Below are 72,089 nucleotides of genomic sequence, written 5' to 3' on the forward strand. Positions count from 1 at the left end.
CAGACTTTTTCCTGTGGTTGATTTCAAGCTTCATAGCATTGTGGTCTGAAAGTATGCATGGTATGATTTCAATTCTTGTAGACTTATGAAGGGCTGTTTTGTGACTCAGTATGTGATCTATCTTGGAGAATGTTCCATGTGCATCAAGAAGAAAGTGTATTCTGTTGCTTTGGGATGCAGAGTTCTAAATATATCTGTCAAGTCCATCAGATCCAATGTATCCTTCAGGGCCCTTGTTTCTTTATTGACCATGTGTCTAGATGATCTATCCATTTCTGTAAGTGGAGTGTTAAAGTCCCCTGCAATTACCACATTCTTATCTATAAAGTTGCTTATGTTTGTGAGTAATTGTTTTATATATTTGGGGGCTCCCATATTTGATGCATAGACGTTTATAATGGTTAGTTCTTCTTGATGGATAGATCCTGTGATTATTATATAATGCCCTTCTTCATCTCTTGTCACAGCCTTTAATTTAAAGTCTAGTTTGTCTGATATAAGTATGGCTACTCCAGCTTTCTTTTGGCTTCCAGTAGCATGATAAATAGTTCTCCATCCCCTCACTCTCAATCTGAAGGTGTCCTCAGGTCTAGAATGAGTCTCTTGTAGACAGCAAATAGATGGGTCTTGTTTTTTTATCCATTCTGATACCCTATGTCTTTTGGTTGGCTCATTTAGTCCATTTACATTCAGTGTTATTATAGAAAGTATGGGTTTAGAGTCATTGTGATGTCCATAGGTTTCATGCTTGTAGTGATGTCTCTGGTACTTTGTCTCACAGGATCCCCCTTAGGATCTCTTGTAGGGCTGGTTTAGTGGTGACGAATTCCTTCAGTTTTTGTTTGTTTGGGAAGACCTTTATCTCTCCTTCCATTCTAAATGACAGACTTGCTGGATAGAGGATTCTCGGCTGCATATTTTTTTCTGTTCATCACATTGAAGATCTCCTGCCATTCCTTTCTGGCCTGCCAAGTTTCAGTAGAGAGATCGGTCACAAGTCTTATAGGTCTCCCTTTATATGTTAGAGCACGTTTATCTCTAGCTGCTTTCAGAATTTTCTCTTTATCCTTGTATTTTGCCAGTTTCACTATGATATGTCATGCAGAAGATCGATTCATGTTACATCTGAAGGGAGTTCTCTATGCCTCTTGGATTTCAATGCCTTTTTCCTTCCCCAGATCCAGGAAGTTCTCAGCTATTTTTTCTTCAAGTACACCTTCAGCACCTTTCCCTCTCTCTTCCTCCTCTGGAATACCAATTATGCATATATTATTTCCCTTTAGTGCATCACTTAGTTGTCTAATTTTCCCCTCATACTCCTGAATTTTTTTATCTCTCTTTTTCTCAGCTTCTTCTTTTTCCATAATTTTATCTTCTAGTTCACCTATTCTCTCCTCTGCCTCTTCAATCTGAGCCATAGTTGTCTCCATTTTATTTTGCAGCTCACTGATAGCATTTTTTAGCTCCTCCTGGCTGTTCCTTAGTCCCTTGATATCTGTAGCAAGAGATTCTCTGCTGTCCTTTATACTGTTTTCAAGCCCAGCAATTAATTTTATGACTATTATTCTAAATTCAATTTCTGTTATATTGTTTAAATCATTTTTGATCAGTTCGTTAGCTGTTGTTATTTCCTGGACTTTTTTCTGAGGGGAATTCTTCCATTTCATTATTTTGGATAGTCCCTGGAGTAGTGCGGGACTTGGGGGCACTTCCCCTGTGCTGTCTTGAATAACTTGCGTTGGTGGGCAGGGCTGCAGTCAGACCTGATTTCTGCCCCCAGCCCACCGCTGGGGCCACAGTCAGACTGGTGTGTGCCTTCTCTTCCCCTCTCCTAGGGGGGGATTCACTGTGGGGTGGCGTGACCCGTCTGGGCTACTTGCACACTGCTAGGCTTGTGGTGCCTGGGATCTGGCGTATTAGTTGGGGTGGATCGGCAAGGTGCACAGGGGCGGGAGGGGCATGCTCAGCTTGCTTTTCCTTTGGAGATCCGCTTCGGGAGGGGCCCTGCTGCACCGGGAGCGAGTCAGACCCGCTGGAGGGATGGATCCTCTTCCGTGGGCCTCACGTCTGCGCCTGGCTCCGGAGACTCCGTTCTTCTAGTCTTCTGGCAGTTTTCTGGGTTATTTAGGCAGGTGTAGGTGGAATCTAAGTGATCAGCAGGATGGGCGGTGAGCCCAGCGTCCTCCTACGCCACCATCTTCCCAGGATCCTCCGGATTAATGTTCTTTTATGGAGTGTTTGGCTGGCTAAGTTGCTTACTTTTGACTGTTGATTTCAGCTCAGGTCATGACATCATGGTTCCTGGGATGGAATCCTGCATCTGGCTCTGTGCTGACAGAACAAATCCTGCTTGGAATTTTCTCTCCATCTAACTCTGCCCTTCCTCTGCTCATGTGAATGTTCTCTCTAAACAAACACACAAACTTAAAAAAAAAATAGATGATCAATGTTCCTGCATAGCATATCATGAACATGAGAATTATTTAATATAGCCCTGAGACCATTGGTGAATCCTGTCCCAACTATGCTATCCCTGCTATGTGATGGCAAACAGGTTTTGGCCCTCTTTCTGTTGGAATCAAGAAGAATGTAATTGCCAAATAAATTCTTGTGTGCCAGGTGCCAGAGAAATGTGACATTTCATTAATAAATATAACGTGTTAAGCATACAGTTGCACTTGGGGCTATATCTTAGGTAAGTGAAATGTAGCCCTTACATAGCTATCTATAAATCGATTTTTTAAGTTTATTTAATTATTTTAAGAGGGAGAGAGGGAGAGAGAGAGAGAGAGAGAGAGAGAGAGAGAGAGAGAATCCCAAGGAGGCTCCACGCTCAGCACAGAGCCTGATGTGGGGCTCCATCTCATGAACTGTGAGACCATGACCTAAGCCAAAATCAAAAGTTGGGTGCTTAACTGACTGAGCCACCCAGGCACCCCAGGTTCAGTTTTTTCGATTGGCTTTTTTTCTAGAAGCCCAGTAGATGAATTGAATGGGATTATCACAGGAACTACTACTGCTGTTTTCCTTAAGTATCAGATGGTGATGCTTATCATTATAGTTCCTGCAATATGGTATTGTTTTTATATATTCTCCAGGATAGAGAACTTCTACTTGACTTTTTTTTGGTGGGGGGAGAGGTTGTTTGTAATTTCACCATAATAGTTCTTACTCCACAGGTCATATAGCTATGTGAGATTCTGTCAGGTGTTAAGTGTATGAAATTTGATTATTCACTTGAGGACCAGAGAAATAACTGTAGGGTAGTTGTATGGACATGTTAGATACATTACATTGTGATATAGTTTTGGGCCAAAACTCTTCCTATCATCAGACCTCTACTCATGGTATTTCATTCAGTTCCTCCATTATAAGTCTCAACTCAGAATTTTCATTTATTAATCCTTAAAACATCTGTAATCTTGTTTCCAACTATACAGTTATACTAATATTGTTCACAAATCCATTTAGAAAAGATCAAGGAAGTATTTATCTAATTTACTTGTAGTAATATTGCAGAGTTAATTCTCAAGGGGACCTGGATTCTCCTTCAACCAATGGTTGTTTGGTCTGTGAACTAAGTCTGGAATTTTTGTGAGGGACCACGACTTTCCATTTTGATGGCTGATGCTAGTTTTCAGTTCACAAGCCATCATCTTATTATTATTTTTTTATTATATTAGTCAAGCAGCACTTTGTTGTTATCCACTTTATCTACTTTTGCTTTAGGACACTATAATCTATTTCCTATCATGACAGATATGTATATCAAGACAACCTGATTTCCACTATAGCCATGTTAGCCTTAGAATAAATTAAATCTATCGTGCCTCTGAACATTAAGTGCTTCCATCTATGTTTTTCCATTTCAGAGACTCATTATTCTTACTTACCCTGGAGAGCACACATTCATGACATCATTTTCCACTGCCATTCAGTCCTACAGAGAATAGAAAACACTAAGTTGGCTTCTCCGTCATGTCCTACCAATGCATTCCGTATTGCATTGCTCCAGTGAAGGAAAGGGCTTCTGGGAATAATATGGGAAAATAGTTTGATGGTACATTCTCAAGTTGTACATCACAATCCATCCTAACACCTCTACTTCCTTGAGTATTTCTTTCTCCCTTCATATTTTGGTAAGGAAGTGCTGACATTCCCACCTCATTTATTGTAGGCTAAGGTGATGTTCAAGCTTCAAAGAATCACCTCAACAGATTCTGAAGACTGACACTACTTCTTGACAGAGTATTGACTCTCATTTTAGGAGTGAGTGGCTCAAATTCAATAAATTCTCCCATATTATTGTGTTTGTTGTGGTGTACCTCCCAGTTCTGCATTCAGGACTGAGGTATGATTTTTCCTGGCTCTTGGCAGTGCTGGTCAATGCCTCACTGCTCAGTCTGCTTCTGAGCATTGCCTTCAGTAACAAAGAGCTGCCTCAACAAGTTCTTCTCCCTCCAGGGGTCAACTCACATCAAATTACTGCTCTATGAAGTAATTCAAAGGCCCTTTCCCTTGATTCAATTTCAGACAACTTAGGTGGTCCAGAACCTTTTGTGAGATTGACTGGGACCCCTTCTTCAATTGTATCACAGCAGTTCAGTTTCTCTCTTTGCCCAGTCCTATTCCCCTCACCAACTAACAAGTGATATTTGCAAGAACATTCCTCAGTAAAAGTTTGCATGCAAATCTCCATCTCAGAGTCTGCTTCCCAGGGAAGTCAACCAACACCAAACTTAATATTTTACAACTATGTTCTGACACTTCGAGAATCTACTACCACAATTATCCTACAGTTCCCCTCTTATAAATGTTAATCAGGTCTTACAATTCCAACTGGTGATTAAATGGCTTTGTCCTGGAGGGAGTGCTGAATTCCTTTGCTTTGTAAGGGGCCTGGAAATAATAAGTGTTGACCAGACAGCTCTTAAAGAGCACAAGCAATATTTTAGGAGGCATCTGCCTCCATGAGGTCTTCACATGTGCTCCAAGCTAGAAAAACTTCTCTCTTCTGTCACAGGGGAGAGACTGTTTCTGCATTTGAATATGCAGTTCAAAATTCTCAGTTCTGTCCACAAAAAATGTCTCCATCTCAATTCTCAAAATCTTGTTCTTTTCCAACTGCAGTTCTGAACTAAATAGATGAGATCTCTCAAGGCAACATATTTGGTCTCCTTTGTAGTTCTTTCACTCTTAAAATTAAATCTTGGGTCTGATTTTATGCAAAGTACCTGTATCCATAGATGTTAAGGGTCTACATAAATGAAGCCATAGAGGGCCTCTGGCTTTCACAGAAGGCCTCAAATTGGCAACTGAATGCTCTAAGCCTATAATTTTCTCTTTCAAAGATTCCAGTAGTTCATTAACAAAAGCCAGCTCAGTTCACAGTCCCTATAATTATCATTGTCCCATACCATATAAGCATACAGCCACTGGATATCCTAAGGTCTTATCTTCCACCTGCACCTTATCCCAGTTAAGCACAAGGGAAAGCCTTAGTAATCATGATGTCATGGTACTCCAGAGCTAATCACCAGCCCTTGTTAACACTAGCAAAGGAATCCTTATTGCAAGAAGACTGGTCAGTAATGCAGCTTTAATAAATTATCCTAAGGATTCACTTTCTAGGGACATTGCTGATATCAACTGCCTTAGACTGAGTTTCTTAGAGACAGAGCCTGAAGCAAAGGCTTATGTGTTAATGCTTTATTTAAGAGTACAGTCTTTGAGAGCAAGGGTGAAGGCAAAGGAAAGTGAGACAGGAAAAAATTCATAGCTGATACAGGGGTGCAATTCCAAACTAACTACTACATAGTATTCAGTGTGGTTGCTTTATCTCATGTGAATATTTCTGAAAATGGCTTATTAATAACTGCTCCTTATTAATGGCTTATAATAACTGCTCCTTATAAATGGCTTATTAACAATGGGCTATGCATGGGAGAAGAATGGAGAACTTATTCCCTTCTTGCTGCTATCTCCTGTTGGTCAAAGATTCACCATCAGGGTTATAAATTCTTCTCTAGATTGCCTTAGTGTAAGCACCAAATGCTCCCATGGTGTCTTATGCCTCAGCATCATCAGTAAGGTTGCCAAAAGGTCAAAAGTTCTTCATTGGGTCCATGAGGAGAAGAACAGTAATGCTGTATCCATGTGGATTTGATTAGAATCCGCACAAAGGAGATCTCTGTGGCTGTGGCTGAGAGTGCAAATTACCCAAATGCCTTTGGAACAGGTAAAGCAAAGAGAAATGAAGAGAAATTTAAAACTCATCTGATAAAACCCCTTATTAGTTGTAACCCTTTACTTTGTCCATTTGACTCTGTTGTTTCCTCTATAACATGGAACTGATCACAGTACAATCTTAACTGGTTGCTTTATGAATTATAAGATACCTTTTTTGTAAATATTCTTTACAGTTCTTGAACTATACATTAACTACTGTTTCTATTTCTGTGTAGGAAAATTCTGGCAATCTAAATGAAAACTTGAAATATGTTTAGTTATTATTTAACCCTTTTGTAAAACACTATGTATATGAAGTATCAAAAAATATTTTCTGGAAGAATTTGGGATATTTTATGCCATGAAGCAGTGAGGGAAATAGTCATTAAATAATGATCTTAAATTAGGTTTCTTGTTTTTACTTAAAAATAGAGATAACCAACTTGCAAGATAACCAATACAAAAAGAAAAGAAGAGCATCTTTTTTCCCCCTCTTACCATATCCATAGAAACAGAATGGGCGCCTGGGTGGCGCAGTCGGTTGGGCGTCCGACTTCAGCCAGGTCACGATCTCGCGGTCCGTGAGTTCGAGCCCCGCGTCAGGCTCTGGGCTGATGGCTCAGAGCCTGGAGCCTGTTTCCGATTCTGTGTCTCCCTCTCTCTCTGCCCCTCCCCCGTTCATGCTCTGTCTCTCTCTGTCCCAAAAATAAATAAATGTTGAAAAAAAAAATTAAAAAAAAAAAAAGAAACAGAAAAAATAAAACATACACTTTTCTAGGTGCAATCTAGATATGATTTTGGACTAGTATGTATGGAGACTCTTTCAAGGTTAAGACACCTACTCACATGAACATCATAGTAGACATCATATGGTTTTGCCTTCTTGATATTTGATAATGTATTCCCTCTCTTATCAGCAACTTTATTTACTCTTGAGAAACATCTGTCCCATAACTGGGTTAAGTCCTTCAAGAACACAAACTTTATCCTTGGATCCAGAAGTGGGATATGATACTGGTCTGGCCAATCCACATGTTCAGTTTCTCATGGTGATTGACTCAGAAAGGATCACATGACCTGAGCCAGTCCAGTGAATATCAATCTCAACATCTGTGGAGACATTAGTGTCAGGGTTATTGAAAATGTAAATGTGAGCGTGAAGCTGCTGTGCACATATTTCCTCTATGTTGGGAATTTCTGTCTGAATGATGCTAACAAAGGGAATGCAGAGTAAAATTATGGAAAAATGAAAAAAAATGAGGGGATGGATTTTTATGATAATGTTTGAAGCCGAGTTCCAAACATACCTAAAGCTTGCATTATTCTTAGACCATTCAGTTATCACCACTACTACTATTAACACACTCACACTACTTGGATTTCGTCTTCTATTACTTGCAATCAAATGTACATTGGTTCATTACTTGTATATTTTGGTTCATTACTTGTAGTGAGTATAGCTATAGTTACAGAAGATGTTAACATAGGGAGATATTAGGTATGGGGAATATTGGAATCTCTGTGCTATCTTTACAACATTTCTGTAAATCTAGAACTATTGTAAAATAGAAAGTTTATTTTTTAAATTTTCCTGCATAATACAAATCTCCTTTGTTATGTCATACTACCCAAGGGTAAGTGAATCCTCTTGCTAATAAATCTGCACTTAAGTCAAGAAGGTGAAGGACATGTATTTCTCTGATATTCACACTCAGGGAATCTGTGCTCCCTGGACCTATAGATAGAAAAATTTCAAAACACACTCTATACGGTCAGTTTTGGACAAAAACTTTCCAGCAAAAAAGAGATGAAAGAGAATGAAAAACACAGCATTTAAATCAGTCATTTTGATTTATGATCTGGTAAACAGTGTTTATCTCTGTATCTTGATTTTCTAGTCATTTTAATGTCTGCACTACACTATAGAATACTATAACTAGACATAGGCTTCTTATTTTTTCTGTCAATCTTGTGTCAATCAAGGCTCTATTTTTAATGTGGTATTTTCTTATTTGTATTGAAAATGTATATACTTTTTCCCTCAGAGTTTTTTTCAGAATATTATATATTTAAATCATAAAATAACACCTCACATTCAAATAACAGACAGTAAATTTTTTTAAAGAATTTTTTAATTCAGTTATGTTCATTCCAGTTTACCTTTAGTATATAACCTGAAAGTGTTCAATGACTTCAATTAGAAAACAGTATCAGTGTAACTAAACAAAATGCACTGAATTAAAAACCTGAGGCCCTAGTCTTATATCATGTGTAATGTGACTTTTATTTAGCCTGCCTTGGTCTCTTTTTTAGGATTTTTTTAAAATAGAAAGTATCTGGTTTATTTCACATAGTGGTAGGAAGTATATCTCAAAAATTTGTGAGGCCCTTCATGCCACCAAAGCACTTCCCATGGTACTTTTATTAATAACACCAGTATGGTTTAGAAGGAATACAAAGAAAAAGAGAAATAGTATTTAAAATCTGATATCCAAAATAAAATGTTGAAGTTTATGGATTTAAAACCAGGCATTGCCATGAGAGATAGGGCTACCTTTCCATTTTTCTATTAAAAGTATTATTGTCTGGGTTTGAGAACTTAAATGATAGAGTTTGATGTAGTAGAAGTTCTAGGAAGACAAGTAGTAGAAATAAATGAAAATCTTGGGGCACCTGGGTGACTCAGTCAGTTAGGTATCTGACTTCAGCTCAGGTCATGATCTCGTGGTTCATGGGTTCGAGCCCCGCTTTGGGTTCTGTGCTGACAGCTCGGGGCCTGGAACCTGCTTCAGATTCTGTGTCTCCCTTTAGCTCTGTCCCTCCCCTGCTCACTCTCTCTTTCCCTCCCCTGGTCTCTCTCTCTCTCTCTCTCTCTCTCTCTCTCTTTCTCTCTCTCAAAAATAAATAAACATTAAAAAAAAAAAGATAAAGAAAATCTTATCACTTCAATTTCCATAGGATTTTAGAAGAAAAAAAAGTAAAGGTGGAAAAAGACTAAAGAAGTGTAAATCTGGGGAACCACGTGCTCTGATTTTCCAGGCCTGGAATTGCAATGCATGCAGTGGTCAGCGGGGCAAGGTTCAGTCTGAGTTTGAGGCCAATTTCATGTGGGATTTTGCCAGCCAATCATTTGGGACGCAGGGAACAGACTCTTGCACAGAGTGCTCCTGAGCTATCATTGGAAGCTTTCACATAATTGGGAGGTAGAAAGGTGTTTTCAGGCAAAGGCTTAACTTACACTTCCAAATGCTTCTCTGTTTCTGTATGTCACTGACACACACAGATTCAGAGGGCAATGTGGTAAAGAACAAGTAATTTCACAGTAGATGCTACCACTAGACCATGGTCCAGATGGGAGAAGCAGCACAAATTAAAACAGTCCGTGTTAACCTGGCGGATCCGTAGAAACTAAGAAACAAGAAAAAAATAAATCATTTGCTGCAGAAGTTAGCAGCTATTGCCAACAGAATCAGGCAAAACAGCAGTTCAGGTAGACCACACTTTAGCATACCACCTAAGGGCACGTTTGACCTTTTTCCCAATGTCACAAAATCATGGCATAAGCAGGACTATACTCTTATATACCCAGATGGCATCTTAGAGAACATAAGAGAAGACTGCTGCATTTGAGTCACCTAAGAAGATACATTTTCTGATGAAAAAAATTTAACAATTGGATTTTACTGAGATTAACAAATAAAAGTAAGCTTTATTATTCCCTAGCCATTGGAGAGGGTGAGAAAGATGGGGTAGTTATAGAAAAAGTACAGAATCTATATTTCCTTTGCACTTCTGAGTGTAATATGAGTCATTCTGCAACACTGGAAAGCACATATTTTTTGACTTCTCAATTTCAGACTACTTTATCTTCAGGTCAGCTAAGCTTCTCTTAATCTTCAATTTTGCAGTCAATTTCTAGATACAATCGCCAAATTCAGATTGAATTTTGGCACCAAATCCAACCGTTTTTTTTCTGTTGCTATGTTACAGATGTCTGGAAACAGCTTCGAATAGTCATTGTCCTAAATTCTGTCATTCTAGTTGCTGTATCATACCAGTTCTATCATGGTTGAGTCAAATCTTAATTTCACAGATTTTTCTGTCCAACAACTTTCTCAAAATCATTCATATAAGTTTTCTTGCTTTCTCCCATTATTTCCCACCATAGTTCTCATTGCTGGACTCCAAACCACATTTAATACCAAGATGTGTCACACTGTTCTATCTCCTCTCAATCAACTGTTGCTCATTACGAAACTGGCATTCCTGAGATGTGTGTGTATGTGATCATACTAAAATAACTTTCCTACATCCAAAAGGCACAGATGGAAGATAACATAAAATTAACTGGGTAAGTGGTTATTAATTACCAGGAAACACATACAGAGCCAACAACACAAATTTTCAAGCAAGAGTCAATTAACCAATGATTAGGGACACTCAAAGATCTGAAAAGTGCCACACCTACTGATCTCCCTTACGTCAAAGCAATCTTTCCTGCCTCCTTGTTCTCACAGCACATTAATACACCTCAACCATACATGGAGATCATACTTTCACCCATTACTGCTAGCGCTTTATCTTTCTCAACATACTCATGTTTTATTCATCATTCTCTAGCATATTTTTAGGGCACTGCTTTGCAAGATGTCTTAATGTGTGTGTGTGTGTGTGTGTGTGTGTGTGTGTGTGTGCACGTGCGCGTGCACATATATATGTGCACACACAGTGTAAGCAAGACCTTTACGTATTAAATTCCTCTAAAATGACCACATTAGGGGTGATGAGGGAGAGTGAGACAAGCTGAGGGCAAAGTACAGGCTAACAGCACCCTGCCCCCAGGTGGAATATGTGTGATATTCCTCGGAAACTTTTGGCTGCCCAAGAACAAGAGAAAGGAGTTTAAGTGCTTGCCCTGGTGATGTGAGAAACTAAAAAAAAATGAAAAATTAAATTTCCTTACTGCCTACATAACATTGACAAGTCCTTGAAACAGGCAGAGTGACCTTCCTCTAGGAGCTAAGCTGTCTCAAAAATTACACCTTGCTGGGGCAAAAGGGAAGCTTGGGTTAATATTATCCTGACCCCCAAGGATCCTTTAAGTCTACTTTAACGTACAAAAATCCCTTTGGAAACTTCCTTTATCTCAACATTCCCAAGATATATGCTGGTATTCATACTCCAAGCTAATGGCCCCTGATGTATATCTAAAGGGTCTCATGACTGAGGTTTTACTAAACAATAATAAATGGAGTTTTCCTAACACAGCTAGGTCCTGGAAACCTTGTTTCCTAAATTCCTTAGAAACTTACTGTATCCCTAAACCCCTCCCAACTTGAGTATATACAATCAGTTTCTGGTCACAACCCCAGTGCAGGTCTTCCTGCCCACGGGTCTTATCCCCAGGCTTTAATAAAATAACTTTTTTGCACCAAAGACATCTTCAAGAATTGTTTCTGGGCCATCAGCTTCGAATCCCCCACCATCACCCCAAAACTTCATCAGGTGCTCCTGGGTGGCTCAGCCTGCTAGGTGTTTGACTCTTAATTTCAGCTCTGGTCATGATCTCACAGTTAGTGAGATTGAGCTCTGCATCTGACTCTGCAATGAAAGCATGGAGCTTGCCTGGAATTCTCTCTCTCTTTCTCTCTTTGCCCTTTCCCACCCCCACCTGTCAAAATAAATAAACATTTTTAAATGACCATGCTACCTATATGCTTCTTGTGTAGAGGGGAGAGGGAACAAAGCAAAAACAAAGGAACAAGAAATCTACCCAGATAGGAAAAAAGATAGCTTTTTCATTTTCTGAAGTCTCATGTTGAGTCATGTATGTGACCACAACCTCTTGCGAGAGACACTGTTTGGCCAATAAAGGATTCCCTGAATGTCATAACTCTCTGGGCTTTAAGACTTGTTTGAAATGACCTAAAACCTTTACCTTTATGTGAAAGAGATGGCAAACAAACATTTATTGTGAGCCTACAATGTGATGGGTCTGTGAAGGGTGTGTCACTCACATTTTTTTTTTCCTCAGGGAGACATGCCAGTCTGTATACCAACTAAAGAATCAATATATTTTACCAAAATAATCACTCAAGTAGCTACTTGAGAATTTATTTTCATCACAGCAGTGGTTTTGATCTGTAACCATGAGCTCAGTTGATTCCAAATATTTTTCAATAATTTATCTCCTGCTCCATAGCTCATTCCAGTTTTCCCCAGTCAACCTTCAAATTAAGAATCTCTGTGCCTGTTGGCCATCCGGATGTCTTCTTTAGAGAAGTGTCTATTCATGTTTTCTGCCCATTTCTTCACTGGGTTATTTGTTTTTCGGGTGTGGAGTTTGGTGAGCTCTTTATAGATTTTGGATACTAGCCCTTTGTCCCATATGCCATTTGCAAATATCTTTTCCCATTCCGTTGGTTGCCTTTTAGTTTTGTTGGTTGTTTCCTTTGTTCAACGTCGCTCCTTATCAGGGAAATACAAATCAAAACCACACTCAGATATCACCTCACGCCAGTCAGAGTGGCCAAAATGAACAAATCAGGAGACTATAGATGCTGGCGAGGATGTGGAGAAACGGGAACCCTCTTGCACTGTTGGTGGGAATGCAAATTGGTGCAGCCACTCTGGAAAACAGTGTGGAGGTTCCTCAAAAAATTAAAAATAGACCTACCCTATGACCCAGCAATAGCACTGCTAAGAATTTATCCAAGGGATACAGGAGTACTGATGCATAGGGGCACTTGTACCCCAATGTTTATAGCAGCACTCTCAACAATAGCCAAATTATGGAAAGAGCCTAAATGTCCATCAACTGATGAATGGATAAAGAAATTGTGGTTTATATACACAATGGAGTACTACGTGGCAATGAGAAAGAATGAAATATGGCCTTTTGTAGCAACGTGGATGGAACTGGAGAGTGTGATGCTAAGTGAAATAAGCCATACAGAGAAAGACAGATACCATATGGTTTCACTCTTATGTGGATCCTGAGAAACTTAACAGAAACCCATGGGGGAGGGGAAGGAAAAAAAAAAAAAGAGGTTAGAGTGGGAGAAAGCCAAAGCATAAGAGACTTAAAAACTGAGAACAAACTGAGGGTTGATGGGGGGTGGGAGGGAGGGGAGGGTGGGTGATGGGTATTGAGGAGGGCACCTTTTGGGATGAGCACTGGGTGTTGTATGGAAACCAGTTTGACAATAAATTTCATATATTAAAAAAAAAAAAAAAAAGAATCTCTGGTCACCCTTTCTCTTAAATACATGATTCTTTCAGGACTTCCTCTTTTTGACTTCTAATTGATGGTAACTCATTGTGCCTCTGAAATGGCTTTTTCCATTGTGAGATCTCTTTACAAACCAAGTCTTTCCTCAGCATGCTCCTGTTACCTCCTTGAGAGCGGTTTAAACAAACAGCAATGTTAATTAAAAATTTGTTTTGAAATAGCACAAGTTATACACATTTTACAAAGTAACATAGAGCATCAGGTATTGTTATTTCATGTGCAAGATTTTATTTTACTCTGTTGTGAATCCAACTTTTGCTCAATGTATTCATTTATTCCTTTTAAAAGCCTCCATTGTGCGAAGCACTATACTGCAAACTGGATGGCTCCTGAAGATATAAAGGCAGCCACAGGAGAGCGCAAACCATGATAAGGGATTGAAATATGACTGGAGTGCAACGTGCCATGTGTTGGGCAAGGGGCTTCCACCAAATATTGTTAGACATGCAGTCCCCACTATGGGGCTGCAGTGGGTGTTGTGATGTGCCACCCAATACTTTCAGATCTGAGGCCTTCATTTTCCCTCCTGCAAGGCTGCCCACAGATCTCTGCAAAATCCTTCTCCATGAACTATCCTTAGCTAAAGAGATCCATGTTGGCCAAGGTTATGCTTCTTCCCCAGGGCAAACCCTTATTCAATACTGTTTTATGACCAGTTTCCTTTCCTCAGATAAGGACACCTTTGAATGTCCTTGCTGGCTATAGATCACTCAGTTGGTTTGGCCAAGGGCTCTGTTGCAATTATATCACTTTTCAACTTCTCTGACCAATACCTTTTAATTTCCTACATGAATTGTTGTGGAAGGCATCCCCAATAAGCCTCCTATAAATAAATCTCAGTCACAGAGTGACAAAGAATCCAACCTACAATGGGTTATATCAGGGAAAGTCCATAAGTAATTTTGAGAGTAGTCCAAACAAACAGAACTGACATGACCTGGTGTTGTGTTTAAGGGGTAATGAGAGGTTTGCTATTGCAAAAGAAAATATATAAGTCTTTTATATATGGTTTTACTAAAGCATGGGGCAGGGTAGTAGTGTCAAGAGTGGCTAACATTGAGGTTCAAGATGTGGGAAGATTTCTACTGTGAAGAGCCACAGAAACCTAGCTAAGGAGTTAATAGAAGCTTCAAAGTAGAGGAACATTTTTTTTTTCTCTAAGGAGGTGATTGTCACAACTTCATGGGGAAAGTATTGAAGGCAGAGAGATCTGTGATGGGGAGTTAGTTGAACAGCTTTTCAGGTAGGCCATACTAAAGGGGGGCGAAAACTAAAAGAATGACAATTATATTAAGAATGATTTCTAGAATGATTTCTACAGGATTTGATGTCTTACTAGGTGAAAGGATTAATAGAAGATTGGTGTGAAGATAACTTTAGAAATTCCAGGTTGTGATACTGGCCAGCTCATTGACAAGGGTAACAACACAGGAAGAAGTAAAAGGATTTGGATTATATGCTTACATAACTATTTTCTATAATCTTCAGGACACAATGCTAAAAAATATGGGAAAACAAAATGTAGGAAATCATAAACTGAGAGAAGATAATTTCATGTGTATGCTTTAGAACAATACCTGGTACTACATTTATTAGTTTGATAACTAAATAAATAGGTGGGTCTTCACACTATCCACTGATGGATAGACAGGCATGCTACATGCTACTAATTATCCCATCTCCTCTCTCTTTGAGAAGTTTGAAAAGGTCTTACAGATATATCCTTGACATATTTTGTAAACTAACACCCAAACAAAAATTTCAAAAGCAATCTTCTCTTATATTTTATTTTTAAGCCATTGTTACCTACCCTCTTCTTTCCAAGCGCTTATGTCATACTTGTGAAATCAATAGCAAGAAGCAAGTACTTCAGTAAGCAGAAAGTCAAGGACAGCCTCTAATTCTGCTCTGCAAAGTGTCTAGTGCTCTAGAGGCACTCAAACATAAAATGATGTCTTTACTTTTCCTAAGCCTAAAAATATTTTAAGTTTTTAAGTACCATCATCTAACTTGGGTCTTCAAGACATGTATATATTTTAAATAATGGTAGTCATTTTTTCACTGAATGCCCCATGTGTGTTAGGCACTAAGTGAAAGACTATAAACATCGTCTCTAATCTTATTAGTAATCTTAAAGGATTTTTATTCATGTCTTTGATTTGCACCTCAGGCTTTGGGATGTTGAAGAATTGGCTCGGAGTCAATGCAGACCTCAGATTGCAGAGTAGGGTTTCACCTGAGGGTCTATGCTTTTACAGCTTACTAGCTAAGTCATTCCTGAAAATTATCCTGTCAATCCAAGGTGCAGGAAAAATGGGAAAGATGTCTGCAGTCTTTGGTGTTAATTCACCGGACTGCTTTTAGGTTACACAAAAACACAGTGAAAAGAAAGTGAGGGAGGTAGAAAAGTGGCAATTTCTAGGTTTAGACAAAAGACTTTCCCTACTGAAGGATACTGAACATGCTGAGTATTAACTAATCGTATTTCTCCATGCAGACCGAAAAACGAGAAGGTAGTTGTTAGATTTGAAATCAGTGGTAGAAATCTAAAAGGAATAAGGCAGGAAAAGGAATAAGTCAAGAAAGAAAAACATCCTCCACGTAGATAATTCAATCTCCTGCGTGCGTGTGCGTGTGTGTGTGCGTGTGCGCGCGAGTCCAAGCTTCTGATACTTTCACTTCATTTTATCCCAGATTTTTAGTCCTTTTTCTCCCACACCCACAAGAATGTGTGTTAGACTTGGTTTGATTGATTTAAATGTGGCTGCTACTGCTGTACCTGTCATTTAACTGTTAACAAAAGTGCGTTCATACAACATTTCTGCTGGGCCTTTCACCTTTCTTCATATAAGAACTGTCCTTCAAGTATGACAATAGTGGCCAATGTGAGTTGGAAAAGAACTTTGAATGTCAGCCTCCCACTCATGGTGGTTTTATTGAGCCATATGAATTTTTATAGCTTTTCACAGGTATTGGAGGCATTAAAGGTAACAAGGAAACAGTATCACAGTTTTGAAGGATATCATGGAAATTTAGAAATATTTATTAAGGGTGATAATTTTTACTTTATCAATAAAATGTTGCTAATTGAATTTCTTTGCCAAACAGATGAAAATCAATAGATATAGAAAAAATATAATGACATATATGTACTTCACATGTTTTTGTTGCATATAGCACTTGTTATAACAGGAAAATATTTTAAAAGATGAGCAAAAATAGAAATAACCATCTATAACCCTTCTATTAGATATAACTTAAGACAGGCATTTTCAGATACATTCTTCAAGACTTATTTTCCACTAAACCCACATAAACTAAAAAGTAGCTTTAAAAATTTTAAGAAGAAACTTTAACTTAGGGTCAATAAGGTGATATTCGTTTTTATTAGGTGCCCTACCTATTTTGTTACTTCCATATGCAATTCGTGTTGTGTTTATGTTAACATGCAAAAGTTCAGCTGCTGGATGATTTTGATATCAATCATGCCAACATAAGTTATCTCTTACTTACAATTCAACAATTATCTGTTACCTTCTGGTCACTTAGGGCAATACTCAGAAAGTTCTATGATTATCATCATTATTGACTTTACAGACAAAATTAAGTTGATCTTAGATTTTTCTTACCCAAATAATTAACAAGAATGTAGGAAACACAAGGGGAAAACACTTTGTCGGTCACATCGTATACTTTTCAATCTACTTTGAGAAGTTGCCAATACTGTGACATTCCTTTATTTATAACTTTGCAGAATGAAGTGGATTTTGTTGCTAAGGAGCTCAAAATGACAGTTACCTTTCTAATCCATTAGCAAAATGTAAAATGCAATGCTGAATGTCACTATTGCCCTCTTAAACTGTACTAAGTATGGTTTTAATATTGATTTTTGCACATGTCTTATACATTCCCCAGTGCTCAGTGCTTTTGATGACTGGATGTACTACAAATCACTCATATCTTTCATCCTGATCCTTAGCTATATATTTTTTACAGATTTTTATTACATTGCTTGTCTTCCCTCAGTCAGGATTACAAATGCATTTTACATGTTGTGAAAAGATAGTTTTATTAGAGTAATGCACGAAGAAAATAGAAAGAATGAAAAGAGAAAAGGTGAGGGGTATAGCTAGCTAACTCATGGCCTAAAGTGCACGTACTAAAAAAAAAAAAAAAAAAAAAAGATAACAGGAAGGAAAAAAAGCTACATCTGAAACATAATCCATTAAGGTGATTTCAGAAGCAATGATAATACCTAAAATTGTGTAGCAATTTAGTTTCAAACTACCATAAAATTATACATTTGATCTTTAGAACCCCTTCTTTGATATCCAAAGAGTAGTTATTATTCCTTTAATCCATATCCAGTCACCAACCAGTAATTATGAGAGTTTATCTGACTTGTTCAAGGTTGTAGGGCTAGTAAGTGATGGGGTCAAGATGTGACAGAGTATGCTGATTCTGGGGCCAGTGATTTTGCTTTATATTCCACTAAGGATGATATATTCTGTTCATCATAAGTATAAAAGTGAAAAAAAATACATTGTCCAAGAAATGTACCCATATCTCCTTTTCTCATTTGTTTTTCCCTGGTATTCTGTAGGAAAGTGTTCTAACATAAATTTGTGTATGGAACAGTGGTTAGTATTCATCAGAACTCATGCAACATTTTTGAATAAATAGAAACATAAGGAAGAAATGAATTCACACTCTTGAACACAGTGCCTAAAGAATTTCTGATTCCAGTTCATTTCCAAGAGCACTGTGAAACTAGTTTATTTTTGCTTGTCTTGTCACTGTAATTATAGTGTTTTGTTTACATGTAAGGTATTATACAGTGATTGGCCAAATTATCCTTTGACCTTGCATATTACTGTTTCTATTAAATAGTGCAAAATGAATATTCATGGCATATAATATGTCTTTATCCTACCCATAGTTAGGGCACTTTCTTCTTCTTCTTCTTCTTCTTGATTTTAGTTCCTTCTACTGTCTTAGAAACAATATCCATAATTGATTACATTTACTTAAATTTCAATGAAAGGGAGATTTGATACATTTTCTTGTAATTCTTATCTGGAGACTAGCAATGCCCATGAGATTAACCCATGAGTCATTTACTTTATATTAAATATAACTATTTCTAGCCAATTAGGATACTGTAAAATTCAAATGGCATATAATCATATAGGCTACATAAGTGTTTCATCTAATTTTGCATAAACACTGGATTTGTTTGGTATACACTAATATTTCTCAAATGAATATTCATTATCAATTATCAAAAACCATACACAGGTTAATAAAATTGTTAGAATGTGTGCATTGTTTTTACAGTGTATACTGACCATTCTTTGATCCTCATGCCAGCCTCAAAGAACCCAGCATTAGGGTTTTATAGTGGTGTGTGTGTGTGTGGCAAAAAGGACATGAGGTTCAACAAACTCATTTCACCTTACTGCTTCTATAGAAAGACTATAATTCTTGTCTTTACTTGCAGTGATCCTGTTAGGTAAGGCCACATAACTGGGTCTAATGCAATGTGTGTAGAATAGTGCCTATGTCTATGAATAAGGGTTGCTCTATGACTCCCTAGTATCTCTGTCTTCTATTTCAATCATGATCAGGGCAATTATATTGAAGATAGTGACATTTACTATAGAAACAGCTTAGTTTTTTTAATTAAGATTTTTTACATTTTAATTCCAGTATAGTTAACATATAGTGGTATGTTAGTTTCAAGTGTACAATATGGTGATTCAACAATTCTACATGTTACTCAGCGCTCATCATGGTAAGTGTACTGTTTAATCCCCATCACCTATTTCCTCAGTCACCTCCCTTCTGGTAATCAACAGTTTGTTCTCTATGGTTAAGAGTCTAGGAAACAGCTTAGTTTTTAAAGTCATTTTTGGAAAGAAGCCTCCAAGAGAATCTGACACACATTGGAATTTGAATGGATAAGAAACATTTTTGTTAGTTAGTGCTATTAGGTTTTGTGATTTACTCATTACTACAACATAGTTTAGATTACACTGACTAATAAAGATATTGGTAATTTGAATTGTTGCTATGAAATTATAAAAAAAGGAAATTTGTAGGCTTAGAAGTCAGAAAATAAAGAAGAAACTGAAATTGAAAGCTAGAAAGCTGGTGAATTGTGTCATGCAGTAGCAAAATATTTGATTACCTCCCATAACTCTGAAAGCAGACTATGGGCCTATTGAGATTGTGAGTCTAGGGGCACCTGGGTGGATCAGTTAGTTGAGGGTCTGACTTTTGATTTTAGCTCAAATCATGTTCCCAGCATCCTGGGATCAAGCCCTGGGTGCTGTGCCACATTGAGAGTGGAGCCTGCTTGGGATTCTCTCTGTCTCTGTCTCTGTCTCTGTCTCCTCTCTCCCTCTGTCCCTTTTCCCCTGCTCGTACTCTGTAAAGCAAAGCAAAGCAAACAAACAAACAAACAAAGATTGTGGATCTAGAGAAAGAAGTTTTAAATCATTACTTTAGCACAGATTGTTGTTTATTATTGATTTAAATAGATGAGGAATTATAAGAAAGAATTATATTAAGGAATAATTGGAAGGATAGTGAACAAAACTGAATACGAAAACAAGAGAGTTTGGGATTTTTTTAATTTTAGAAAATTACTACTTCTAGATTCCATACAGTAAGAAATTAAGAAATGTATTTTTTTAGCAAAAAAAAAAAAAAAAATCAGTTGAATAAATTGACCCAGGGAAAATACCAGATTAAGTTGTAGCTTTCCCATTTAAGTCTGAGAGCTTCCAGGTTGCCACCAATAAATTAAGTGAGACAGACTTGGGAAAGAAAGAAAAATATAAGTGGATTTGAAAACTATGTCTATTAAAGAATGTTTAAGTGTGAAACAGACTGGAAGCAAATAAATCTGAAGGCTACAAACTTTGAGGAAAATTAGGATCACAAAAAGTTAAGATTTTTTTAAAGACTTAAAACAACTCTTAAGACCTTAACCTTCATGAGCAATAGCCTTACATCAAAAGCTCTGCAGAAGTAATATCCCCTCTCCCCACAAAGTACTTTATACATAGGCAAAGTAAATAATGAACCAGGAAAAATCTCACAGAATGTGGAGCCAGGTAATAAGGAAAACCATGAACAAGAAAATTACTCCTGGGTCACCTGAGTGGCCCGGTCAATTAAATGTCCAACTCTTGATTTCTGCTCAGGTCATGATCTCACTGTTCATGGGATTGAGTCCTGAGTCTGGCTGTGTATTAATAGCGTGGAACCTGCTTAGGATTCTCTCTCTCCCTCTCTCTCTCTCTGCCCCTCCCTGCTCTCTCTCTCTGTCTCTCAAAATAAATAAACATTAAAAAAAGACAGTTTCTCCCATAAAGCAGATTCAGAGATAATCAAAACTTAGAGTAATCCTGGCACTTCTAAGGTAGAGGGATTGTACAATGCTAGCTCAGTGGTGTTTCAGAATTACTTGAGACCAATGACTAGAAAAGGTCTCTTCTCAAACGGGAGTATTTATTTGGGTTATCCAGTCACTACTCTACACGTTGTGTGTGAGTGTATGTATCTACAATCAGACAATTTTGTGGTCAAGAGGAATGACCACTGAAACGTCTAGCTCTTACAAGTCACTGGAGCCCCATGGATAGAAGTATGTGGGGCTTAAAAATCGTGGACTTTGAGTTGGATGTAATAATTGGATGGGACTCTTGGTTGTCCTTTTTCAGGGAGAAAGAAAGTGTGTTCTAAGTGTAGAGAGAAAAGTGACAGATATTTAGTGAAGGGGAGGGAGAATGATGTCATTCAATCCCTGCGTATTCAATAACTCCTTTCTTTCTCTATACTATGTTTTCAAAACTGTTGTAATTAGTTTGGGATCTTATGACTAGATAATGGCCATGGGACTGGTTTCTTCAGTATGGGACTTCCAAGGCCTGGATATGAAACTCCTTGCACAAACTTTCACCTTGTCTTTTGCTTTTGTGACAACCAGGAAGACCATTTAAGAGATGGTGCCATATGATGCTTGTAGCCTGGTTCACTTGATTACTACTCATAGCACTGTCACCAAGAATAAAACTCCAACCTAAAATATACTCTGTGTATTCTGGGGCACCGGGGTGACTCAGTCAACCTAAGTGTTGGACTTCAGCTCAGGTCATCATCTCGCAGTTTGTGAGTTCAAGCCCTGAGTCAGGCTCTGTGCTGACAGCTCAGAGCCTGGAGCCTGCTTCAGATTCTGTGTCTTCCTCTGTCTCTGCCTCTCTCTCTCTCTCTCTCTCAAAAATAAACATTAAAAAAATCAATTAAATTAAAATAACATATACTATGTGTATCCTAGAAGTAAAATTTTATTTTGTTAACCTAACATTGTTACCTGAGCTGAGCATAGCCTGCCCTACTAATGAATGTCTCCTTTGGCTAAAAAATTTGGCAGTGTTTCACACATTTTGTGTGTGTTGAGCACCTAGCAGAGTTCTTGACATATAACAATAAGCAATTTGTGTTCAACGGGTGTTTGTTTATGAAACAGATTATCAATTCTGTGGAGAAGGTAGGGTAGATAACATTTTACAGAGAAAACAAAGATCACATATGTGTGTAGCAAATTGAATTACTGCTCCCAATTCTTCACTTCCAGGTATAGCAGGATATCTTACATGGACACCCTTTGGCCCATTACTTTTTAGTGAGGTATCTTTTTGAGGTCACAATATATTTGCCTACCCCATTGATACTGGGTTTGCCATGTGACTTGCTTTAGTCAATAGGATGCATGTGTAAGTCACAGTATGCTAGTTTCTAGCTGAGGAGTTACAAAGCATTCAGGTTTTCACTTGCTTCTGAGGCTCCTTTTAGGTCATGAAAATAGTGCACCCAGGTAGCTCCTTGCCTCAGAAAGAGAAGTGTGGGAGGACAGGAACCCATCTGCGGTCTGGAGGTTGGCCCAGTTGAATCCCTTTCAATCCAGCTAAGATTGGTTAAATCTCAGGAACTCAAAGAACTGTGAACTATTCAAACACAAAACAAAACAAAACAAAAACTGTTGTTGTAGGACAATGAGAATCTGAGTTTGTTTTCTATATAGCAAAATCTGACATTACAGTAAATGCCATAGCTGGAAATAGAATTCAGTCTTCTGACTTTGGATTGAACATCTACTACACAATAGGAAAGGTTAATTTTGAACTTAAATGGTAATTTAAATAATAGTAACTCTTCTATTCAGCCTTTACTAAAATTTTAATTTAGAATGCATCTTTAGTTTTTACACTATTTTATTTTTCTTTATTGAAATTTATTTTGTTTTGCATAATTTGTTATTTGAAAAAAAGAACTTTTAACTTTTTTACCTTCACTCAAAAGCAATTTGTTTCCACAACTATAAAAATAGACAAGATAAAGAAGAAAGAAAAAGTTATAAAATGGTCAATTTCAACTGTGCTATCTTTCTTTTCTTATGACAATATGCGAGTCTAATGGATTTTGTTAATGCCTCTTGGGTCTTTTATGGCATTTAAGAAATAACATTCACTGGAGTTTATACACTACAACCAAGCACTTACTGTTCCATCTTCAATGTGTCGCATGAACGAATGCTAATGCCTGTTTAATTTTTTTTTTTAGGTTTGCAACATATATTTCATAACAAACCATTTAATAGCAAGGCCAAGAAGACACCTAATTACTTGAATTTATTTTTAGCACTTTCCTCATTAAGTTAGACATGACCAAAACAGGCTGTTATAATTTATCCATGGAGTATCACTATCAATGTGCTGCTGTCCCGTTGATAACCCTTGTGTGCTTCATTGTTTATTTTATAGTAAATCTTTTAAAATACAAATCTCATTTCCTCTTTTACTCTGAGCTAGATTTAAGACCTCTTCCTTGAAGTGACTGTTAGTTCTTTCAATTCAGTCAAAAAATAATAAAAAGTCTTGGCAGGAAGAATGAATTTACTACTCAGTTAAAAGTACTAGCATATTCAGGCAAAATAACTGTACTGGTTGTACATTTAAACATAACCCCTGTGGTGTCAAACTTTACTGTTTCGTACACTGTGGCTAAGATTAGAGACACTCTAAATTATATATACTGCACATTTTGGTGTAGTATAGATGATGTGTTTGTATAGAACAAGATATAATTGCTGGAATTGTTAGGTGTTTTAACTATCTATGAAATGACTAATACATTTTTGTTTTGCCAGATCTATTTCCTACTATATATTTACTAATTGTTTAATAATAATTAAGAACATAGGAAAATGTTACCAGAGCAAACAGTATACATTAAATAGTAGAATTTTGATATTTATAAACATTTTTGATAATTTATTCCCATGTCTTTCCATTTAGGTGATTTTATCTAGCAAATATAGGTGAGAAATGGTTCTGACAACACATACACTATTCAGAAGAGAACATATGTCTTACGAGAAAAGAAATTTCTTTAATCTTTCCATCTTGTCTTCATCATCCTATATTTAATTTACCTTAAAAGTCAGAAGGGAGTTTCACTTTTCATAGTTGTGAAAATGAATGTCAGACAATGGTTTTCAAGTTTATTCAGCAAGGAAAACTCATATTTTTACAACTTTCCCATTTAAAAACCTCCTTTTCTTCTTCTTTTGAACTTGCACTAATGAGTTATCATGACAGATTTTATTCATTCTGAAATGGTAGAGGAAACTCTGATATTATCTTCTGGAATATTGGAGACTGCTCCCAAATTACTATATTGTAAGTTCAAGTTGAAATGAATAGTGTGAAAGCAGTTCAACAAAGAAGGAACAGGAAATAAGATAACATGATCCTAATTTTTACCCTGAATTGATTTTACCAATGCCTGTTAGCCTATGCAACAAAGTTCTTATGGATTGGGACCTTGTAGTATCTTTGTTTCACTAGTTCAGGTGTTCTTAATATTGGCACTATCGACATTTGGAAAGAATTATTGTTTGAGAGGTGGTTCTGTCCATTATAGGATGTTTAACAGAATAACTGGCCTCCACTCATATAAATGTCTCTGATATAATGCCTGTAAAGTTGGGAGATGGTACCTCATTCCTGCAGGATATTTCTTCAAGGCTGCTGCTTTAGATTTTCCTCCTGCATGCCATTCTAACACTCTGTCAGGTCAGCAGCATCTGTGTGATGCATTATGTATTACAACAACCAGTGAATCATGTGGTCAGATGCTGCCTGGGGATTACATGTCTGTAGATCAGGCATCCTGTAACCACCTGGGTAGTGGTGCTGGCTGAGACCCAGTAGAAAGCAAAGACAACCTTTACTTAGACTAGGTATATATTCCTGTGTAAACAAACTAACATGCTTAATATAATAGAAAGACCCAATATAAACACTTTGGAACAAGTGGCCATTTGGGCTACTCGAGGAATAATGCCATATTGGAGGTAAGCACTGATCTTCGCTGTAGGCGTCGTGAAGATTCAGAGGTAGTGGTAACAGTAGTGGGACTAGTGTAAATAAATAGGAATCCATGCTTTTGGGCCCATGGATTGGGCCTACCTATTGTCCTTGTCATCATAACCTTGTCCTTCATAACCCATCATAATAGTACTATGGTTAGTTGCTGATAGTTCTGCCTCAACTAACATAAACTTGTTGAATGCTGCTTCCATTTGGAGGTTTAGTACCTTTTCTTTAGTGCATCATTTCTGGTAAGCATTCACATATTATGTTTATTCTCATATGTCCATCCACATGTCCTTTTTACCAATCTTCCAATCTTTTTCCTTCCAAGTCCTTGATCAGTCATTTGTCACTACCCATTAATCCATATATATTATGACCACAGGTTAATTCCCCTTCTATACAAAGTAAATATCTAAGTGTCCATGCATCATGACTATGCTTAAACCTAATCTTGAGTGAGGCTGTAACAAGTCTTCCATTCTTTTTTAGCTGGCTTGCACATAATATCCTATCCAATATGTAAAAGAATTTTTGGAATTTTACTTTTTTTGGAGCTCTTGGTACATGATTCCACAAAATGGTCATAGGTATGAGCTGGAGGAGGGGAACTGGTGCAAGTGTAGTGGGAGATTTAGGAGTGGGCTACTTTCTCACAAAGCTTGCTGTACCCTCCGACCATGCCCCTGATTGCTCCTGGATACATTCTTTCTATCTGAACAATGATTTTCTTCTGAGTTCACTGAACTTCATGATTTGGTGCGTCTGACAGTAAGTACCAAGTTCATGATGGACAGTTACAGATGGTCAAGCCTTTTCTCTGCCAGTGCTCAATAGCACTCTAAGAGCTATTTTTAAAATAACTTCACACTCTTTATTGCAGATGGCATACTCTTGCCTCAGAACCCCATGATGCACTGGGAGCTGCCATACACTCCATACTGCATCTTTTTCCAACATCCAAACTTCAACATCATAAGCTTTCTTGACTCACTTGACTGACTATACAGCTGATCACATTGCAGCCTGGAACTGTTGAAGACCTGTGCCTCACTCAAAACTGGCAGCCTTCATTACATCGTATACCTTGAATATATACAATTTTCACTTGTCAATTATAGCTCAATAAAGCCTGAAAAAAAAGATGTAAAAAGTGGTGGCAGCCCTTACTTGTTTCCTGATATCTGGCTAGAGAAGTATTTGTAGATGTGAAATATGTTTTATCCAAAACCTGAGGAGGCCTAGTAGGATTTAAAGCTCCTTCTTTGTGAGAGAGAAGGTACAATTCATTAATTTCTCTTTTTGTTTGGATATTACGTTCTGGCATATCCCTAACCATTGGGCACTTAAAAACTTTACTACATTGACAGGTCCTGGAATCATTGTAGGTTATATTCTAGCCTCTAGAATGTACATGTACTGCCAAGGTCTTCAGAGTAGGAGCCACCTCTTGCTTATACTTCCTGATTAACATAATACCTTCAATGTAATGGGCCGATGTGATATTCTATAGGATATCTAAATAGTCTAGATCTCCTTTTACTACATTATGACAGAGTGTTGAAGAGTTAACATAGTCCTAGAGTAAACTGTAAATGAATACTCTTATTTTCTCCAAGGGAATGAGAACTGTTTCTGATCCTATGTCTTAACGAAATAGCGAAGAAGATATTTACAAAGTCAGTGGACTGATGCCATGTACCTGAGCTCTATTAATGTGCTTTACCAAAGATATCATATCTGACATAGCAGATGCCATGGGAAATGCTGGTTGGTTACATTCACCCTGTGTATAGCTACTTGCTGGGATTCAGGATCCATTGGTGTCAGGGAGGCCAGACCTATAAATTAAAGAGACAGAAGGATGGAGACCATAATTTATACATCCTTTAAATCCTTCAGTGTGGTACGTACCTCAGTTATTATCTCTGGTATATAATACATATTTTTTTTGGTCTGTTTTATTGTCTTAGCTGAAGAAGAAGTAGTAATTTCAGAAAATTCTTCATGACCTTCTCCACTGTGATTGCCCTCAGCCCTGTAGGTGAAACCCACAAACTCAACTGTTATTCCAGTGGCCAAATATGTCAATGTCAAATATATATTCAGCTATCAGAGAGACTTCTACTGGGAGAGTGTGTCAACTCAGTGGGCCATTTTAAGGTTGCATTTTAGTTAGGAATTGATTACCTGACCCCACAGGATTCCACTTTATCAGGGGAATCATAAGGTCGCTTCAGTTCTTCAGATATTAGTGTCAACTTAAACGCTGTGCCCAACTGCCCTCAAAATTTCTGTGTAGTCACCTTCCTCCAGTGCATAGTAAGTGGCCAATAAGTAACAGCTCAAGCAAATGGCCATAGGTCTCTTTGAAAGGCCTGGAGAAAACATTACAGTTTCTCTTTGCCAAAGTTGCAGCATCTTTCAATAAGGGGACCCAATCAACTTTTCAACTAATGGTTTCTGTATACAAAAACAGCTTCACATAATACTTACTTCCCTGGGACTTTTGATTCTGCACTCTATTGTCTGTCATGACAATTCAGGTATATCAACACCTGAGTGTGTTATGCTGTGACTTAACTCTGATTATAGCTCTGAGGAAGTGGCTTTCCTAAGCTTCTGAGTGGGCAACTGTTGTTTTCTGGAGTAAATCCCTTTATATTCTTTTCTGATAATGGAAGTGTGATAGATTTTAATGGGATAATATGGGCCATTTCTGAAGGTTCAGAATGTTAAGAAAAATCTAGAGGGTCAAAGTCTTCTAGGGCTTTCTCCCAGATGTCCCTGTCATGGGTCAGAGTCCCATGGTTTCCCAACTAACACCCTGTGTTTGGTATTAAAGATCTGTTTTGGTAGAACATTCAAATATCTGAAATTCAGCGCCCTGTGTTTCAAATCCTGGGCTTAATCTTAGCTTTATCTGTCTGCTTAGAGCAAGATAAGAGTATTTCCCTGTGAGCTACTTTTTGGCTTTCAGTTAGTTTTAAATTGTTTGTTAATAGCCCTCATCTTTCATTATTGATCTCATCAAAGCAATAATCATCCAATTCTGTTTCTCTTATATTTATACTTCTCCTTCTAATGATATATACTTTTAATTTTAATTCAAATTAGTTAACATGCAGTGTAGTCTTGGCTTCAGGAATAGAACCCAATGATTCATCGCTTACATATGACACCCAGTGCTCATCCCAACAAGTACCCTCCTTAATGCTCTTCATCCTCCCCTCCAGCAACCCTGGATTTATTTACTATATATAAAAGTCTCTTATAGTTTGCCTCCTTCTTGCATTTTTACTTTACCTCCTATCTTATTTTTACTTCCCTTTCCTATGGTCATCTGTTGTGTTTCTCAAATTCATTCAGTGAAATCATATGATATCTGTCTTTCTCTGACTGACTTATTTAGCTTAACTTAATGCCCTCTAGTTCCATCCGTGTTGTTGCAGACAGGAAGATTTCATTATTTTTCATTGCCACATCTTCTTTATCCATCTATCAGTCAATGCACATTTGGGTTCTTTCCATAATTTTGCTATTGTTGACAGTGCTGCTCTAAACATTGGGTTGCATATGTCCCTTCAAATCAGCATTTTTGTCTCCTTAGGATAAATAGCTAGTAGTGCAACTGCTGGGCTGTAGAGTAGTTCTATTTTTAATTTTCTGAGGAAACTCAATACTGTTTTCCAGAGTTTCAATGACATTTCTCAAAGCCTTGATTATGACATTGTATTTACCTCTACTCACACACCATCCCATATCATCACGGGTAATAATTTTAAGACTTGGACTGCCACCATGTTTCAGGGGCTCTCTACACACTACTCACCTGTAGGCACAAGGGCCTCATGGCCAGCTAGATGATGATTAAGAAGGTTCTGGCAAAACTCCATCACAGTCTCAACTTTCTCTGTATTCTTGACACCCACTGCTACAGATTGATTTTTGGGAAGAATATATTAAGATGAAGTTAGGAGAGCAAAATGATCTTGGGTAAATAGTGGCTATAAAAGAAAAAGGTAGCAAGCAAGAAAGGGCAAGGTGAGGTGTTAGACCATGCCATACATTTGAAAAATCTTTGCCAAATGTGAACTCCAAAGCAAACACTGTCTATTAGAGATATACTGCCTTATTTGAAAAGCCTGGCAAACGGTGAACTCCAAGGCAAACATTGTCTGTTAGAAGTATCTTGCCTTATTTGGAAATGGCTAGTTTTTTGTATGTAACAGAAAGCTTGCTAATCATCATGCTAATTTCTTGAATTCCCAAGAGGATAAATCTCAGCTTGAATGCTATGAGACCCTGAAGACACTAGAAACTAGATGTCATGAGCTAACCACACTCATTATACCTGGGAGGCTAGTCCTTCTTTGAGGGAGAATCTAAGTGGTACATTTGTGTGTCTACCACACCATCAAAATATGAATCTTTAACTTTCTAAACTACTTGTCAAGTTCATTTTATGGGATGGATAAGAATGAAGCTGAACTGTTCTATCTAGTAAAATTGGAAAGTTTTAAATTTAGTTTCTTATGAATAGCAATTGAGGGGAGAGAAAGAGAAAAGAGAAAGGGGAGGGGACAATGGAGTATGCGTAAGAGCCCTAAGCTTAGGGGGGGAAAAGAGCCAAGAATAACTGATATTCAATTTTTGACCTTTTAATTGCTACAACATGAAATCTGTTTTATCTTTTGAAGCCCTTAGTGAAGTTTGGTGTCAATTAAGATCAGTGCTTTATTGTGATGAAGTCAAGTAAAATATTTTCAGTTCCACATCTAAGGTAATACAGTGTAGAACAAAAGAACCACAAGGTGATATTAAGATAATCCTTCCAAAATGTTAACCCCTTCCACAGATGATCCTGAAATATACCTATCTCTTACCAGAGTCAATATTCACATCTTAAATCTGTGGACTGTGTACCCATCTAAGCTCATGAAATGAAAAAAAATATATATATATATTTATATATTTTTTTATATATATATATATATCCCAGAAATAAACATTAGGATTATCTTTTACTCATTTTGTTTTTGTTCTTCATTGTGTATATTCATTCAGTTGATAAGATATCAGAAGTCTTTATTTACAGGAATTTTTCATACTTTTCCTTTCATTCTAAGCCCCACTTGCCACTACTGACATTCAGACCCACGATGCATCAATTCCAAATTTTTGACACTAGTCTCTTACCTTTTGGCTTTGAATTTCATGTTTCTAAAGCACAACTGTTACTTTCTTATTTTAATATTTAAAAGTATTCAGAGGTTTCTCATGGCTTAGCTTTGTCAAATAGTTTTGTTGATTGGTAGATGTTAGCAACCGTGTTAGGTGTTGGAATACAATGATAAACAAAAGCACAGTCCTTACTTTTGAGAACGCCATATAGTTGCAGATGTGGCAGAACACAGAGTTCAAGATAGAGATCTGCATGGAGTGGCAGAAGTTATGGAAAGAGAGATCTGTGATGTCAGGTTGCATCAATTCTGGACTCTTCCACCTAGCTTTCAAAATTGAGGTTATTTGTTATGCCCTACACACCCAGATTTGTCCAGACACTGCCCAAACACAAACTTTCTGTTGCTGTTTGAAAACTATTTTGATTCAACCCCATACACAAAGCTCTTGGTCACCTGTTTATCTTTGCTTATTCTTCCTGCCTAACATGGCTTTCAACAGCTTTTGCCTGCTTATCCACATCTTTTTTCCGAGCTTTTAAAAGATAAGTACCAAGGCCAAGGTTTTGTTTCAATCATGAATTTTTACCAGACAATCAAATTGCACACAGTTTGCCATCTTCTCAAAATCCATTCTGCATATAACCGATTGTATCCCCCTCTTGGAATTTATCTCATTTGTTATTGAATTCAGCATGACAATATCATCTTTTTAAAAAAAATTAATGTTTATTTTTGAAAGAGAAAGAGACAGGACGCAAGTGGGTTAGGGGCAGAGAGAAAGAGGGAGAAACAGAATTGGAAGCAGGCTCCAGGCTCTGAGCTGTCAGCACAGAGCCCAACGCGGGGCTCCAACTCACGGACTGAGAGATCAATACCTGAGCCAAAGTTGGCCACTTAACCGACTGAGCCACTCAGGCGCCCCATGACAATATCATCTTTAAAAGTAGCTTATTTATGGGGCGCCTGAGTGGCCCAGTTAAGTGTCTGACTCTTGATCTCTGCTCAGGTCATGATCTCAGGGCTCCTGAGATCAGCCTCCACCAGGGCCCTCTGCGCTGACTATACAGAGCCTGCTTGGGATTTTGCTGCTCCTTCTCTCTGCTCCTCCTCCTCTTTCTCTTTCTCTCTCAAAATAAATAAATTAACTTCAAAAAAGTAGCTTATTTATTCATGGAGGACTTCATGCTAAGAAGCACAATTAAGCAGACCCCTATTCCTACTATTAATGTCATAGAGCTGTAGAAATTGATGGATGGCTTAACCCATCATTGAAATGACTACTTTAAGGACTCCTAACATTTACTTCAGCAAATGTTTTTGTGTTGCAGATAGAGTGGTGAATAAGGCAAAAAGAGTGCTTATATTCATGAAACTTCTAGATATATTATAAACAAAAAAATAATAAAGTAATAAAACCTGTATTTACAGACTTTATAATAATGGAAATGATATATTAAGGAAGGAGGATATGACAGAGAGCACCTGGGGATTGACAGAGAGCTTCTTCAAGGTAGTCTGAAAATGCCTTACCAGAGTAGCTGACATCTGATATTTATATAAATTTCTCCCTCAAATGGCAAAACTCTAGTCATATGACAAGTATAAGAAGGAGCATTTCAGGCAGAAAAAAATAAAAAAAGAGATTAACACAAAAGGATTGAGAAGCCAATGCAGCTAGAGCACAGTGAACAAGCAGAGTTGTACAAGATGAGGAAGAAAAGATAGGCTGTTCTGTGAGCAAATGGTGTCATTCTGTTAGAACTCCTTTCTCACCGATTCTCACATCGAAATGCTTTGTACTCTCTTTGTACATTGCTGGCCCTTGTTGTTTGTTGATTGATTTATATACATGTCAATTGAAAGTTAGGATTAGAATTTTTTATTGAATAATGTCTTTTGTTTTTTGTTTTTTTTTTAATTTTTTTTCAACGTTTTTAATTTATTTTTGGGACAGAGAGAGACAGAGCATGAACGGGGGAGAGGCAGAGAGAGAGGGAAACACAGAATCGGAAACAGGCTCCAGGCTCCGAGCCATCAGCCCAGAGCCTGACGCGGGGCTCGAACTCACGGACCGCGAGATCGTGACCTGGCTGAAGTAGGACGCTTAACCGACTGCGCCACCCAGGCGCCCCTTGAATAATGTCTTTTGAAAGTTATGTCAAATCTCCCTGAATGGCTTTTAACCTAGTATTATTCAAATTTGCCAGTATCAAAAATAGGGCATTGATACTATTCTGGCACTTTTTGAGAGCAAACCAATTCCTGGATTAAGTTGTTGGTGGGACGTATTTGAGCCCTTGAAAAATTGTGAAAAGTCAACCCACTGATTTAATGTAGAAGAAAATGCGGTTAATCTGTTTGCTGTAGTTCTGGCCCTCATGTGTTCAGGTGACCTAGAATTGAAAGGATCCATCCTCTAAGTAATCTCATTTTTTTTCAGGTTTAATTAAATTAATCTATTCCCTTGAGTTCTCCTTTCTATTACAGAAAGTCCTTGAGGTAATATGGAAATTTTCCAGTTGTGAGGGTACTTTAATTAATTCAACAATTACAATAATAGCTAATATTTCTTATGTATTTAGCATATATCAGACATTTTTGCTAAGTATCTTATATGTGGTTTTCTCATTTAATTCTCTCAAAACTCTAGGAATGAGGTATTATGATTATCCTTTTTTATAAGATTTATAAATAGAGCTGAAGAAAGCAAAAGTAACTTGCCTTATGTCACACAATTAGTAAATGAAAGAAAGAGGATTTGAATGCAGGCAGAGTGATTTCTGAGTTTACATCTAACCACTGCTCTTTGAAACCAGACCAAACCAAACTATAGTGAAGCTACAAACAAAATAAAAATTTATTTGAGAATCTGAATTGTGTGTTTTCAATCTCCAATAATCAAATCCAATACAAAATTATAAAGATACCACATCACTTTATCTTGTATTGTAAAATCAGAACACCTATTTAAAAAGTAGAATCAAAGGACACCTGGGTGTCTGAGTCAGCTAAGCAGCTGATTTCGGCTCAGGTCACAGTCTCATGGTTCCTGAGTTTGAGGCCCACGTAGGGCTCTGTGCTGACAGCTCAGAGCCTGGAGTCTGCTTTGGATTCTGTGTCTCCTTCTCTCTTTGTCCCTCCCTGGATTGCACTCTCTCTGTCTCTATCAGGAAATGAATAAATATTAAATTTTTTAAAATAAATAAATAAATAAATAAATAAATAAAATAAAATGTAGTAGAATCAAGAAGCTCAAAGTAGCATATAGTAGATTTTATATGGTTTTAAAAATATGGTTTTATAAATAAAAAACATGGTAAAAAAATTCTTAATTCCATTTCTTCAAATAACTGCCCTTATGAAGTCAGTATACCTCAACAGTCCTCTGAGTTTCTCTATGTATTATAAAGAAACAAAATTATGTCCTCCAAAATATCTAAAAACATAGTTAATTTTAGAGATAATCATATGTTTTTTGTGTGCATAATTATGGGGAACACTTAACAAAAGATGCTCAACAATGACCTTGCTATTGTGCACAAGGAGATTTTCAGCCTTCAGAACATCATGTATGTGCTTCCCCCATCACACAATTAAGTTAATTTTTACAGAATGATTTTCCGACATGGTGATCTAAAACAAACAAACAAACAAACAAACAAACAAACAAACCATTCTTACTATAACTGTTGGAGACATTTCAATTAAAGAAGAGTAATCAGAAAAAATTTAAACATTCATTGTTTTTAACCTTATGTGTCAATCCAGTACATTTAAGGTCCTTTTTAATCTTTTGCATATTCTATTTTCTTCAGCCTTCCCTTGATCTTATTTTTAGTCTTCTTTGTATATCATGTTTGTATTTGCCAGTGTGTAAAGTCACGTGAATTAGCTCATGTTTCCTAGTCTTTTTTTTTTTTTTTTTTTTTTTTTTTAGCAGAGGTCTAGCCTCAGGGGCCAGCAGTTAATATAAATACATAAATTGTTTCAGGGAGCTGTAGGTGTGTCTGTTTGCATTGCAATAAGGACTTGGCCAACAAGAAGGACATTCTCCTTACTGGGGCCACTGCTACCTAGTATCTATAGGTTGGCACAATATTGAACAATATCTGATTTATAAAAAGTGTTTAAACTCCATATTTTAAACACGTTGATCACTAATTTAAATTTAAAAAAAGGGGGGTGCCTGGATGGTTTAGTAGGTTAAGTGACTGACTGTTGGTTTTGGTTCAGGTCATAATCTCATGGTTCATGGGTTCATGACCCACATCTGGCTCCACATTGGCAGTGTGGAGCCTGCTTGGGATTCTCTCCCTCTTCTCTCTCTGTCCCTCTCCCACTCACGTGCTCAGTCTCTCTCACTCTCTGTCAAAAATAAATAAACTCAAAAAAATAAAATAAAAAAATTTACCCAAGGGCCGCATGGGTAGCTTAGTTGATTAAGTGTCAAACTCTTGGTTTCAGCTCAGGTGATGATTTCAGGTCCTGAGATCAAGCCCCATGCTGGGTTCTGCATAAGCATGGAGTCTGCTTAAAATTTTCTCTCTCCCTCTCTGTCTGCCCCTCTTTTGCTATCTCTCTCTCTCTCTCTCTCTCAAAAAAAAAAATAATAATAATGAAGAGGAAAAAAAAAGTAGAAAGAAAACCTATGCCAAACAAAATATGTGCACAGCCTGTCATTTGTAGCTACAAAGTAGTATGGGATTGACTGATATAAATTCTAAAGTTTGCTAACAGAGCGACCATGTGAGTTACTTTAGTTATCTGAGCCTCCAATGTTCTCACGTTTAAAATAGAAATAATACTATATTACCTGTTGTTTTGAGTGTTAAAAGATGTAATGCAGGTGAAATATTCCTAGCACATTTTTGACAAAAAGAAAGATTTAGCTAAATTGTAATCAACTTCCCTTATTTTTCCTTTATGTTTTTTCCTCTTGTCACATTTTTATCTGGCTAAATGTGTGTTACCTATCTGTTCTATGAATCCTCCCTAATTTCCTCTTTCTCCTCAAATTTACCCAGCCTTTATTAATTGCTTATTGTTATTTTATGATGGATTATTGTCATTAAATACATCCCCACTTTAAAAAAAAATGTGGTTTCTTACTTTGCTTTGCTGATATTGTCATTGCAACACTGAAAATAAACATGGAAAACATTTGGTGGGCTTCTGTCCTGATCTGAAACTACATGTGATCCATAGCAGTTGTTTGAAAAATACATCTTTATAACTTGCATTTGAAGAAAGGAACTATGTAAACTCAATGCGTTATTAATAAAAATTGTTGATTGTATGTGGATGATCCTTTTGAAAGCCTGCCTTGCCTAGCCTTAAAGGGAGTGAAATGTGAGAGCAGAGAGTTGCCAGTCATGGAAATCGTTCCTAATGTCCCTGTTTGTGTGGATTTTGCTGCATCTTTGGTCATTCTCAACATCAACTCTCACTTGTTCCTATTTCTGCTAAATCCCTCCAGACCTATTATTGCCTTGTAGTTATCAAATTGTTTCTTTTTCTCCCAGATTAAAATCATTGTCTTTCCATCTGACTCAATATTTTCATGGACTGTAAACCTAATGTCCATAATTGGCATGCCCAGGGTGTTCTTCAATATTTTGTACTGTTCTGTGTTCTTACATCAGATACACATTCTTTGGGCCATGAAAAATAAAAGCTAATGTGTATCCTAGAGAAAACAAAACATTGACAAATTTACTATCTCTCTCTTTGTTTTAATTTTTTAATGTTTATTTATTTTTGAGAGAGAGAGAGAGAGAGAGACAGAGTGTGAGCAGAAGAGGGGGAGAGAGAGAGGGAGACACAGGATCCGAAGCAGGCTCCAGGCTCTGAATGTCAGCATAGAGCCTGATGCATGGCTCGAACCCACAAACCATGAGATCATGACCTGAAGTGGGATGCTCAACTGACTGAGCTGCCCAGGCGCCCCAAAATTTACTATCTCTTTATACTTATTTTCATGATTTATTTCTAAAACATATGCTTAACTTGTAGTATTTTCATGAAAGGGACATAGTTGGTAGTTTTAATAAAGGAATTAACAAATATGTGGTTATGAAAAACTTCAACTTAAATATTTTGTGTAGCCCATAGTCACAAGCCCAGAAAATTTACAGTCCTCATGATTTGTATGCCCATAAGTGAATGGACTTTTATAACCTCATATACTTGGAAATATATGTTTCTCTAAATGTGCGACTAGATGCATACATAGTTCTATCCTATGAGTGACACTGAGGAAGACACATGCTTTATTTTTTTAATTTTATTTTTACTTATCAGGTTCTTTTTTTTGTTTTTCTTGTTTTTTTTAAATTTTTTTTAATGTTTTATTTATTTTTGAGACAGAGAGAGACAGAGCATGAGCAGGGGAGAGGCAGAGAGAGAGGGAGACACAGAATCCGAAGCAGGCTCCAGGCTCCGAGCTGTCAGCACAAAGCCCGACGCGAGGCTTGAACTCACGAACCGTGAGATCATGACCTGAGCTGAAGTCGGACGCTTAACCGACTGAGCCACCCAGGTGCCCCATCAAGTTCTATTTTGTATTCACAGACTCAGCTCTTTCTTTTTCTTAAATGTAGTTGAAAGAATGATTTTGATTTTTCATTTTTATTGACAGAGGTAAACATAGAAAGCATATTTCAAATGAACTGAGGTGTCTCACATTTCAGGTGATACTATTTCATAAACACTTTATATTATAAAAATTTTCTCCATATAACAATGGTCTCTTTTTTTTTTTTTGGTAGATTTCAAGCAACATATTAAAACAATCAATTTTTTTTAACGTTTATTTATTTTTGAGACAGAGACAGAGCGTGAACAGGGGAGGGGCAGAGAGAGAGGGAGACACAGAATCTGAAACAGGCTTCAGGCTATGAGCTGTCAGCACCGAGCCCAACGCAGGGCTCAAACTCATGGACTGTGAGATCATGACCTGAGCCAAAGTCGGACACTTAACGGACCAAGCCACCCAGGCGCCCCTAAAACAATCACTTTTAAAAATTGTTTTAATTTTACAGTTTTGTTTTTCTGATATCACCTATAGAAATTCATATTAGATTCTGAAATATACAACACAGAAAGGGAAAATTAATTTACCAACTATTTCACATAGAAACATATTAAAAACTTAATTAAATTAAGAACAGATAAAATTAATTAATAAAAATAAAAAGGATAGTTTAATATTAGGATATCTATTAACACAATGCATTATATCCATAGGTCAAGGGAGAAAAACGATATGGTCAAACTGGTAGATAACCCCCAAAACAATAGTCAGCATGTATTTCTAATTTTAAAAATCTTAGTTAAGTAGGAATAAAAGGTAAAAATAAATACATTTTTCAAAGTAAAAACTGCTGATATACTTAATGGTCAAATACTAAGCAAATTCAATCAGAAACAAAGCTGAAATAATTTAGGGGAAACAACAAAACTAACAATGACATGATGAATCACACATGCACTTGCTTAACATAATGTGTTCTTCTCCAGGCTGAAATAAGCCTTATACCAAATGATTGGGCACTAGAGATATTTCCATGAAAATCTGGAGAAGGTAAATTGGCCATCATGACAATTCTTTTTTTAACATCCTTCTGGAAGTTCTAATATAATTATTCAGGAAAAAAAGTTGGGGAAAAAGATAAATTTATCATTAAAAGAGGCAAAGTAAACATTTTTTGCTGATGATGTGATTTTCTACTTTGGAAACCCAAAAGAATTAACTAAAAACTGATATATAGAACTAATCTGTAGATCAGCAAGCTGGATTGAAAATAATACAGCAATCACATTTTCCTATACAATCATCAGTAAAAATAAAATGGATAATAAAGAGCCATATATGGTAGCAAGAAAAAAAAGGTCCTAAGCAATGAACTAGAATAAATTTTCCAGACCTTTGTGACATAAACTACATACATTTCTATGGAATTTAAAGGAAAAATGAAAATAAAGAAACATACTCAGATCTTCAATAGAAAGACTGAGAGAGAGCAACATTTCCTAAATTAATAATCACGTAAGATATCATTCTTACCCAAAGTGTAACTTTGAGAAAGCATAAGAAGCTTGATTAGGTTATTCTAAACCTGACTTGGATACACAAATACACAGAATAAACATAGTAAATATGGGAGGAGCTTTCTCTCACAACCAATGAAAGTTCATAAATATGCCATTAATAAAACAGTTTAGCAACAGCAACAGAATATATGCATAGGTCAGAGCAGGAATGATGAAAAGTCAGAAGCAAAGAGAATTAGACATAATTACTTAGTGAATCTTCAATCGGCATTTTAAATCAGTAAGATGACCAAATGGGTTAATTAATAAATGGCAGTAGAATAATTAGCTAACAGTGCACGCATACACACACACACACACACACACACACACACGCAAATACAAATACACATCCCTACATCATATTTTTTACCCAAATAAATCCCTGATAGATTAAAAATTCATTTCATTTAATCTTTAATTTACTGGAATTTATTTTTCTAATACCCAGTGTTGGTGAGTCCATTTTAATACACTGTCAATTGAGTGTGAATTCTTATTATTTTTTTAAGATTTTGTTTTTAAGTAATCGCTACACTCAATGTGGGAACTTATAGTCCTGCGATCAAGAGTTGTGTGCCCTACCACATGTGCCAGCCAGGCACCACTTAATGTGACCACTTACAAAATTTTTGGAAAGCGATTCAGCAATATGTGTCAAGTATCTCAAAAACATTCATAATATGTGACTTAGCAAATTCATGGTTAGAAATACAGTTTTGAATATTTGATAACATTTAAAAAGGTCTTTATTATTATGTGATACCAACAGTAAAAACCTGCAAATGTTGAAAGTATTTATTAATATGGGATTGGTGAAGTAAATTAGATAATATTCAAAACTGGTCTGTGGTCATTAAAATAAGAATGTATTTTTATTTAAGAAGAAAGAGATTTTCAAAATCCCTTCTCTGTGTCTGTCTCTGCTCCTTTTTATTATATATACACATAAATATGCACATATATACATACATATACTTATGCACGCATGCATATTCATATATATCAAACACACAAATTGAAAGTATATATAATGAGGGCAATAACTGCTAGCAATAGTATCTATTAAAATGTATTTTTGTGTTACTTGCATTTTCCAGGTTTCTTTTTTCTTCTTCTCTATGGATTACTTATAAAATATGCTATCTTTAACAGATATATGCATATATATGCATTATGATAATTTTAATTATAATTATGTTAGTATTTTTTTAATTAAAAAATATTTTTAGAGAGAAAGAGAGAGAGCACAGGGAACAAGTGAGGGAGAGGGGCAGAGGGAGAGAGAGAGAAAGAATCTTAAGCAGGGTCCACGCTCAGTGGCAGAGCCCGATGTGGGGCTTGATCCCACATCCCTGAGATTCTGACCTGAGCTGAAACCAGGAGTTGGATGCTTATACCACTGAGCTCCCCAGATGCTCCGTGAATAATGTTTTTAATCACACTTTTTTTGATTGCTAATGAACTCTATATAAAACAGGGTCATGATGTTTTAGACATCTTCGTATTTCCCAATGTACCTATAATTCTGCTAAATGATAAATATTGGCTGTTACTATTATCTTATTCTCTTTGTGCTGAAAATACAGAGATTAACAAACATAAACGTATGTTCTCTCCCTTTAAAAATCACATTAAACATATTTTTTAAAAGATAAAATAATAGATACAGGATCAATTAACATGGTATGAGTAAGCAAACTGTGCTAGGGACAGAAGGCCATACGAGGTTTTCTGGAGAAAAGAGTATCAGAACTTCAGTGTAAAAGAAGACTTAGGACTTAACCTGGTGAAGAAACTTTGAGAAATGGGTAGGTTACTAAGATGAGGCAGGATGTGAACAGGCCTAGAGACAAGAAAAATCAACCTTAACATTTCTTTTGAAAAGTTGATTTATTGGATGCAAGTTGGAGTAGGAATTTCTGAAGGATAAGTGTGGGTAGTGTAGGGGGATAGATCATGAAGAGCTTTCAGTGGTTGAGCTAAGAAACTTAAATTTTAAATTAACAGAAGCCTTTGATGTAAGTTAACTAGAAAAAAGGTAAATGTTGACATAGTATTAAAAAATATTTTGAAGTATACTTCACATGCCCAAGATGTTGTAGTTCTTTGGAAACAAAAGTAACCTACTCTTGCCTTATTTGTATACTAGAGTTTTGAGGTTGATAAGAACTAATCTACTCATTTTAAGTGATGTACAGGGTCCCATGAAGAGTATATGAATATGCTATAATATTATTTTCAAAGACACAGAAAAAGACACCAAGTAGGAATTTTTGTTGTTTTTGTTTTATTTTTCACAAAAGTTTTCTCTAACGCACTTTGGCTCTCTGTCATTTAACATGCATTAGCCTTTCAGCATATTTTATATACAAAATTTAAAAGACACATATTAATAAACACAAAATGATAGAGTGAAATTATTATCATAAATACTCAATAATGGTATAAGTATAATTCAGATGTAGTTTTCCTGGGTGACTAAACCTTGAAGACCAGTCTTAAAGTAACTATATATGCAATTTCACTCTAACGAACAAGTGGTGCCAACGTAAGTAAACGTATACAAGTTGGATAACAGGAACTGATTGGTGTGTAGCGTCTTGGCACAAGATGGAGATTCTTTACAAATGAGGAAGGAAAAGGCTAGAACAGTCACCTTTCCATTTCGAAGCAGAAAACTATAAATGTATTAAAAATATAAATGTAAAAAATCAACACATTATAAAATGATAGAATAGAATAATAGATGAATATCCTTCTGGCCTCTATAGAAAGAAAAATATGAAAGATACATATTTAGAAATAATTAAAGAATAATAAAACTATCAAAATTAAAATCTTTATTACAAAAGTCATAAAAATCAAACTGGGAAAAAACATACAAGGTTTATATTTTAGTAAGCATAACACATAAGTAAATCCTTCATATACAAAGAAGGCAAATCAAAAAGCAACAACAAAAGAAATATAAATGGACATAAACTACTCAAAGAAGAAACCCAAATGGCCAAGAAATACATATTCTCAATCTCCCCAGTAGTCAGTACAATACATTTCCAAGTAATAATCAGATAACCTTTCACATTCAGGAAACGTCCCAAAGCCTGACCATATCAACTGACAAAGAAAGTAGAGAAGCAGACACTCTATGCAAATCCAGTGGAAGTATACATTAGAATAATTTCTTTAAAGAGCAACGGAATGTGAGAAGCGGGAGAATGGATAATAAAGAGGAAAGTGAAAAAAAAAAGATTATACTATATTTGTATGCTATACATGGGATACATCACTTAAAATAAATGGATTAGATCTTATCAATCTCAAAAAAAATGGAGAAGAAAGAAGTTACAGGAATTTGTATGTGTGTAATCTGAAAATGCAGGGTTTTTGTAAATATAAAGTTATTACATACAAGTAATAAGAGTGTGTAAACAAGGACAAGCTACACATCCAATTCATGGTCACTGTGTCTGGGGATAGAGAAGAACAGAACTTGGTAGGGAAACAAGGGTTTCAACTTCAATACCTGAAAAAAATATGTTGAAAATAAATGTATCAAAATAATAGCCTTTTTTATTTGTTTACCTGAAGATGTGAATACATGAATGTTACATTAGTCCTTATATTTGTATTTTTTAAATAATTATTTTGAAAATATGGTTGGACTGGGTTTATCTGGAAAGTGGGGTATGTTAAAGGCAAAACATATAGAGACTTAAGTTCAAACTTGATATAACAGTGTAAAATCATAACTTGTGCTTATATTACTAGAGTGATATAAAATGGGCATTTAAACTCCTCTGGCACCTGAATATGAGAAAGAAGAACTAACGTGATAGTTGAAGAAATACACCGACTATGTCTAATTGCTCACCTTATCAAAGGTGCTGCAAGCAGATATTATTCCTTTGTGTGAATTACTGAACCAATCCCTCCATAGGAATAATTGCAAAATGATGCATGTTTCTTGCATATGTGTAACATGTGCCTTCTGGCTGGTGCAATACCAGGTCTAGAAAACAGCTTTACTAACTAGAATTCAGCTCTCACTGATACCACTAGCCAAGAACTTCTGTGTGGAACACAAATTTGGTTTTTTTTTAGCCATGCTACTTTGGGAATTTTTGACACAAGAAAGGATAATTAAATTTTGTATTTTTTGGGTTGGTCCTACACTTTATGTGTTATGAAAAGCATTCTCTGATATGCTGGTATATAAATTTGGAGTTTATATTGATGAGCAATCCAAATTTCAGTCATGATATTGCAGTTTCTGCCAGGCCCTAGCCATATATTAGCTATAATTTTTCTATACCAGAAAAATTGTCAGAAGTTAAAACCTCTTGTTTCTATGACATTTAGTATATTTCAGTCAACCTACAGCTGTATTATGGCCCTTACCTTTGAGGGATATGTCAAATAGCCAAAAAAATTATATGCCATGTAATAATGTTAATACAGATAAAATAAGCACCTTCAGAAGAAGTCAAGCAAAGATGCCATCTCTGAGGCCACTATTCAGCCTATGACATCTTCTATTTACTTTTACTTCTGTACAAAGTTGGAACTGTCTAAGCCAACAATAATTGATGTACTTAGTACTTCCATTGCCTGTAATGAGCACAATTATGCATTGTACAAGAACATATCCTCTGTATATGAACACAATCAACAATACTTGAAATTTAGAGACCCACAGATTTTTTTAATGTTTATTTATTTGAGAGAGAGAGAGAGAGAGAGAGAGAGAGAGAGAGAGAGAATGAGCAGGGGAGGAGGAGAGAGAGAGAGAGACAGAATCTGAAGGAAGCTCCAGGCTCTGAGCTGTCAGCACAGAGCCCAACGTGGGGCCCGAACTCACAAACGACGAGATCATGACCTGAGCCAAAGTCAGTCACCTAACCGACTGAACCACCCAGGTGCCCCTAGAGACCCACAGCTTTCTGATAAGTCCTAGTTCCATGTAAACATAGTGTGGCTGATTGTACATTTCCAAATACAAGAAATTCCTAATGATATTGTGTGTAATATATGTTTACACACACACACACACACACACACACACCATACAAACAAACTGGACTATAGCCAACATTTGACTGTTTAATCCAGCAACAGGTCCATAAATAATACAATTATACTTTAAGTTCTTTGGGCCAAAAAGTAAGGAAAGCAAACTGAATCCTGGGAACCCATGAGGACAGATGTCAAAGAAGGTTGGTAGCCAGGTTTTAAGATTTCAACCTCTGTGCTCAGATAAGTTGAATTGGATATAATGAAATGACAAGGAAGCAGAAGGAATGGAATGCAGATGGAAGAAAAAAATTAAGAGAGGTGGGAAGCAAAACATTGGAATGTGCCTTCCCTAAGGAGTACCTTTACCTTGGACAGCAGTGCCAAGACAAGAATAGGAGATTGGAAAGAACACTGTTCTGAAAGTCAAGAAACAAGGATTCTGAATCTGGCTATACCATTACCAAGTTGTTGATACTGGAAAAGTTATCTCCTTTTTTCTGAATCTTGGTTTGTCCGTCTCACTGTCCCAGAATCTCTGTCTTCCTTCAAGATACTGTGAACCCTGTAACCTCTTTCCTTGGTACTCAGGGATTACAATTAATAAACTGCTGCATCCTGCAACTGCATCTATGCTACATCAGCCCACCTTGTTGGCATAAGTTGTTTTTACAACAGCATTACTAAACGGCCATTGCAAAAGTTTAGAATCTATCAGTGGGTCAGACTTCCAGGATTTCGGGGTATGGCCTTTATGGTCCGCTGAAAAACTTTACTTCCTTTAATACGTTTCAAGGCCCTAGTCATCCCCAACCCTCAGGTTCAGTGGAGCAATTTTGGCATCACTGAACCAGCATCTCCCCCTTCACTATCCTAGCACTTTCCCTACAGAATTTTATGATAATGGTTCTGAGACTTTGTCAATCAAACCCAGTGGTAGAGTATTGTTTTGACAAATGTTAAGAATAAGCTCAACTTAGTGAAAAGACTAAAATAAGAATTACTTGGGTAAAGTACAAGATTATTTGCATAATAAAACGGCAAAAAAGTGTTCATGCCAGTCTCAGTGCCTGGAAGAGAGATTAGCAGCGTTTTTCAAAGCAACACAAAGATGCATCCTGTGGACACCTGAAATCCTCGTTGTGGTGTTCGCAGCTGAGCATATTAGTATCTGAATGAATGAAGATCATCTCAAATATTTAGGAAGTTCAAATGTCTCCTGCAACCCTTGTCATATAGGAGTTCAGGTAGGCTTCTATGGATATTTGCTGGGAACCACCACATCAAGATCCACGCTCTTCATCAATCTCACAGCGATGCAACACAAGATGTAACTAACATGAGATGCAGTACAGTCAGGCCTGAGCAAATGCTTCAATTAAAACTCTCATCCTTCACAATATAAAACTGAAACAGTTGGGTCATGATAATTTCCTGGATGCAGAGCTATGGCATTAGTGCCAGGGACAGTTTCCCAGACATCCCTGAAAACCACGCCAACAGTCTTTCGGATCTGCTATAAAGCTTATCTTTCCCAGGTTCAAATTTAAGTTCAGGAAGACTGAAGCATGAAACACATGGTGGTCTTGGGACCCTACACTAGTACAGATTGTGCTGTACTGGTCCTCTCATTACAAAGCATCAGCTAAGGATGATTAAAAAATATAGAAGGATAACAACATAGGATGTTGGTGTGGTAAGCTGGTGGGAGAGGGAAGAAGTAACTTCCGAAGAAGATACAAATACATTCCCAGCAATATAAGCAGAGGTGCAGAATTCAGGCAGGTGGTAAATGGATAAATAAACTGGAAAGCCATAGCTGGAAACCTCTGAAGGATTCTGACTAGACTGAATAGAAGTATCTTGCACTGCTTAACATATAGGTAGGTAAATCTTTGGTTGGACACTGCTGTCTCTGTAAACCTTCTGTAAAACTGTGATTATAAAGCTCATGTATATGCTCCCTCTAGCAATAGTAGGTAGGTAGGTAGGTAGATATTATGGAATTATACACAAAATACTTTTTTTATGTGTAAATCATGAATTCCTTTTATTGTCTGAACTATATTAAAAAGCATTAACATGAGACACTTTTAGTCATGGAGTTCTGCCAAGTGTTTGCATTGTTAATGGCGTGGCCAGCAAAGTGGTTAAAAATTCAAGTTCTATGGAGTCAGGGAGAAATCTCAGAAGATTTGAAATTAACTGTGGTATGTTTTAATATATGAATGCTTCTAAATAAGTTTTCAAAGTTCAAATGGATTGATTATCTCTCTAACTCCTTAATTTTTAGTGTTGCAGAAGTGTTAACTTTGGATTTAGATGGATCTGGTTTTAAATCTTGTATTGATATTTCTTAGGTATTTGACCTTGGGCTGCTCTCTTAACTTCTTCAAATGTTAATTTACCTCATCTACAAAATGGAAACATTAATGTCTCACTTACAGAGTTTTTGTGGAAATTAGTAGGTGATTCATGTAATACATCTATTGTGTGTTTGACACATAGAGATGCTCCACGAATTTAATTCTCATGATTTAATTTATGAACTTTCAGAAAAAGTAGATGGCATTTAGAAATGGACAATGAGATGAGAATTGAAGAATCATACCACTAAAATTATAAGTCAGACTAATGGAAAATAGAATTTGACATATAAAAATATCAGTGACACATTCAAAACATTAAAAAATCTTTAACCAGTATATTCTAACACACAGCTATGGTTTTATATAAGTGACATCATAAGATCTAAAGAACTTGTGACTCTCTATTAATTATGGATTGCTAAGTAAAACAATTCTTTAAAATTGTTTTAAATACAACCATGTTATAAATATTCTTTGCTTTTTGTTATTCCTCTATTATAAAGCAATATGCATAATTTAAAATATGTGATGAGTAAAAGTATATTTTCATTACTCACCTGTTATTCTACAGAGATAACAGAGATAACTACTGTTAACATATTGTGAATACATTTCTACACCATATGTACATGCATTTATGTATATGCACACACAATATAGATGTAATTTCTTTTAAAAATTGGATCACATAATCATTCAATAAATACTCTTTTGTATCCTTCTTATTCCAACTACACATCAATTTTTTAAAAATTTATTAACTTTCCAAATAAAATATGCTATAATATTCTGTGCAGTATAGTGACTTAACAAAAGTGTAGCTATTTCAAATGCAGTTATAAAGAAGCTGTTCTATGGACGAGATGTTTCTGGAACCTGGATTATAGCTTTATAAAATAGAGTATCTTGTTCTCTTAAGGTTTTTCACCTTATCATGAATCCATGTTTTTATTCCATTTTCAGACCATGACATACTGGTTTGTAAAATACCTTGTGATCTTTGGTTGAAAGTGCTGAATATTATTATAACCATTTATCTTCACATGGTAGAAACCCTTGACTGGAAAAGGCATTGTTTTATTTTCCTGATGCACTAGGGGAAGTTGTTACAGTGTTGGCTCTAGCTATTGCTATTAATTCCCCAACTTTTATGACCATGAACCACTGCCCTCAAATTCTTTTCTTCCCATTTTCATCAATATAGCTATATATAATCTTGCTTTTGCAATGTGAAAACACAGACCAACAGTGCATTACAATTGGCAGGTTTATGCAAAATTAAATATTACCTGTTGACTTGAGCAGACCTTTACACCAGCTCTGAATTTATAATCATTTTTCATATGGACCTCATCCATTGATTTTGGTACTTGAATACAATCAGTAACCAACAATATTAGCGTCATATATTTTCTTTATTAGTAAGTAATAGAAACAATGGAGTTTTCCATTATTTGGCATTCAAAGTTACCAAAGTTTAATTAACAATATCTTTATATATACCTGGGATAGATAACAAAGAATTTCTTATAACTCAGTAATATAGTAAAAAAAACAAACAACAACAACAAAAAACCTCTAAGAATGTTTTTTCTTCAGTATTTCAATCATAAACACAGTATGAGAATTTTAGAGACTCACTGTATAAAAATTACACATCTAAATATAAACTACCCTCTCTGCACTAAAGACTTTGCATCATATTATGTATTTGTGCCCTATCACCTTCTTTGCCCTATCATCTTCTCCAGTCAGTAGCTTTTCTATAACCACTACCACTATTCTGATGTTATTCTTCATTCCAACACAGGTTTCATTTTTCCTATGGCCATTACTTCATCTACTACTTACTAGTTTTAAGATATCAGACTTGTGTTTAAATCTTAAGAATTTTAAGGGAAAAAAGGGCAGACCAGTGAGTACTGAATGGGCTGGGAAAGTAACAGAGAATACCACCTACATAGAGATAACATTTTGTAGAAGACAAGAAGAGAGAGTGATAATTTTGTTTACATCATGGCTGCTAATCTCATCCTTATATTTTCTGAATGGCAGTGCCATTGATCTGCATGTTGTAGCAGAAAAAGAAAAGCACCCCATGGTAATGTAATGTAGGACATTCAAATTCTCCTTCTGCTACTGCTGTGTGGATTGAATCTACTGGCAGAGGCAGTAAGACCTTAATTCAAAGCCTGACTCTTACTTATTTGTCATGTGCTCTGGAAAAGCTACTTTTCCTTTTTGAGCATTAGTCTCCTCATTTCTAATATGGGAATGATAACACTTTTCTTGCAAAGCTGTTGGGAAGATTACAGTGGCTGCATATACTGTCTAGATGAGCCCCAAATACCTACTTGCTGCTCAAGGGTAAGAAGGGTAGCTGTAATTATGGTAGTTGTTATCAATCACGACCCTTCAGACTTGCTGGCAAAAAAGGCTAAAGAATCTTTATGTTTCTTTTGCACCTAGCCTTTTACAGATCCCATCTGCATTTTAGGATGGAAGAATTTATTACACTTGTTGAAAGCCATTGAGTGCAGTGGAAGAAAACAGTACAGTAAAATATTTCCTATAGAAAGTACCTCGATTGAACATCCTTAATAATAACCTACACACACATACACATGCTACCTTTCTCCCTCCCTCTCTTCTCTCTCTGAATTTTATTTCTCTGCTTCACTCTTTCTATACACACATACTTACCACTTACTCCAAACCTATCTTCTCATTCTTTTTGTATTTATAGATATTCTGAAATTTCTTTGGAATATTAGTGTTTAGTAGAGAAAATATCATTAATGTCTCTGACTTAAATTTTTGAGGAAACAGTACTTTTTGCTTCTTAGACATTTGTGTACATAAAATCTAATAGAATAGCTACAATAAGCAATCGTATGGGCTTTTAATGTAAAGCACGTATATGAGTGGCTTTAGTTAACTCCTGATAAATTCTGAGAACAATTTATTACATATATTCCTTAGGAAGCATTTTAAAGCTACTATAGTGGTGGGCAGAGCATACTTTTAAATCAATATATATATATATATATATATATATATATATATATATATATATATATATGTTTAAATCCCAAGGGTCTGTACAAAAATTTTCCCCAAAGATCCTCTTGCATATATTGAAAAGATCTACTTTCACCTCTGTGTGTGTGTGTGTCTGTGTGTGTGTGTTTGTGTCTATCTGTCCGTTTGTCTGTCTCTGTCTCTCTTCCATCCCTTCTTAATGCAACATATGGTATTTCTGAGCTACACATACCCTATTTTTGCATTAAGGAAGAGTTATCAATCTAATGGTGGAACCCAAGTTTTTTGCTGTGGTCCCTTCTCTAGTTATACAACATTTCCAAAATAGGTTAAAAATCTGGTGCTTAGATTTTGAAAACTATGATTATATAATCAGCTGTGATTATTAAGGAATGGCGGCCCTTTTGTTGCCTTTCTGCTCTCTTATCTGATGTTAGCTTTGAAAAGCGTTATGAAGCCTTGGAATTTGGTGGGGGGGGGGGGGAGGAGTTACCCTCATGAGTGTTCAGTATTTAGATGTCGCATGAACTAAAAGAAAATGTGAAGAATGAACTCTTCTACCTAATATGTCTCCAAAGTTGCAACGTCAGGATTCACAAAATAAGATGCTGGAAGAATGTGGCAGTATCACATTGTTCAGCAGCATCTCAAACTGTCTGAATTGTAAGTGATACTCAGTGACCTCAGCTTGTCCTTGAAGCTCACTAGCGAAAAGATAGTGCTGCAGTTAGAGCCCTGGCAGTGACCGGAGCCAAGTTTAAAATGGAGAATGCTGTTTTTTCCTACCTATACAAAACCAGGCGTGGAGAGCTAATATATTAAAATTATTTTTTGGTAGTTTCCTTCTCTTTTATGAACCTAAGTGAATTATTGTCTTCCAAGGAAATAGTCTGATAAGCCTGTGTACTTTTATATATTCAAGAAGCCTGAGAGGGGATACTTCACCTTTTGGGACGCAGTTTTCTTGTGAGGAGACTGGTTAACGTGAGAAATCATTGAGAAAATGGACAATTCTAAATGAACCCTTAAAAACAATGGTTTGGACCTACTTTTCATTCCTGATGCAACAGAAGTAATTCTTGCTTTTTCAAGGGAGCAAAAGAAGAAAATATATTTGCATCCTTTAGAGATTTATGTTAGTTTGTTATTTCTTTCCCTTTTAAGTCTCAAGTACAACGAGTTGTTGAGAAGAAGAAAATGTGTTGGAATAAACACCCTCACTGCTGTTGTAGGAGTTGAGGATCCACAACTCTGCTAACATAAATTTATCATAATATCTACTGGTTATGTTCCTTAATGAAGTTAGACATGAAATTTATGTATTTGTATATATTTTAAAATTCATATTGTTTATATTATGTATGATATTCATATATGAGAAACATGCCATATGTGAGAACATGGAAGATATGATTCCTTTCTTATTATTACTCTTTAATAATGGAATTGATCAAAATATTTTAACCAGTCACTCAAAAGACTCCCACGTTAAACATTGTATGCAAATTACATACAAAACTTTTGTAAAGAGAACTCTACAATTAAATATATTGGAAATATTAATTAATGGGTCAAGCCAGCTCTTTTATATCCACCCTGAAGTTACTCTCAGCTTAAAAAGAGACTTGAAAAGACTAAGCTACCTATGGAAATGGATCCGGCAATGTATATGTATTTTTAGTTGTGAGATAATAACTCAGTGAGATACATGTTATTGACTGAGTTCCTCTAAACTATTGTTTCCTAGCTTTGTTTATGGATTCAAATGTTATTGTTCAATATGTGCAAAAGCCGCATAAATTATTGTAGTGCACAGACCGTATGAAACCACCAATTTACTTTACCTCACCACAACATTAAATGTCAAGGTGTCAAGCTGTCCCTTCAGGTTTCATTGGCAAACATAAATTATTGCTAATAGAATGCACCAGTGAAATTTCTGAATAACAAATGACTTCAGAAAGCATCACTACAAGAAGGAACTATAGGACACTTGAGATAATTTATGATACAAATATTTTCAAAAGCTGGTCTGCTTGGAAGGTTGATTTCTAAAGGTAAAATAAATAACTGACTGAGTTCCCTGTGTTCAACTCATCCTCCTGCAATTTCTGTCAAATACATTCTTGAAGTTGTAGCTCTGACTGCAAATCTGCAGTGCCCTTGGAGCTCCAAGGTACATGGTAGAAGATTCGGCTGCACACCAATACCCAAGTTGATCAAACTAACTTTCTTTTTTTTATGGATTAAAATATTTTTTCATAGAACATATAGTATGTATTCACACCCTGACATACTCTTGGCTCCCACAGAGTAGAATACTTGAGACTCTGACATCCAGAATATAGTCTCTTTGCTATTCTGCTTCCTCCACTTTCAAGAGGGGAATACGGAAAGACAGAACAAGTACTTCTCCTTATATGTGAATTTGATTTTTTACTTGAATGTCTAGCAAACTCATTAGCCTTTGGAAGAGATTTTGAAGGTAGATTCTTCAAAAATGCTTCCAGAGAAAATAATCAGCCAAAAAAAAAAAAAAAAACTACAATGGAAAGAAAAAACACATATCCACCATTTACAAAAGAAACATGCATTCTATCATTTGGGCTCAGACAAGACAAGACTTGAGCAGGTCAAAGATAGATACACTAAGATAATCACAGAAGCCTGTATATTTCCTATGTAAATTGGCTTTCCCTTCTCAGAACTATATATCATGTAAAAAATGAACCTAATAGCTAACATGCCAAAATTGATATAAATCTCAGTACTTTAAAACATTAAACGTAGAAATATATCTCAATGGCCATGTCTATGTACCCATATGGGATACTGAAAGGGAAGGGAATAGCTTAGGAAATATTTTGAATTTCTCAATATCTATTTATCCTTTATTATATCACTTCTAGTTTTGCAATGTTTCTTATCTATTTAGCCCATTCATACACTAACAAAATCAGCATTACTTAGTAATCTTCAGAACAGCTATTTTATGGGGGAAAAAAAAGGAAACTAAATCAAATAGATTATCTGGAGTAAAAGGCTAATTTTTTCCTAAACTTCAATGTAGAAAACATTTCAGTTATTTTCAATGTAGGATCACATTCTAAAGATGTTTGCTTCTCAAAATTTAATTTGCTGTCATTTATTTTAATGTCTTCTATTTTTCCTACCAACCCTTTTAAACATGAGAAAAGTAAAATCCCCATATTGTAATATGTGACTTTAAGTTTGTTTGCACAGCATAAATTATTTTTGCCTATTCCCTTTCCTCTGTACAGATAAACTTGGTTAAATATATTTTTCCAGATCTTATGACAGGGTTTCTCAACATTTGTTGAGCATAAAAATTATCTGGAAGCCTTATTAGAATGGAGATTATCACCTCTGTCTCCAAAGATTCTGAACCATGCCCTCAGTTCAGCATGGGGCTCAGAAACCTGCTTTAATAAACAGCATATGTGACTCAGACACTGGTGTTTCATGGACCACACTTAGAGTAAAAATAGCCTGAGGCATCACTTGGCAAGGTTTCTATTAGAAGATCCATGCATCAGATCAACTCAAATGTTTTCTCAACTTGGAACTTTATGATTAATCTATCCACTAATGGATATATCTTATTTTTAATCTGTTCATCAGTATTGGGACAAATTTGTTTGGAGGTAGTTAAAAATTACTTCTCTAATTTCTTAGTATTAGGCAATTGTTGAATTGAAATTAAGAATAGAGGGTTGCTACAAGGCATAGAAAAAAGTAAGAACTTGGGAATCAGACACTCCTGGATCAGAATCCAGTTTTGACACTTCAGCACATCAGTTACAGATGTGTAACCTTCGGTAGTCAATTTTCCAGGGATAAAACAAATAGCTACGTTGAAGGGTAATTATGAGGAATAAATTAAATTTTTGTCTATGTGTATATATATATATACATATATATATATATACACATATATAACCAATAGTATGGCATCACTAAGTGTTTCATAAAAATCTATAATTATCTTACTTTGTCCTCTTGTAGGAAACTATACAATGGTTATCAGGTTTTCCTAATGAATACGCCTACCGTTCTACTGGCTGAAAAAGTCCTCTTGCTTCTTTCTAAGGTCAGACCACCATTATTTCCTACCAGGATTACTCCAAAAGACTCCTAATTATTACCCTTGATTCTACTTTCAATTCATTTTTTGCAGTGCATCCAGGCTGGTTTTACTAAGATCCGAGTCTGGTGAGTCTTAACTTTCTGTTACTTTAAGTTAGCAATGGCTCCCTATTGTACTCAGAAAAGAGGCTAGAGTATTTCATGATATGGAGAGTGCTTATTTCTCCTGCATCATTTCTAGTCATTCATAATTTACTCTTTGCAATCTAGACATAAGGAAATTGAAAATTCCATCAAGAAACTAAGCTCTCTTTTACTCCTACTTTACTCTGCCCTTCACCTGATGAAACTATACATTCATTTTGGACTTCACATTAGACACTTTTTTCTTCTTAGATGCTTTTTTGTTTTCCCAGACTCTCTGGTTTTACTTTCCAGAAATCTTTCTATGACATTTGTAGTAAGTATCAAGCTGCATTGTACTTGCTGAGTTTGTCACTCTCTCCCAACAGATCACAAACCCTTTGAGAATGGGAAATATCTATATTCATTTCTCACATTGCCGTGCCTAACACAGTGTGTGGCTATTAACAATTCCCTACAAAAAGTGTTGAGAGAATGAAAGCATGTATGCAATCATTTTACCGGTTACTACAATGTCAGAAAAGCAGTTCCTAGCTCTGGTTCGTCTTCTAAATTTGACAAACAAGGTAAAGAGGGAAGCGTGGCAAGGTTAAAAGCCAAGAGGAAACAGTAAGACAACGAAGTTTCCAGGTAACATAAAGGGGTTTTCAGAAAAAGCCTAGGCATTGAAAACTTTGGAGCAATCCTCTCCTGACTGCAGCTGGATGTGTTTTGTTGCAGCACATCAACATATTCTCTGTCATTCAATTTATTTCCTAGTGTCTCTAGCTCTGCAGTTACAGGGGTTAGTTAGTGTCTTCATTATTCTTGACTCCATCTTGCAAATAGTCACATTAAAAGAGAAAATTGCTAAAAATTTAGAAAATAGAGGGCTATTTGCCTTTTATTAATTGGGTCATTTTTATAATGCTTTTTAAAAATAAAAATCGCTTTTGGTTAAACCAAGCTTTTTCCTAATCTATTAAAGATATTCTTGAGTTTGGTAAGAAATAACTTTAAGTTTCACCCATCTGTATAATGTGGACCTAAAGGTTTTATTTTACCTATTTTACCAAATATCCCTAATTGCTTTATGACTTTTATTTGGCCATTAAAGATGTTAATTTCACAAAAATTGTGTTAAGGGCCTACAAGTTGGTTGGCAGACCATATGCTAGATAAGCAATGAAGATGAAATGCAAAACTGTTTCTTGGCACATGTGATCATGACACACAAATTTCCTTTCAGTACAAGTTGTATTTTCAACCATTATTTTGAAGCATTCTTTAAACATTTTGTTAAATTTCTAAGGCAATTTTTCAGGATTTTGTAAACTGACCCTAATAAATTCTTTGCAAAGTATTCTGAGCATAAAATTGGCCAAATTTATATTTGGAAATATTTTAGGCCTCGCTGAAAAACTACATATATTAGTAGATGGGAAGGAAATTTTTAAATAGTTCAAAATCTTCATGTTAGAATTAGTGTTGTCATGTATCTGATCATTATTGTAATGCGAATCAGTGAGATTAGTATTACTATCACTAATATTATTACTATTATTATTATTATTATTATTCTTTTAATTCAGTGGGCAATACAGCATGCAGACTGACAGAATGCCTGGAGTTCAGAATAGATTTTTCTATACTTTTAATATAAAGATAATGGTGGGGGCGCCTGGGTGGCTCAGTCTGTTAAGCGACCTACCTGGGCCCAGGTCATGATCTCACAGTTCGTGAGTTCTAGCCCCGCGTCAGGCTCCTCCGGGCTCTGTGCTGACAGCGTGGACCCTGGAGCCTGCTTCAGATTCTGTGTCTCCTTCTCTCTCTGCCCTTTCCCCACTCTCACTCTATCTCTTTCTCAAAAAATAAATAAACATTAAAAATAAAATTAAAAAAAAAAGATAATGGAGAAGACGTAAACATACATTAAATACATTTTGTGTGTCAGAGACTCAGTACTAAGACTTTTACATATAGTATTTTAATTTTTTAAAATATTTATTTGTTTTAGAGAGAGCACGCGCGCACAAGCAGGGGAGGGGCAGAGAGAGAGGGAGACACAGAATCAGAAGCAGGCTCCAGGGTCCGAGCTGACAGCACATAGCCCCATGCGGGGCTCGAACCCATGAGCTGTGAGATCATGACCTGAGCCGAGGTCGGTGGCTTAACTGACTGAGCCACCCAGGCGGCCGCTACATATGCTATTTTAGGCACATGAATGTTATGAATATTAAATTAAAGTTTAAAATATACACAAGTTGCTACTACGGTGTTTGAAACACAATAGGCAAAGAATAAATTAAAATACTTTTTAAAAAACTCTTTACAACCAGCCTGGAAAAAAAAATATCCTTATTTTACAGGTGAGGAAAATGAGCTTCTAAAACATTATTTATTGTCCTAAGTCACTTTACTTGCAAGTGAAAAAAAAGATACAATCTGTTTCTGTTTGTTTTTCATTGTCTTGTGCTAAATTATTTCACTGAATCTATATATTTTGGACTATGGGTCTTGTTAACACCTTTCAGTAAATTTAGTAAATGGTATATAATTCCTTATATAACACTCTTTTTTTCTTTTCTGCAGCATTGTTCAGTTTGTTTGCACAATGATAACACCCTGATTTTCAAGGCTATTTACAATTTGCTGAAAAGAAAGATTTGGAGACATATTACAAACATCTCAGCAATGGATATACTATAATAGAGGAAATCAGGAAGGAGAGTCAGAAAGTAGAGTGTCAGTGACTGAAAGAGGATTCTTCACATAGATGGGAAGGAGGATTAGAGAAGTCAATCATGGTAAAGCTGCTTTGTAGACTAAAATAGGAACTTGGATCTTGGAAGAGACTCCAAGTTAGGTTGAAAGGTAAGTGTTTGTGTATATATACATACACATTTTCCAAGTAGACGGCAACTTCAAAGGTCATTTCTCACCATTCTCAACAACAACGAAAGTTAAAGAACAACATTCAGTTTTTGTTTGTTTTAATTTCATAAGGCACAGGATAGGGCTCATTGTTCAAGAGCTGTTAATTTGAAAAAGCCTTGGAAAACATATGCGTGTGTGTGTGTGTGTGCGTGAGCACACGCATATGTACATATACTTAAATATACACATACACACACCAATAGCAAAAACATTATACTTCAGTGTAATTACACTTCATTGTTACTTTTAATCGAGCAGCTGAAAGTAATACAGCAAGGCAGCTAAAAACATAACTGCATTCATAATCTGCCTTAATCAAGACAAGCAAAACAAGAATTTTCCTGAACCTGGTACAGTATTCAATTTTGCCTAATATTAAGGTGGATATCAGTTCAAGACTTGAAAAATTGAGAAATTCTTGGCTTTGGAATGACAAATTTGGGGAATCTGGGATGATGACATATTTTAAGTACTGGCAGAGTTACTCCAGGTAACTTCACTGTAGCATGTGACTGGCCAGCACTAACAGGTGCTTTTAGGAAACATGTTTTGCTCCAAGATGAAAGAGTCAATGGGGTGCCTGGATGGCTCAATCGGTTAAGCATCCAACTTCAGCTCAGGTCATGATCTCACGGTTCCTGGGTTCAAGCCCTGCATCAGGCTCTGTGCTGACAGCTCAGAGCCTGGAGCCTTCTTTGGATTATGTATCTCCCTCTCTCTCTGCCCCACCCCTGCTTGCACTCTGTCTCTCAAAAATAAATATTAGAAAAAAAAAATTTTAAAAGTCTTTAATAAAGTGTTAAGTAATGGATGGGTTATTTCAAGAACTATAACAACTTTTATTTGTGCACATTTTCAAGGGAAGGCTGGATGATTTTCTGTCAGAGATCCATCAGAAACACTGTTATATCTGGGTAGATTAACCTTAAATTCCTTTGCAATTCTGAGATGTATGTTTACATGTAGCTCTTGCCCTTAATTGTCTTTATACTTGAGAAAGTGAAATCCTGTTTCACCCATTGTGAGGGATGTAGCAGGTTTTTTTGTTTTTTTTTTTTTCCTTTGAAAATACATGTCTTGGATTTACCTCACTATTTACTTGTAAGCAAGAAAACATTATCCACGGACAACATTTCTTTCCAGGGACATTATCTCTTAAATAGATATCTGAGAACAAGTCTTGAAAAGATATTTCTGGAACAATTTTGATCCCAGTGCCCTACTTATTTATGTCCTTCCTCTCAAATCCATTAATAAAGTCTTTTTCTATGGATAGGGCTGCATACCATTTATTTAGCTAGTTTAATGATGAAGTGAGCCATTGGTAATAAAGGATGCTTTGATCAAAAAATCTCCACTAACAGCTTAGCAAAGAAAAGTCTTCAAAACCAAGAGTTAAAAGACATTGAGCTTCTTCAGGGAAAATATCCTATCTGGAGAAAGAAGATTGTGGCCATTTATTGCAGCAATCATAAATACAGTAAAGACTTGGAAAAAAGTTATCATTCAGTTTTAATCAGGTTACTCAAATAGAACAGCTGCAAGCAGAGATTGCTGTTTAGACTGAAAATGGGAAAGACTCTTTCTTATAAAGCATAATGCTGTAGGGTCATCTATGAAAAATGGGACCTTTCTGTGCTCTTTCCATAACAAAGCATAAAAGCATGCTTTAACCGGTTTGGCGTCTAACTGGGTATTGATTAATATCACCATATAATGGCCCAGATGTACTTTCAAGGACAAAGGTGGATAAAAAAATCAATTTCATCTCTAAATTCATTCTTTTTCACTCATTTTATTTCCTTTGAATTATGATTTCCAACTTATTAAAGATCATGAAAATCAGTAGTTTGAATGAAAGATTCTTTAAAATTCCAAAATATCACCCTTGAGTGAGGTTCTAAGCTGCCAACAAAGCAAAAACAACAAAAACTATTTATACAGTGAATGTTGTTTATTAATTTAAATACTGAAGTTTTTAAAAATCATTTTTTCTTTGGGGTAAATTAAGAATGAATTGACAAATTGACTCATGATGTTCTTTTTTTTTTTCTCTCCTAAAGGAAGGATTGAGAAAATAAAAAGGCATGAAAAATCACCATCATGATTTAATTAACATCAGTCTAATGAAGTGATATGTAAAATGTCAATTTTCTTTAGTAACATCAAAGCAACACGTAGATTTAATGCCATGTTTATAACTGTGGGAGCTGTGATCGGCTATGATCTCTTTTTAAGAAACTGAAATAAAAGACATTTACTTTACCTTATAATCTTTGTGAAGCATGAGAGAAATCAAATTAACTGCTCTGGGCCATAATTGGCATTCAAAAATAACCTACTGTCTACACACAATGCCCTTCTCATTTAGTGGATTCTTCCTGACTTCCTAGGGGCAAAAGAAAGAAACATCTTGTAGAAGGGATATTTTCAGCGCATAATAATCTTTACCTCAAGAGTTCTTCTTTTCACTCCAGAAACTACTATTTGGCTGAATTTTGCTACTCTTTGCTAGACAGCACCTGATCACCACTCTGCCTGGGATGTGTTCATTAATGGCAGCTTGTTTTCTTCTCCTTCAATACTCTTCTCACACATGATTTGTCATTTTGGTAACAACCCTTTGAGCTTCTGAGGTTTAAATAGCATAAGTTCTAATAATTTTTAGTGTATCTTAATAAGCTATAAAGGACCGAAATAACCCAGTTTCTTTTACCTTAAGGTCATCCTATTCAGGTGAACTTGGGTTGTAGAATATAGAATAGGCAGAAGGAAGAATTTAGGTCAATCAAAAATGTTTGTGTGGTGTAGCCTAAGATTTGAAATGTCCTATGGTTTCAAGGGTACAGAGCAACAGGCATGCTGAAGCAATATTGGGTGCAAGTAGAGGTGTATGTAGACACTTGTCCTTTGGGGCCATTTTCAACTAAGAAAAATTGTTGCTTCTCCCTTCTTAATGCCTTCCCAACTTGCTTCCCTGACTGGCTTAGTATCATCCCTAATTCTTAAGAGTTAGTGTTTTGTTATTTTACAAATATAATATATGAACTAGCTCATCATTTAGAAACCACTAGTGCAATATTGTCATACAATAATATGATAGGTTTTGCAAAATAAGACTCTAAAAAAGACACAAGGGGAGGACACCTGACATCCCAAATGTTCGGGAGACACAGCACATAAGCAGCTTGAAGCTTTTTCAACAGGTCAATCAAGTCATTTGCCACCACAAAAATGGGACATATTGGCAAGATGGTAGCAGAACTATGAAAGATAGAAGAAAAGGCCCAAAGATCAATTTATCCCTTCTAAATATATTATTTGGCCACTGGATTTGTATGTTCATAAAATAGTAGATAAGATAATGATTTTCAGCATTTATTAACCATGAATTTATTTATTTAAAGATATGTGAGTTAAAAGTATAAACCATATAACAGAGGTGAGACTCTGGTTGATGCTAACGCACTGTAATGGTTCATGATAGGAACAATGTATAAGGAGCCTATAAGTGCACACAATTAGAAACTTGTTGGGTCATATAACTTAAGAGCATGTAAGACAAGCTGCCTGGAGTTGGTGTATTGATAATTTAGAGCCCCGGATCCAATTGTTAGGTCTTGATTTACTGTTTTACATGCTAATAAAAGTTGTTCCTGGGTATTTTAAGACCCTCATGGCGGGAGGAGATATCAAAAGCAGGGATGTCTTGTTTAGGATGCTTAAGATATAGCTTCAGTGTTGTCTATTGATGTTACTTTGTTTGCTTCTCCTTTAGGAACAAAAGATGAATAGTGCGACTTCAACTGTAGCATTTGACTATGTTGTTCTTATATCTTTTGATGCAAAATAAATCTTGTCAGCTGAACAGATTTATTCTGTCAAGTATTGAAGTTAGTGCCATCCTTTCAGACTTGGACTTGAGAATGGCACCATAAAACCACTAGGCTTCCAAAATTAATTGCTAGCAACTCATTGCTAATATAAGAAGGCATAGAACTAGGAAATTTCTATAAGTTACATTCATACTTGAAGAGGAATGCACCTGATATAAATACTCAGATTTAAAAATTTTCAAAATTATATAAAAAATTTGTTAAGTAAACGGCGTAGGATGAACAACAGCAGCAGTGATTGGTGGAGGCTGGAACTCATGAGCAGAACAGTCATCAGGTTCATGCATCCCCAGATCACTCAGCTTCATACAGAGTGACACTCATGCCCACATACAGCTGTTGTACCCTAGGCTCTGTCCTGTCTGCCCCTTATTCTTCTTCCTTTGGGTAAGCACCCAATAGGATTTTTAACAATCACAGATCTTATGAGCTGGGGAGCAAGGATCTAATCTTGGCAACTTTTTGGAGAGGAAGGGCAGGATACTTAATCTCAATCTTAGTGCCTGTCTCCTCCTCCTCCTCCTCCTCCTCCTCCTCCTCCTCCTCCTTTTCTTTTCTTTTCTTTTCTTTTCTTTTCTTTTCTCTTCTCTTCTCTTCTCTTCTCTTCTCTTCTCTTCTTTTCTTTTCTTTTCTTTCTATTGAGTTGGGTAGAGGCAGAGGAGAAGGAGAGCGAAAATCTTAAGGAGGCTTCATGCTTAACACAGAGCCTGAGACAGGGCTCAAACCCAAGACCCTGGGATCATGACCTGAGCCAAAATCAAGAGTTGGACACTCAACTAACTGAGCCACCCAGGTGGCCAAAACTTAGTCTTCTTTTGAGCTAATAAAGTGTCAAGTTGGTGATTCAATAAAAAGTTGTTACTTTTTATTCAGGGTGAAAGTATTTAAGAAGTTGTTATAAGTGTTTGCCTCTCCTTTTTTCTTCTCCTGAATCTCTCTCCAAGACATCTGGAAACTACAGTGGCTTTCTGGATGGAAAGCAGTTAAAAATCATCCTTGGAAAGGAATCCAACGTAGGAGTCTTTCCACACTTAGTGTTCTACATGCTCCTAGTTTTTTTCTTTTTCAGCCAATCAGATACCCCCACTTTTCTCTTTGCAGAGTCTTCTGGATAATCTCTCTTTCTTTTTTCTTTTAAGTTTATTTATTTATTTTCTGGGGGTGGGGGAGGGGCAGAGAAAGAGAATCCCAAGCAGGCTCCACACTGTCCATGCAGAGCCTAACTCAGGGCTCAATCTCAGGAAACATGAGATCATGGCCTGAGCCAAAATCAAGAATCAGATGTTTAACTGACTGACCCACCCAGGCACCCCAATCCTCCCTTTTTCTAGTAATGGATCTTAGCTTCCTATTACTTTCACATAGATTTTTGAAATAATTTTCAATCTAAATTTTAGTATACACTACTCCAAGCATCAGCTTCTAGCAGACTAACTAGGCAGTGTCACCTATAGCAGGCACAGTCTCCTCCTGGCAATTCATCCAATAATTTCCCTAAGATTCTGCCCAGGGTCTGTGACAGCCCGCCAGTGACTTCCAAAAGCTATGTTCTATCAGGACTTCCAGAATCTATAGACTTAATTTTCCTTTCTTTTCTCCCCATCCCCCTTTCCCCTTACTTGCTTGCAACCAATGTAGCCACCTATCCTAGGCCCTGCAGTGAAATACCTTTGTCCCTGGATAAACATGTCCCACCTCTGGATATAATAATTGAATCACTTCCATGCCCTGAAACAACATGTGCCTCCTACTGGGTATAGCCCTAAGCAAAATTTTGAAATGAAAATGTGGCATCTCTTGGTTCATGTCAGAACTCATATAAAGAGGGATTATGTGAGCCATCTCTTTAATTATACTGCAGAGCAACCAGCTTAGGCCATGGTACTGACTGCATGCACCATGCAACAGGATTCCAGAAAAAGTTCCCCGCTCATTGTTTTCCTTTACAATGAAAACCCAGATATGTATGGTCTTGTCATTGGGGGATGGATGCTTAGGGCTTGGCCATTGAGGTAGATGTGAGGATGCACAACCTAGATTTCCTTTCAGGGAAGAACATACAACCCAGCTGTAGGGCATGTGGCCTAAAAACAGCATCTATCTCTCAGCTCCTTCAGGGTCCATTTCAGCTGAAGAAAACTTCCTCAAATTATGACCACCTGCCTCATGCAGTGTAAGATTAAGCTTAAAAGAGAAGTTCTGGGTAGGACCAGGGATCTGACATCATCACATTTTAAGTTAGCTATCTTCAGTCAGAGTCAGAAAATTCTAAATCCAATGGCTTCCATTTTATTATTGAAGTATATCTGACAAAGCTGGGACACTTGGGTACAAATAAAACATTGAGATGGTCTAGTGATGACCAGAGAACTTCTAGAGCATAAAACCATCATACTTTCATGCTTAGCATTTGAGAGAACATTTTTTAATTTATGTATACACCACAGGATTTTCATTTGAATTTTGTGTGAATGATCTGAAAGAATATTAACTCTGTTCATTAGAATACTAACTCTGATCATTACCTGTTACTACTGTCTTTGGCAAATACGAGGAGCATCAATTGATAGAGATGGGAAGTCAGAGGCAGAAAGGTTACTGGGTACAAGGGTCCTTATTGCTTTTTCATCCTGTCGGAAAACTGTAGGACTCTACACTATCAGAGGACCCCATCTCCCTTCTCTCTACATGGCTCTAGAATAAAAGTCATCTTGCATGGGGGAATATGCATTTTGGGCTCAGGCACCAAGCTGTCTGAGATTATGTGCCAGCTAATTCCGGTGGATCTTGGGTGGAGGGGGAAAACAACCTCTCCAAACCTAGAAATTTTGAGGATCCCAGTTCCTGTGGGAAGATGAGCAGTCTGTATGGTGTCTCTACGGCTGAGAAGGATGGGGCCTGAGTATTTGGTTCCAGCTGGTTTGTTAACAGACAAGGCAAACATTCACCAGACAATTTCATTTTTCTCTACCGTCCAAAGTAAATAAGTAAACAGGTAAGAATGGAACCCATGTTTCCAAAGATAAGAAATCAAAGGTAAAATGTTTACAGAAAACAGCAAGGTTTGATTTTAGCAGCCACTCTAGAGTTATTTTTCTCTTCCGTTTAGCAATATGCTCATAAGAATAAGAAATTTATTCCTTTAAACTACATGATTTCCTGGTCACCTATAACCCTTGTGTGCATCCAAGAAAAAACATGAGTCTTCTGTTAAATAAGTATTTGATATTCACATTTTATAATTCTTAGGGAAATACAATTTTAGGCCTGTAGTTTCTATAGTATCCATCTAGTATAATATGTGACTTTTAAATATTAACTGTCTTAAGTATTATATATATTTCCTGAGCCAAAGGATTTCTGAGAAAATATCAAGGTTTTTATACAATTAAAGTAAAAAGTAAAATTTACTTCGCACATATTCATTACTTTATATATGTGTTACAGATTCATAACTGAAAAAATAAACAAATTTAATTTTTAAGGGAAACATCTCCTAATGAAAAAATATTTAATTTTTTAAACAAAATTACATTATAACACAATTATAAGAAGAAAATAACTCTCATTATCCATATTGGCCTCTAAAGGTTCAACTTACTTTTACATAGATGGGCAGTTAGTATTCTAATAATTCTATACAGGTAATCAAGGAATAATTTACTGGATTATTATAAATTATTTTTTTGTTGTGAGTTATTCCTAATACACTATGTTCTCCTGGTGTTTTCTACTGGGAAGCATTAGTGGAGCACTCTTAGTAGTATCTGCCCTTATAAATTTTTGAGGTTGTCTTACCGAGACAAATATGGTAGCACCTACCATGCAGGAAAGCCTGGAACACCCCTTTAAATTGGAATATGGTGGCCCAGACTCCAATGCCCAGCTCTCACATGGTCTCTCAATTTTCTTAATGCAAATCAAAAGGGGTTCCAAGTCTGCTAGGGGCCTGTTTCTATCACTAATGCCTGCATCTAGACAGTATGGTATAGTGGTTAAGAGCTGGGACTCTGGGAACAAATTGACTCAAATCAAGAACTGGTCCTAGGATGTATTGTCAATCCCTCTTCCCCTAACAATTCTGAGCACAATGCCAGGGCACATAGAATACAGTATGTAGAAGTATTTTGAGTCAAGAAATTAATATTATATTGCAGACTGGGTGTTAGGTTCACTGATCGTAACTTTTAAAACAGTTTGTTTCTCCTCATCTTTTGGAAGGTCCTATAGTTTAATGAAAATAAATGAACTTTGGAGTTAGACTTCCATAGGTTGTTGACTAAATTTCCCAAACAAGTTGTTTTCTATTCTTTCAGAGCCTTACCTCTTTCTCTTTCGAAAGAGGGATATTATGAAAGTATATTTCGACAATTGAAATGAAATTATCTATGTAAAGCAATTCCCTTCTGTGTTAGGTGCTCAGCAGGGTTACAGGATTCAACCTAGCCTGGCTCTTTCCCTGGACCCATGCACTCAGCTCAAGGATGCAGAGTTGCCACTGAGTCTTTTATTCATACTTACTGGAGCCTGGGAGCTTCAAATATCTAAAAATTTATCTTTTATCTTCCCAATTAAATTGGAAAGTCATGCATGAACTCTAAACTTATAAATGTTAAACACCAACATTTAGTAAATAATCGTTATTCTAATGTTCTTTTTGTTTGTTTGTTTCACCATAGGAAATTTGAAATCTTTTCATCACAATAATGAATAAAAATGTTTAGCTTCTTTATTCATTTATCAATTTTGGAAAGAGATTTAAAGGGTTTTGTTTATATTTTCTTCCCAGGCCGCAAAACTGCTTCATGATACTGAAGTCAAATCTGTAACTTACAAGTAAGACCTGAAAAGCTTATTTAATGAGTGCTAAATATTGGCCTAATTCAAAAACTGCTGCTAGTCACTATTAACATTAGAGATCTACAGTAGCTTAATATGTTACATATAATTAGTACTAATCTTCAACCATTTGGCATTTAAAGACATTAAAAGCTACTCAAACAATCTAGCTAAGAAACAGCCGGTAATTGATAGTATCTACCTCTAGCCTTAGAAAATTGTAATCTCAGCTGGAAGTCTCCAGATGGGGTTAGTGAAAAGAAAAAAAAAAAAAGTTCCTTATTTCCCTCAGTATAGACTGTACTTCAGATCAAACACAGAAAGAATATGGAATGCTAAGAATTAAAAATGGAATTTGTGGATCCCTTTGTTATCCTGGTATTTTTGTTAAATTGGCTGAAGAGAAAAAGTGAATGGTACTACATACATCTGGAGGATAAATAAATGAATTAATCTCCTTAGTTTTCTTAGACAAACACTAGCTTTTCCAACTCCATAACTGATAATTCGACCTCATGATGCCCTTTCACAACAACAAATAACATTCAAGGTATAGGACTACAGATTCAGAGAAACTAGAAAATTCCTTGTAAATACAGTTGCAATCAATGAAATTCCAAGATTAATTATCAGGTTGTAACACTGCAAGTAAGTCATAAAAAGGCTGAGTTAAACCCAGATTTTATATTCCTTACAGACATCATTTCACTGAGCTGTAATATGTAGATGGAATCTAAATACAGAAACCCCTAATTTCTCTACCATAACGCAGGTAATAACCAGTAAATTGAGTAAGTTTGATGAAATAAAAGTTGGTAATTCTTTAATTTTTATTTCTAGGTAAGATAAGCTTTGGAAGCCGAGGAGAAAGAAGAGACTCTGAGAAGGGACAAACGAAATCCATCATTCACTTGTGTCCTTAAGGCCTCATGTGCACTCAGCAAACAATTTCAAAATGAGTCAGATCATTATTTTGTGGTAATCTCAAACACTTTAACAGAAGATTAGTTATGAAACAAAGAAATTATTCTCATGTGTATTTGTGTCCCAGGAAACACATGAAAATACTTAGCATATGGGGAAAGGGGGGAAAAAAGAGAGAAACACAGCAAGATGTTTCAGAATTTTTTTCTCTCACATGCATAAAAAGCAGAGTAAAATAAAAACTGAAGTCCTCTAAAGAATGGGACTATCCTGTTCTGCTTGCCCCCTGATCCAGTTTTTCTTAAGCCCTTCATCTGAGAGGCCTGGAGATAAAAGAAGTTGGTTATCTTAGTAGATAAAGGATGTCACTGGAGAAAAACTTAAATAAAGATTTAGAGATGGTCAAAACTGTGTGGAATGGCAAAGGGACACCTTGACAGAATAAAATCTTATAAAAATGTCAATAAATTTAGTGAGAAAGAAAGGCAAAAACAGACTTAAAGATTATTTACTTATATAAACTCTAAGACTTCATTTTCAGAAGAAAGTTTTCATATTAGTTATTATAAATGCTTTCACTTAACAAGCTGACTTTTTTGTAACATGTCTTTGGAAACATTCCAAATGAAAAATGAAAATTCAAATGTAAACAAATATTAGCTATGTTACCAAAGTTCTTCCGTAACATAACTTATTGATTCCTGCTATGGTTTATTGTCCACCCTTCAAAGACTGCCAGGCTAAATTAGTCAATGAACTAATAAGTATTTAAAAAGTATGAAATTTTCATCTGATACTGTGTTAGGCAACAACTCTTCACTTACCAGTAATGCACAAATTCTGAGAACATAACTAAAAGTCAGGAAAAAGAGAAAAAGGACTATATAAACAACAAAGATCACACACCTTCTAAGTATTTTATCCTAAAGAGAGCTTTCCAGAATCTTTGACACTTTTATATTATATGCAATTCAAATAGACATGATTGTCTTGTTCCTTACTTTATAGGAAATAGGAGATAATAAAATATAAATTTGAAGAAGAGATTTTCATTTTGAACCTCCTTGCCCCTGACCCAGCAATACCATATCTAAGAACTCATTATGCAGATGCACTTATATTCTTTACAAGTGGGTAAGTATAAAGCTATTTCCCACTTCTCCTCTCATCCATTTTTCAAGTAGCAAAAAATTTTAAACAAATCAATTTCCATTCTGAGGTTAAAAAAGGATGGTTCATCCATACAATGGATTAGTATGCACCCATTTAAAACAATGATTGCATTCTATCATATTAATATGGAGGAATTTTTAATCCCTTTGTAAAAACCACAAAGGTATATATCACAATCCCATTTGTGTAAAAAAGTAATTTTAATGTTTGAAATCCATAAATATTTCTGAAAATTTAGACAAGACATTTTTAAATCGATTATGACTGAAAAATGAGTATGGGTGAAAGGGGGTAGTATGCCAAATAACATGCATTTTACAGAAGACACAAAAGCAGGGAGAGGCTAAATAAATTGCCCAAACCCTACTGTTTGAATCCTGTATTCAAGTCCAGGAAGTGTAGCTTCTGAGTAGGTGCATGTAATCATTTCACAATGCTGCCTTTTGTGAAAATAAAAACAAGCCTCCATGTCAGCTATTAAAATGCCAATTTGGGAGGTGCCTGGGTGGTCAGTTGCTTAAGCATCTGACTCTTAATTTTGGCTCAGGTCAAGATTTCACAGTTTGTGGGTTTGAGCTAGTTCCTCTTTGGGCACTGAGCTGACAGTGTGGAGCCTGCTTGGAATTGTCTCCTTCTCTCTGCCCCTACCCTGTGCATGTGTGCACGAGAGCACATGCACATGGTCTCTCTCTCAAAATAAATAAATAAACTTAAAAAAAATGCCTACTTGGTGGCTGTTGCTTTTATCCATCTGGTAACTTAATTTTTTCAAGCTTTATTTTAAAACAAGAAAAGTTTTTTGTTTTTTTTTTTGTTTTGTTTTGTTTTGTTTTGTTTTTTTTTTAAAGAACTAAAACTATTTCTCTTCTCTCTGGTATTCATCTCTATGTCTCTGTGTGTGTATGACTCTGTGTGTGTGTGTGTGTGTGTGTGTGTGTGTGTATTTTACAAAATATTCCAAGGTTAGCTAGTCTTTCACAGAATAACTTTGTCCTCTAGAATTCCCAGGCACAGAATGTCTCTGAACTCCTGCTGGTGGAAAATGTAGTGATCTATGAGTAAAAGCAGGTTTAGAGGCCATTCACCAGAGCTCTGCAATCAGCATTAACTACTATAGGCTTCAGAGTGAAATTCACATATTGATTTTAATTTATAAATCCTCTTTTGGTGGCCTTCCCTGTTGCCTTATAGATTACCTCTGTGTCTATAAATCATCCCACAACCGGGATTGGGTTGTACCACTCATAAACTTGATTCTTTGATTTAAATGTTAGGGGATTGGTGGTAAATATTTCCATTAATCTTTTACGTATGTTTTGCTTATACATTTTTCTTCAGGATAGTATGAAGATAATTATATAACGTTAACCCTCCTTGATTTATAATTTAAGGTATTTGGCTTATAGATAGTACAATGTAAGAAAGGTTAGCCCTGGGCAAATTCATGAAATAGGTATTTTTAGAAATCTCAACTTCTTTATCTGACTTTTTCTTTCACCTTCTAAAACACTTTTCCCATTCCCTCAGGCACCTACTGCTTTGACCGTTTTCTTCTCTTAACATTTTTATATCCACTTGCATTGCTATAAATCACATGCAACTATTACTAGTTTTTAGGAATGAACACATGGTGCATTGAGAACCAATGGAATGAAGGGAAATTTGGTTGGAATCTCCCCGGGATCTTCACTTTTCCTTTGGAACTTGGACCTTCAAGTTTGTCATCTAGAACAATTGAAACTCTTTTGCTAGCAAGAAGAACTGATTTATGTGAAGAAAGAGTCAACTTAAAAAAGTGGCACCTATCAAAAGAAAAACAGAGCAGGGTTCTAGTGGCATCACTGGAGCCCCAGGTTGAAACACAATCTTACAACTGAAAGACTCCTAAGTGATAGACCCCCAAATACCCCTATGCTAATGTTGCCTTCTTTATCTAATTCATGTCTTCTTATTTGACATAAAAGAAAAATTTCAGGTGGTAGAAACATATTTTTTTTAATTTATGCTTTCTATATGTATAAAATACAACATTTATTTAGTTGGCCATTAATGTATTGACAAAAGCAATTTATTAATTGTGTACTCCATCTTTTGAAATACAATGATTCAGTAAAGGATAGGTATTTTCCAGAGAAAAAGCAACAGATGGAAAATCAGAAGAGCTTAGTTTGCCTTTAATTTTGCTACATACCAGTTATTTAAAGACCAGGAAATCTCTCTCTCTTGCTTTCAAGAAATAGATAACATGTCTGCCTAGCCAACTCATGTTTCTTATACAGATAAAAGTGACGCATTGTGTATTTGAAAGCTCTTTGGAAATATTTGCAGTAGTGTAATGTGTACCTGTGTATTCTTTGGAAATGAAAACATAATTCCTTAGATTTATAGACTTGTGATTTTCTTCTGTAATTAACACCTACAAGATAATATCCAGTTTCATGTAGTCTCCAATTTTTATCCCAATTCCTAGAGTTAGGGCAGTATTGTCCTAATTCAATGTTAGTGAGCACAGGAATGCAAAGGATTAGTAGAGAATGTTATGAAAAATTGTATGTCAACAAATCAGACAACCTAGAAAAGATGGATAAATTCCTAGAAATGTATAACATGTCAAAATTTATTCTGGAAGAAAGAGAAAATTTGGACAGACCTATTACTAGCAATGAAATTGAATCAATAATCAAAATCTCCAAACAAAAGTCCAGGACCAGATGGCTTCACAAATGAATTCTATCAAACATTTAAAGCTGACTTAATACCTATTCTTCTCAAACTATTCCAAAAAAAAAAAAAAAAAAAAAAGAAGAGGAAGGAAAACTTCCAAATTCATTCTAGGAGGCTTGCATTATCCTGATCCTAAAACCAGATAGAGATACCACAAAATGAGAACTATAGGCCAATATGTCTTACAGACATAGATACAAAAATCCTCAACAAAATATTAGCAAACCAAATCCAACAAAACCAAAAATCATTCATTGCAATCAAGTTGGATTTATTCCTGGGACATAATGATGATTCAACATTCACAAATCAATCAATGTGAAGCATCACATCAAAAACATAAAGGATAAGAACTATCTGATCACCTCAATAGATATATAAAAAGCATTTGGCAACATCCATTCATGATAAAAAACCTTCTGCAAATTAGGTCTATAGGGAAAATCCCTCAATATAATAAAGGAAATATGGAAAAAACCCACAGCTAACGTCATACTCAAAGGGAAAGAAACTGACAGCTTTTTCCCTAAAGTAAGGAACAAGGTAAGAATGTCCACTCTCACCACTTTTATTTAGCGTAGTACTGGAAGTCCTAGCCTCAGCAATTAGACAAGAAAAAGAAATAAAAGGCATCCAAATTGGTAAAGAAGAAGTAAAACTGTCACTATTTGCAGATGACATGATACTGCATATAAAAAACTCTAACGACTCCACCAAAAAAACTACTAGAACTGATAAATGAATGCAGTGAAGTCACAGGATACAACGTCAATGTACAAAAATCAGTTGCATTCCTATACACTAATGATGAAGGAGCAGAAAGTAAAATTAAGAAGACAACCCCATTTCCAGTTGCATCAAAAAGAATAAAATATTTATGAATAAATTTAATAAAGGTTGTGAAAGACCTATATTCTGAAAACTATAAAGCACTGATGCAAGAAATTGAAGACAACACAAAGAAATGGAAAGAGCTACCACGCTCATTGACTAGAAAAACAAATTTTGTTAAAATGTCTGTACTACCCAAAGCAGTCTACACATTTAATATAGTCCCTATCAAAATATCAACAATATTTTTCACAGAACTAGAATAAATAATCCTAAAATTTGTGTGGAATTACAAAATACTCCAAATACCCAAAATAACCTTGAAAAAGAAACACAAAGTTGGAGATCTCACAATTCCAGATTTTAAGTTATACTACAAAGCTATAGTAAACAAAACTATATGTTACCATCACAAAAATAGACATCTAGCTTAATAGAACAGGGAAGAAAACCCAGAAACAAACCCATAATTATATGGTCAATTAGTCTTTGAAAAAAGAGGCAAAATATGCAGCAGGAAAAAGGCAGTTTCTTTGACAAATGGTATTGAGAAAACTGGAGGGCTATATGCAAGAACCTAGATGGGGCACTTGGGTGGCTTAGTTGGTTGAGTGAATGACTTTGGCTCAGGTCATGATTTCACAGCTCGTGGGTTTGGGCCCTGTGTCAGGCTCTGTGCTGACAGCTCAGAGCCCGGAGCCTGCTTCGGATTCTGTGCCTCCCTCTCTCTCTCTGCCTCAACCCACTCACATTCTGCCTCTGTCTCTCTCAAAAATAAATAATCATTAAAAAAAAAAAGAACCTAGCCCACTTTCTTACACCATACACAAATATGAACTCAAATTGATCAAAGACCTAATTGTGACACCTGAAGCCATAAAAATCCCAGAAGAGAGCACAGGCAGTAACTTGGTTGACATGGGTTGTAGCAATATTTTTTCTAGATGCGTCTTCTTAGGCAAGGGGAACAAAAGCAAAACTAAACTATTGGGACTACATCAAAACATAATAGTGACAGTGATACCTGAAACCATAAAAGTGAAAATAAACTACTGGGACTACTACACTTTTGCACAGTGAAGAAGTTTGGTAGGGGGATGTGTGCAATAGGTGATAGGGATTAAAGGGTTCACTTAACATGATAAGCACTGAGTGATGCATAGAATTGTTGAATCACTATACTGTGTACCAGAAACTAACATAACAGTATATGTTAGCCATGCTGGAATTAATATTAGAAACTTAAAAAATACATATTAGTGAAGACACAGAGTATTTGGGTTATTACAAGAAAGTACTGGTCCAAGGAAATGGGCAGTATAAAATTTAGCCTCAGATTACTGGCGAGGGATTTTCTGGCCCTAGCAGGTTTTAATTGTGATGAAATTTATTGGAGAAAACGAGGATGGATAAAATCAAGAAAACTTTTTAAACCTTCAATCAATAGCATAGTTCTTTGAATTATTGAGACTATTCATACTTATTTGTTAAGTTAGACAAGGCTAAATTTTGTTGTCATGTGAATATTTTCAAGATATTTGTTGGTTTAAAAATTGAGTATAAATTTAGAATTTACTAGCTGGTTATTCATGAAGCAACCACTTATACTTTCAGGTTTCTTAAAACTACTAGATACAAAATAATGAAATCTGATCACTGAAAGGTAGAGAAGAATTCATTTAGTGTCAGAGCTGTGCTGTACTTTGGTACATGTGTCCCTCATATTTGGAGCACTGCTTGATGAGTGTTCTGTTTAGCGCTTTATCTATTTTTTCTAGTGCAAATTTAGATTCCTTTACATGACAAAACCTATATTTTAATTATTTTTGTAATCATAGTGCCTAGCATGCAGTAAGTTCAATAACTGC

This window comes from Panthera pardus, unplaced genomic scaffold (assembly GCF_024362965.1).
Source record: "Panthera pardus isolate Hobbes unplaced genomic scaffold, ASM2436296v1 HiC_scaffold_20, whole genome shotgun sequence".
NCBI lineage: Eukaryota > Metazoa > Chordata > Mammalia > Carnivora > Felidae > Panthera > Panthera pardus.